This window comes from Oncorhynchus clarkii, chromosome 14 (genome assembly GCF_045791955.1).
Source record: "Oncorhynchus clarkii lewisi isolate Uvic-CL-2024 chromosome 14, UVic_Ocla_1.0, whole genome shotgun sequence".
Classification (NCBI taxonomy): domain Eukaryota; kingdom Metazoa; phylum Chordata; class Actinopteri; order Salmoniformes; family Salmonidae; genus Oncorhynchus; species Oncorhynchus clarkii.
The window spans coordinates 483,948-556,036 of NC_092160.1; the positions used below are offsets into that span (position 1 = coordinate 483,948).

Consider the following 72,089-nt stretch of genomic DNA (forward strand, 5'->3'; position numbering starts at 1 on the left):
TAATAAGAAATGAAAGGAACAAGTAATTAAAGAGCAGCAGTAAAATAACAATAGCGAGACTATATACAGGGGGTACCGGTACAGAGTCAATATGTGGTTAGTCGAGGTAATTGAGGAAATAAGTACATGTAGGTAGAGTTATTAAAAATGACTATGCATAGATAAGAGTGGCATTGGCATAAAAGAGGGGGGAGGGCAATGGAAATAGTCTGGGTAGCCATTTGATTAGATGATCATGAGTCTTATGGCTTGGGGGTAGAAGCTGTTTAGAAGCCTCTTGGACCTTGAGTTGGCGCTCCGGTACCGCTTACCGTGTAGTAACAGTTTATGACTAGGGTGGCTGGAGTCGTTGACAATTGTAGGGCCTTCTTCTGACACCGACTGGTACAGAGGTCCTAGATGGCAGGAAGCTTGGCCCCAGTGATGTACTGGGCCGTACGCACTACCATCTGTTGTGCCTTGCGGTCAGAGGCCGAGCAGTTGCCATACCAAGCAGTGATGCAACCAGTCAGGATGCTCTCGATGGTGCAGCTGTAGAACCTTTTGAGGGTCTGAGGACCCATGCCAAATCTTTTCAGTCTCCTGAAGGGGAATAGGTTTTGTCATGCCCTCTTCACGACTGGCTTTGTGTCCTTGGATCTTGTTAGTTTGTTGGTGATGTGGACACCAAGGAACTTGAAGCTCTCAAGCTGCTCCACTACAGCTCAGTCGATGAGAATGGGGGCGTGCTCGGTCCTCCTTTTCCTGTAGTCCACAATCATCTCCTTTGTCTTGATTACATTGAGGGAGAGGTTGTTGTCCTTGCACCACATGGCCAGGTCTCTGACCTCCTCCCAATAGGCTGTCTCGTCATTGTCAGTGATCAGGCCTACCACTATTGTGTCATCGGCAAACTTAATTATGGTGTTGGAGTCATGCCTGGCCGTGCAGTCATGAGTGAACAGGGAGTACAGGAGGGGACTGAGCACACACTCCTGAGGGCGCACCTGTGTTGAGGATCAGCGTGGTGGATGTGTTGTTACCTACCCTTACCACCTGGGGGAGGCCCGTCAGGAAGTTCAGGATCCAGTTGCAGAGGGAGGTGTTTAGTCCAAGTGTCCTTAGCTTATTGATGAGCTTTGAGAGAACTATGGTGTTGAGTGCTGAGCTATAGTCAATTAATAGCATTCTCACATAGGTGTTCCTTTTGTCCAGGTGGGAAAGGGCAGTGTGGAGTGCAATAGAGATTCCATCATCTGTGGATCTATTAGGGCAGTATGCAAATTGGAGTGAGTTTAGGGTTTCTGGGATAATGGTGTTGATGTGAGCCATGACCAGCCTTTCAAAGACCTTCATGGCTACAGACATGAGTGCTACAGGTCAGTAGTAATTTAGGCAGGTTACCTTAGTGTTCTTGGGCACAGGGACTATAGTGGTCTGCTTAAAACATATTGGTATTAGAGACACGGACAGGAGGTTGAATATGTCAGTGAAGACACTTGTCAGTTGGTCAGCGCATGCTCGCAGGACATGTCCTGGTAATCCATCTGGCCCTGCGGCCTTGTGAATGTTGACCTGTTTAAAGGTCTTACTCACATCGGCTGCGGAGAGCGTGATCACACAATCGTCTGGAACAGCTGGTGCTCTCATTCATGTTTCAGTGTTATTTGCCTCAAAGCGAGCATAGAAATAGTTTAGCTTGTCTGGTAGGCTCATCACCAACAATCCCACTATGCCCTCTGACGAACCATCAAACAGGCAAAGCGTCAATACAGGACTAAGATCGAATCGTACTACACCAGCTTTGAAGCTCGTCGGATGTGGTAGGGCTTGGAAACCATTAGACTACAAAGGGAATCACAATCGAGAGCTGCCCAGTGACACGAGCCTACCAGACAAGCTAAACTATTTCTATGCTCGCTTTGAGGCAAAATTTGATAAAACGGATTTAAGTTTCCCTGCATTAAAGTCCCCAGCCATTAGGAGCACCACCTCTGGATGAGCGTTTTCCTGTTTGCATATTGCAGAATACAGCTCATTGAGTGCGGTCTTAGTGCCAGCATCGGTCTGTGGCGGTATGTAGACAGCTACGAAAAATACAGATAAACTCTTTAGGTAGATAGTGTGGTTTACAGCTTATCATGAGATACTCTTCCTCAGGCGAGCAAAACCTCAAGACTTCCTTAGATATCGTGCACCAGCTGTTGTTTACAAATATACATAGCCCGCCACCCTTTGTCTTAACCTGTTGGATCTCTAGGGGCGCTATTTCATTTTTGGATAAAAAACGTTCCCGTTTTAAGCGCGATATTTTGTCACGAAAAGATGCTCGACTATGCATATTCTTGACAGTTTTTGAAAGAAAACACTCTGAAGTTTCAGAATCTGCAAAGATATTGTCTGTAAGTGCCCCAGAACTCATTCTACAGTGATGTAGTCTCTTATGGTCAATCTTCCAATGATATGCCTACAAATACGTCACAATGCTGCTAAGACCTTGGGCGAACGACAGAAAGTGTAGGCTCATTCGTTGCGCAATCACAGCCATATAAGGAGAGAATGGAAAACAGAGCTTCAGAAATTCTGCTAATTCCTGGGTGATGCATCATCTTGGTTTCGCCTGTAGAATGAGTTCTGGGGCACTTACAGACAAAATCTTTGCAGATTCTGAAACTTCAGAGTGTTTTCTTTCCAAAACTGTCAAGAATATGCATAGTCGAGCATCTTTTCGTGACAAAATATCGCGCTTAAAACGGGAACGTTTTTTATCCAAAAATGAAATAGCGCCCCTAGAGCTCTAACAGGTTAAGCCATTTTGCCACAACTTTGGAAGTATGCTTGGGGTCATTGTCCAATTGGAAGACCCATTTGCGACCAAGTTTTAACTTCCTGATGTCTTGAGATGTTGCTTCAATATATCCACATAATTTTTCTGCCTCATGATGCCATCTATTTTGTGAAGTGCACCGGTCCCTCCTGCAGCAAAGCACCCCCACAACATGATGCTGCCACCCCCATGCTTCACGGTTGGGATGGTGTTCTTTGACTTGCAAGCTTCCCCCTTTTTTCTCCAAAGATAACTATGGCCATTATGGCCAAACAGTTATATTTTTGTTTCATCAGACCAGAGAACATTTCCACAAAAAGTATAATCTTTGTCCCCATGTGCAGTTGCAAACCGTAGTCTGACTTTTTAATGGCGGTTTGGCAGCAGTGGCTTCTTCCTTGCTGAGCTGCCTTTTAGGTTGTGTCAATATAGGACTCGTTTTACTGTGGATATAGATACTTTTGTACCTATTTCCTCCAGCATCTTCACAAGGTCCATCAAAGTGCGTTCATCTCTAGGAGACAGAACGCGTCTCCATCCTGAGTGGTATGACGGCTGCGTGGTCCCATGGTGTTTATACTTGCGTACTATTGTTTGTACAGATGAACGTGGCACCTTCAGGCATTTGGAAATTGCTCCCAAGGATGAACCAGACTTGTGGAGGTCTACAATTATATTTCTGAGGTCTTGGCTGATTTCTTTTGATTTCCCCATGATGTCAAGCAAAGAGGCAATGAGTTTGAAGGTAGGCTTTGAAATACATCCACAGGTACACCGCCAAATGATGTCAATGAGCCTATCAGAAGCTTCTAAAGCCATGACATCATTTTCTGGAATTTTCCAAGCTCTTTAAAGGCATAGTCAACTTAGTGAATGTAAACTTCTGACCCACTGGAATTCTGATAGAGTGAAAAGTGAAATAATCTGTCTGTAAATAATTGTCATGCACTAAGTAGATATCCTAACCGACTTGCCAAAACTATAGTTTGTTAACAATTTGTGGAGTGGTTGAAAAACGAGTTTTAATGACTCCAACCTAAGTGTATGTAAACTTCCGACTTCAACTATAAACTTTTTAGCTTCACTTTAAATTAGAAACAGCAAAATATACAAAGGTTTAGGGAGTCGTACCCAGGGAGAAGGAGAGCTGATCCTGGCTGGAGGTAATACTTTTGCCATACTTACAATTCAACTGCCAGACTGCCATTACTGGAAGTTTGGTGTAAGTCACCTTCATTTCTCTTGTCCTCTCAAGGCAGGCCAACCTTTACAAATAATGGTAATCTTCTGGCCACTGGGAAACACTGGAAATGTATAGGGAAAACCCCACCCACCAATAACGAGATGCACTTTTTATATTGAAAACAAATGACTAATTGGTGGTGACCTAACATAATCGCTTGTGGTGCTTTCGCTGTAAAGCATTTTTGAAATCAGACACTGTGGCTGGATTAACGAGAATTGTATCTTTAAAATGTGGTGGAAGCTGTTGTCCTCATCTTGAAGAAAAATGGAGAACAAAAGGAGGTGCAGCACCTGGCCACTAGTGGAGCGCAACAGTTTGTCATGTGAACTGGAGTTGTCTGAGAATTTGTTCTTTCCTTTGCAGGTAAAGTACTATTGAAAAGCAGAAGCCATACAATGTAGTGGCTGTGTTTCTTGTTTTCCTAAGCATATTTACCATAAATACCTATAATAATAATAATTAGGTGGGTGCTTATACTTGTCCTATATTGTGTCATTCTGCACCATGCTATTTTAATTGTTCATAGGTGTGAACACAACTGGATCAAAGGAAGAAGGGCGGAGCCAAGAAGATCTAGTTCAGCCGGTTAAAGATGTCTTCAATTCTACATTTAGTATGTTTATGTTTAAAGTGATTTCCTTTCTGACAATAGCAAACAGCAGATACATCTAGTCACATCAATAGATTACAGATGTTGTAGAAAATACAAGTGTTATACATGGAATTAGAGATATACTTCTCTTTAATGTAACCGCTGTGTCAGATTTGAAAAAAAATGTACGGAAAAATAAACCATGCAATAATTTGAGTACAGCGTTCAGCCAAAAAGATATCCGCCATATTGTGTAGTCAACATTACTCAGAAATAGCATTATAAATATTAACTTACCTTTGATGATCTTCATCAGAATGCACCCCCAGGAATCCCAGTTCCACAATAAATGTTTGATTTGTTCGATAAAGTTCATCATTTATGTCCAAATAGCTTCTTTTGTTAGCGAGTTTGGTAAACAAATCCAAACGCCCATTCAGGTCCAGCCGAACATCGAACGAAAAGTAAAAAAGTTATGTTACAGCCCGTAGAAACTTGTCAAACTAAGTATAGAATCAATCTTTAGGATGTTTTTATCATTAATGTTCCAACAGGAGAATTCCTATGTCTGTAGAAAAGCAATGGAACGAGAGCTAACTCTCTCGTGACCGCGCCTCAGGGCCTGTGGCACTCTGCCAGACACCTGGCTCAATCAGCTCTCATTCCCCCCTCCTTCACAGTAGAAGCCTGAAACAATGTTTTAAAGACTGTTGACATCTAGTGGAAGCCCTAGGAAGTGCAATATGACCCCATTTACACTGTATATTGGAATGGCAAAGAGTTGAAAAACTACAAACCTCAGATTTCCCACTTCCTGGTTGGATTTTTCTCAGGTTTTCACCTGCTATATGAGTTCTGTTATACTCACATACACCATTCAAACAGTTTTAGAAACGTCAGAGTGTTTTCTATCTAATACTACTAATAATATGCATATATTAGCATCTGGGACAGAGTAGCAGGCAGTTTACTCTGGGCACCTTATTCATCCAAGCTACTCAATACTGCCCCCATGTCACCAAGAAGTTAATGTAGTATGTAAGATTCGATGTTTGATATATACAGTATGTATGTGTGTTATACATGCCAAGCTCTCTGTGTCTGCACTGTTAGATGAATGTGGTGGAAAAGGTTGGTTCCCCTACCTCTCTTTTGAGAAGGGGACCATCGTTATTAGATGTCTGGGGCATGAGTTTACCATCAAGCGACCATCTTCTTTTGGAAAGAAGCAGCTGGAAGACATACTGGCAAAGGCAGGGGACTTCAAATGTGGAATTACTAGGGGTCTCATTCTATCTTATTTTTAAATTTTCTGATGAAATTATTACTTGATATATACACTACTGTTCAAAAGTTTGGGGTCAGTTGGAAATGTCCTTGTTTTTGAAAGAAAAGCTAATTTTTTGCCCATCAAAATAACATCAAATTGATCAGAAATATAGTGTAGACATTGTTAATGTTGTAAATGACTATTGTAGCTGAAAACGGCAGATTTTTTTATGGAATATCTACATAGGCGTACAGAGGCCCATTATCAGCAACCACCACTCCTGTGTTCCAATGGGACGTTGTGTTATCTAATCCAGGTTTACCACTTTAAAAGGCTAATTGATCATTATAAAACCCTTTTGCAATTATGTTAGCACAGCTGAAAACTGTTGTGCTAATTAAAGAAGCAATACAACTGTCCGTCTTTAGACTAGTTGAGTATCTGGAGAATCAACATTTGTGTGTTCAATTACAGGCTCAAAATGGCCAGAAACAAAGACATTTCTTCTGAAACTCAGAAGTTTATTCTTGTTCTGGGAAGTTAAGGCTATTCCATGCGAGAAATTGCCAAGAAACTGAAGATCTCGTACAACGCTGTGTACTGTATCTTCACTCCACTGATTACCTAAAGGCCATATTTCCTCATCATCCTTGCTGGTTCAGCTAATAGTCCACTACACCTGTCACTAGTATAAACAACCCTGAACCCATTACAGATGTTTGTATTCAAGACCAAACATTGACTGAAGTATCCCACAGCGTCAGAATCTCCAAGTGGAATGCAATTTGCCATTGAAGTTGTGTAACCAATTTGCTAATGTCGAGCTGAACACATTCATAGATGTATTTTGTCTAACCAAGGAATTTATATGTTCCTTTTTAGCTATGTAGTCCTTCACGACATCTTTCAGTATTTTATATTTCTTTATTGGCCCTTGTTTTACCAAGCAAGTTGACTGAGAACACAAACTATATTAAAGCACAAACTGGGGACCATTTGCATGCATTGGAAGGTAGAATGGGCCAAATTTAAGTGTTCAAAAATCAATCTTCTCTTGTGTTTTTTGTGGGGTAGGGTCTCCCTGTCTTGCCTGGACCCCCTGGGCCTCCAGGTCCTGCAGTTACTGGATCAGTGGGACCCATAACTGACACTCTTGCCCATAACATGCTGTTGTCAGATGTGAGTCGTAAAAATGTGGTTGTGTGCTTTGTTTTTAATGGTGGGAATTGAGTCACAAAAATATGTTGAAATTAAGTGTCCAGTATATTGAAATTAAATGCTTCCATCTCCTGAGGATAAGTAACTACCTGGTGTTTATGTGAGACAGAAAGATGAATGTAAGTAAAATTAATTGTTTTGTTTATGTGTTGTGTGTGATAGTATTTAATTAACAGCATGGCAGTACATGTTAGTATTTTAGTCAATTTCAGAACTATACATTAAATATGCACTTGGTTATAAGGAGTCCTAATACATACATTTGTGTTACAGATAACCCCATACGCCCTGGTGACATTGGACATCTCTCAATTTTATCAACATTTCAAGTAGTACAAAATCTAAAACTGTCATTAAAACTGTCAGCTATGTCATCCATGGTCCAGATAGATATTCTGGAAGCAGTAGGCATAGCACACATGCATACTACCTTTACTCTGGTCACTGTCGTTAATGTGATTACTTAAAGAGAGAGTTCACCCAAATTATTAAATGATTGTGTCCTTGCCTTGAAAGCAGTCTATGGACATGGAGATTGCAGTCTATGATTTGGTTACCTACTGCCATCAAACATGAATATTTCCTTGGGGGTGGCATGGTAACCTAGTGGTTAGAGCGTTGGATTAGTAACCGAAAGGTTGCAAGATCAAATCCCCAAGTGGACAAGGTAAAAATCTGTCGTTCTGCCCCTGAACAAGGCAGTTAACCCACTGTTCCTAGGCCGTCATTGAAAATTAGAATTTGTTTTTAACTGACTTGCCTAGTTAAAGAGTTAAAATAAAAATAAAATTTCCTGTGCAGAGCCTTGGTTTAGTCGAACATGTGCCAGGCAGTGTTACAACTTTCCACCTGAGAACAGGGATCAATCTCTGCTCCTAACCCACTGTTTCTAGCATTTGCCTGTTTTCCTATCTCATTTAATTACTGGCTGAATAAAGTGTCAAACCACATAAAAAATATGGTGCCTACTTTAAATTTCATCCCCCAAAAATCACAAAGTAACAAAGTTGTCAAATTTTGAGTGTTAATGTTCAAAGCATCGTGAATACACCAGACTGCAATATAACCATAAGGTTGGCATCTGAAATGCCTTAGTGGGTTCGGCCCAAAAGCTCCCACAGGATAACTGACATATCCTTATATGACTTTATCAGGTAAAGCCTCTCCTTCAAAACTTAAAAGGACAGACAGTGTCTTCTCAGTTTTACCACGCTTGCCACGAGCTGCATCGTACCAAATGGTGGGCATCACAGACACAAGGAATCTTACATTTCAGTTGCTCCACCTCAACACTTAACGCCACCTCACTAATCACTACTTTCAAAGGTGCATGTTCTGCAAAGGTCTTGTCCCTAGGCGCGTGACACAAAGCTCCCTCTGAACAGAAGAATCCACTTTGAGCTACCTCACCGATTTAATAGTACCCAACTTCTTTCCTACCCAGCCTGAGACTACATATGGATCAGTCAAAAGACAGAGATCCACGTTCTCCAAAATGTTCACTCCCACTGGGTCGACTCATCCTTTGCATGACCATCGGGGCGAGACTCGGACTCAGAGGTCTTCACCACACCTGCCACCACAGCTAATTCATCCTCACTCTCGTCAGGTTACTCGGCGCCATTCTCAAGACACTTCTTCCCACTTCATTCGACTCTTCTCTTTCTTCTCACTGTGCATAACCACGTCTATCCGTTCATCATGCCGTGATGGCCTTTTTCTAATACCCATCGTTTCCTAGCCCAATTTACTAGTCTGGCTATCTCTGGCTTCTCCATGCTTGCAAAACATGCTTCTCCAGATCTTAGGAATGCTAACAGGAAATATAGTGTCGGCAGCGGTGTAGTGGTGCCTGGAGAAGTGGGTATATACAAATTTAGCAAAAAATGTCCCTACCGGCCCACCCGGTGAAGGCACAGTGCCGTGTGATAAAAAAAAAAAAAAAGACAAACAGTGACAGACTCTCAATGACCTAAAATGAGAAATCTCATATTTTTTAATAGGTTTTTTAATAAAAAACAACAAAATTAAGTTAACAACAATGCTTAAACCACATCAGACCACTTTTGAGGTCTGGTAAAAATCTAAGACATTTAGATTTTTGAGTTTAGTTAGACTTTAATTCAACTGAGCAGGCACCTAGCACTGTTGTTTGGTTAGCAGTGTTTCTGTAGCAGACATGGCGTTTGCAAAACAAATGGCCACTGGATTGATGCAAATAATCATGATAACATTCTTCCGGGTAGGCATAGGCTACTTTGTAGCTAGCTAACATTTAATTGAGAAGGTTCTTGGCAAAGCCTTTCCATCTGCTGTTCCTTAATTGTTTGAAACCTGGACGTTTTACTTCCTATTATGAGGCATGTCTTACCTTGCTTCAAAGCAGCCTATAGCCAAAATCCCACCATAGAAATGTGGAGGCAATTATTTTATAAAGACTTCCTCATATGCACTCTCCTGTTCTATTGGTTTTCAAAACAACTTTCTTTCATTATCTAGCAGCTAAAGGCATTATCCTAGTCATATTAGTAATCCATGATATTTGTTGCATCTTTACATCTCCCATCTTTCAAAATTTAGAATGGACATTTCCATCTCAAAGTCTATGAAACCGCTCGGCCTACCACCGTGGTTACATTGCTGCGCTTAAAATGTGAAGCAATAATACTTTATCAACATTTTAAGCTAAACATTTTGATCTGTTTCATCAGCCTTATTCATTGATACAGCGTATACCTTCACTACTTTGATATACATCGTGGGGATTAAGAAATTAGAAAAAGGTAATGCCCACCAAAAAAAATCTATAATATCTGGGATCCTTGGGACGTCCCAGCCCCATTGAAGTTACAATTTAAAATTGTATGGGTAAAGGGTAGGGAAGTCCCAAGGATCCCTCATAGCACTGACCATGTGAACAACAGGCACAACTCCGATATAAAGTTGTTTTTCTCAAAGTAGTCACGTGTCCTACTTATTAGTACACTCATAACAACCTAAGCATTACGAAACTTCTATTCAATTAAATATGCCTTGCATAGCAAATAAGCCATTCCATTTTTTTGTTGACCAAATTACACAATCTCATTGACCTCCATACAAAAACTCCTGATGGGGAAGACCATTTTTTTTTTCTCGCTTCACCTCTTCCTCTGATTGTATATATACATTGAGAGAATGCCAAGAGTGCAAAGCTGTCATCAAGGCTAAGGGTGGCTACTTTGAAGAATCTAAAATATATTTTGATTTGTTTAACACTTTTTTAGTTACTACATGATTCCATATGTGTTATTTCATAGTTTTCATGTCTTCCCTATTATTCTACAATGTAAAACATAGTAATAATAAAGAACCCTGGAATGAGTAGATGTGTCAAATTTTGACTGGTATACCCAAATAGTCTGACATGGAATAGTCTTCATGAAAGTCCCTTTGTGAGAATGTGGCAATCATGTTACACAGATGTATATGGCATGAAACAATAATACTGACAGCAAAAATATACAGATATGTACAACTCAAATACAAAATAAATAAACATATTTTACAAACACACCATTGGATAACATCTCTTGCCTTAAGGCCATTATTAGGAGGAAACACAGAATGTGATAATGATAATATATCAAAGAAAGAGAATAAAGCAAAAGAAGGTCAAAAAGAGGTGTATACAGACAGACCACAATACCGTATTAGACCGTTCAATAAAAAAATGGAAATAACTGCACGCACATTCCTACAAGAAATGTTAACATTAGAACAGTATCTTCTTCTTATGTTGTTTATGTTCAATTCTTCCATTCAAGCCACAGCAGTATTAAAAGGAGAGGAGGAATCATTGCAGAGTGGAGGAGAGTCACAGTATTTCCCTCAGCAAGGGCAGATGCTCTTATTAATATTTGTCTCTTGTGAAAGCCTAACCCTTCCGTCCTCCCTCTCCACATCCCTGTACAGCAGGGACTTCTGGGCCTTCAGCCGACATGCCAGGCACATGAAAATGGAGTCCACGTTTTGGCTCTCCTTTGGGTCCTTGGCCGAGGTCTCAAACAGCAGCATGTTGTGGGCGTCTGCAAACTTGAGGGCAGTGTTGGAGGGCACTTGTATCTGACTAACCAGGTCACACTTGTTGCCCACCAGTACCCGAGGCACAGTGGGTGAGACACGGTGCCCGTTGCACTCCTGGATCCACGTCTTCAGGTTCTGGAATGAGTTCATCTTAGTGATATCGTAAACGAAAACGACAGCGTGCACATTGCGGTAGTAGTGTTCTACCATGCTCTTCCTGAAGCGTTCCTGTCCTGCAGTGTCCCACACCTGCACCTGTTGAGGAGTAATAACAGATCCAGTGGCCAGAGAGTAATCATTGGTATTGGTCAGAGATAGATGGTATATTAAATGGGCCGAGACATAATCAGAATAAATAATAAACTGAACAAGGTACAAAGGAAAATGTAGGTAACCGGCTTAGTTTAATGATTATGTTTGGAGGATCATTGCATTATGAAGCCAGTGGACATGGTAAAAGGGAGGACAGATTAATTCCACATATATGCTTTTATAAAAGGCCCAGTGTTTTGAATGCTGCATTAGTGCATGTCTTCCATTTATGAATAATAGATAATTGAACAAAGAGGCTCTTGCTTATGCTTTCATACTGAGCACAGGTTTTATTTTGATGGTGAATCTCAATTAGAAGACAGATGAAGAGAAATATTGTTAAAACATCACATTAGCTATGTCACTGCCTGTTGCTAAAAACACTGGGACTAGGTCATCATGTTAGGCAGGGGGCATTCAGAGGTTTGTCGACTCGTTTATTGGCAGGTGCAAAGAAAACAGTAGGTGATCTGAGGATATGATGTGATGGTGCTCTGATGCAACATAAAATTATACTGTCAATTCCTTAACTAAAAAAACATGCAAACATTGCTGATGGATATATTACTTAATAGAAACATTCAACCTAACAACCCATATAAATATAAATGGAACATTTTAATTGCGTATGGACTCTGGAAATAAATAATTCTCTACTCGGGTTATTGACATGTCATGCATAGATGTATAACGGTTGAAGCGATGAACACATAAATGGTTAATTGACACAAGGAAAGAAAGAAAAGCGGCCCTGTCTCGATCAGATGCTTAAGTAAGCTCTTACCTTTATTTTTTCGCCCTCTATTTCCACTGCTTTCTCCCTGAAATCCACACCGATTGTCGCCTCGGTCTTCTCTGGAAAGCTCCCACCGGTGAAGCGGAAGGTTAAGCAGGTCTTCCCTACATTTGAATCCCCGATTACAATTATTTTAAATATTCGAATCTGAACACTCGATTCCAATGACGTGCTGAGATCCACAGATGATGTGAAATTTATATTTCTTGAATTTCTCGAACCGGTCCCTCCATCATTTTCAAGAGATTCATTTGCCATTACGCTAAGATGATGTACACAGTTATGCACTGTTCTCGCAGATGGGGGAAGGAAGGTGAGGCTGCCAGGCAGGGCAACAACAGCAATCCACTCCCCCAAAAGCAGCTTCCTCATGGAAGAAGGGAAAATACAATTATTTCAAAGTCCCCCTATTTCTAAATAGCTCTTTATGTGTATATACAATCGTTTCTTGTCAGTAAGGTTTGATTTCACGCAGAAAAATCATGTGATCCATTCAGTTGAGCGGGGTTTCCACTAGTTACCACAGCCACAAAGTAAATATTTGCAATATCATAAAAATACATTTATTTTTTATTTTTTTGCTGTTGCTTTTTTGGTCTTAATTTAAGGTTTAGTGTTAGGCATGAGGTTAGGTTTAAAATCAGATTTTTAAAAAATGACTTTGTGGCTGGGGTAACTAGTGACGACCCCTGATCAGATGCCATCATCTAAAATGTCGCAAATGCATTTGCCTCAAACCTGTTGTCCATGCAAGACAAGTGTCTGATGTATAATGCATCTTGAAAGGTTTCAAGTAGTGCACCAATGATGCATGTTTCCCATTTGCACTGGATATCATAGGTCTAGTCATTAAGTAAAATGTACCAGATATGTATTAACAATGTAATTAACAAATTCATGTCACTCACCTAATGAAATATTGGTTCCAAAAGAGTTTGTAGAGTTATATACTGGATCTCCATTTTGATTAGCTCTGTAGAAAACAATTCTAACATTTGTATCACACAAAGCTTCTTTTTACTCTTTATGAAAGGCTCATTTGTTCCAAATGGTTTCTATGAAATCTGAAAGCATGCTCCAGAATTGGATTCTCACTCTTTACCATCAGAGAGGGCATACAGACAGATTCCGATGTAAGCAATTCCCATTTAGTTGTTTTGTATGGTCAGAAGGAACACTAGTCACCTGTAAACTATCTTAGTAAAAAAAAAGTTGTAGTTAAAACAACAATGTGAGTTCAGTCAACAGTATACTTAGATATTTACAGACAGGAATATTTATCCCTGCACAGTAATTACGCGGTTACATAATTGCACTGTACATATGGTTTTCTAGACGATTAAGTTTAGAATTCAATTGAAATGGTCAAATATGACTAACTTAGGCACTTCTATTTGGTTGTGGCTCAGATCCCCTGAAGATATGTTGCTTTGAAGTCACTTCCTAGAGCATTTTTTGCGTTGCATTTGTAAATCCCTGAATTCACAAGCACTGGATCTTGTATGACAATGTTGCCCTTGCGACCTGGCCAAGATAAAGCAAAGCAGTTCGACAGATACAACGACACAGAGTTACACATGGAGTAAAACAAACATACAGTCAATAATACAGTATAAACAAGTCTATATACGATGTGAGCAAATGAGGTGAGAAGGGAGGTAAAGGCAAAAAAAGGCCATGGTGGCAAAGTAAATACAATATAGCAAATAAAACACTGGAATGGTAGATTTGCAATGGAAGAATGTGCAAAGTAGAAATAAAAATAATGGGGTGCAAAGGAGCAAAATAAATAAATTAAATACAGTAGGGAAAGAGGTAGTTGTTTGGGCTAAATTATAGGTGGGCTATGTACAGGTGCAGTAATCTGTGAGCTGCTCTGACAGTTGGTGCTTAAAGCTAGTGAGGGAGATAAGTGTTTCCCGTTTCAGAGATTTTTGTAGTTCGTTCCAGTCATTGGCAGCAGAGAACTGGAAGGAGAGGCGGCCAAAGAAAGAATTGGTTTTGGGGGTGACTAGAGAGATATACCTGCTGGAGCGTGTGCTACAGGTGGGAGATGCTATGGTGACCAGCGAGCTGAGATAAGGGGGGACTTTACCTAGCAGGGTCTTGTAGATGACATGGAGCCAGTGGGTTTGGCGACGAGTATGAAGCGAGGGCCAGCCAACGAGAGCGTACAGGTCGCAATGGTGGGTAGTATATGGGGCTTTGGTGACAAAACGGATTGCACTGTGATAGACTGCATCCAATTTGTTGAGTAGGGTATTGGAGGCTATTTTGTAAATGACATCGCCAAAGTCGAGGATTGGTAGGATGGTCAGTGTTACAAGGGCAGCATGAGGTGATGGAAGGGGTTGCGTTTCTGATATGTGGATGATACACCATAACTGCAACTGGGCATGAAAACGTAGACAATCCAAATGTGTTGGTGGCCTTGCAGACCTAGGTTCTACTGTCAAATGAGAAAGGGTCCGCTGCAATAAGTTCCCCTGCCGTTTGATGAAAAAGTCATTCTCCCACTAACCTGGGGCTTGTTCAGGACCAGGCTGTTTGGTATGGTCCATGTAATCAAGGCCTGTGGCCAGCCATCCACAGAGCACGGCAGGTTCAGAATTTGGCCAAACGTGACATTCATGCCCCTTGTTGTGCCTTGAATCACAGGCTTTCTTCCTGGTTTGAGAGCAAATCACTTCTCTGCTGTCCCAGCCATGTTTTTTGCCAGACAACGATAAACACCTTTGTCAGCTGTCACTGGCCGGGCGATGCGCAACATCTCGTTTCCTGGATAGTGAGTGAAGCGTTGGAGTCTTGTGCCAGGCGTCAGAACTGTGCCGTTTGGCAGGATCCAAACAAACTCTGGGTTTGACACCACGGGCAGGACAATCCAGAGGGCCATAACTTCCATCTTGCTTTATTGGTAAAATCTCTGTTCGGCGTGGCGAAGCTAGGCTTTTCTGCTATGGTTGCCTCTCCAAGCTCAATTGCCAGGCTTGCTTCTCCCAAGTGATTTTTGGCCAGATATACATACTGACCCTCGTGTATCTTCCTCACTCCACGCAGCTCCAGGCTCCCGTTCTTGTGGACTTGGAAGCGTCCTCCCAGGTGTTGGCAGAGAGAAGCTGTATGGTGTGGCCCAGGCATTGTGTGGCTCAGGCTTTCCCTCCACTCTGCAGTCAAGCAGTGTTGTCTGATAAGATACGGCCAACACTTTCATACTGCTTCTTCCACATTAGTCATTAATGTGTGGCTGTCTTGCTTCTAGTTCATGTTCTTGATGTAATCCCCAGCAGAATTCCTTACCACACAAGCATACTTCCCTTGGTCGGCCAAAGTCACCCTCTTTATCACTAAAGTCCCATCACCTAAGATTTGTTATTTGGTTGAAGACAATATGGGGACGTCATTGCTTGGTGAGAGTCACACAGTGGTCGGTGGAGGATCCCCAGTCGCTTGTCAAGTCATATAGGCAGAGTCTCCTAGTTGGGCCGTGAGCAACAGCTGAGCCTTGGATGCGATTCGGGGGGAGTCAGGACCTACTTTTACGCTCACCTTCATCTCATCCTCCCCCAGCTCATTCTTAGCATGGCACGTAGTATTGTCCCCCTCATCCTTCTGTTCCATTTGTTGCAGCAATAGTGATCAAATCAAACTTTATTTGTCACGTGCTTAATGCAACAAGTGTAGACCTTACAGTGAAATGCTTACTTACAAGCCCTTAACTAACAGTGCAGTTCAAGAAGAGTTAAGAAAATATTTACCAAATAACTAAAGTATAAAATAAAAAGTAACACAATAACATAACAATAATAAGGCTATATACAGGGGGTACCGGTACTGAGTCAGTGTGCGGGGGAACAGGTTAGTTGAGGTAATTTGTACATGTAGGTAGGCGTAAAGTGACTATGCATAGATAATAATCAGTGAGTAGCAGCAGTGTACATAGCAAATGAAGGGGGGAGGTCAATGTAATAGTTGGGGACCATTTGATTAATTGTTCAGCAGTCTTATGGCTCGGGGGAGCCTTTTGGGGGAGCCTTTTGGTCCTAGACTTGGCGCTCCGGTACCGCTTGCTGTGCGGCAGCAGAGAAAACATTCTGACTAGGGTTACTGGAGTCAATTTTATGGGCTTTCCTCTGACACTGCCTATTTCCTCTGACACTGCCCATCCTGAATGGCATGAAGCTTGGCCCCAGTAATGTACTGGGCCGTACGCACTACCCTCCGTAGCGCCTTACGGTCAGATGCCGAGCAGTTGCCATACCAGGCGGTGATGCAACCATACTCTCGATGATGCAGCTGTAGAACCTTTTGAGGATCTGGTGACCCATTCCACATTTTTTTAGTCTCCTGAGGGGGAATAGGTTTTGTCGTGCCCTTTTCATAACTGTCTTAGTGTGTTTGGACCATGATAGTTTGTTGGTGATGTGGACACCAAGGAACTTGAAGCTCTCAACCTGCTCCACTACAGCCCAGTCAATGTTAATGGGAGCCTGTTCTTCCCGCCTTTTCCTGTAGTCCACAATCAGCTCCTTTGTCTTGCTCACATTGAGGGCGAGGTTGTTGTCCTTGCACCACACTGCCAGTTCTCTGACCTCCCTATAGGCTGTCTCATCATTATCGTTGATCAGGCCTACCACTGTTGTGTAGTCAGCAAACTTAATGATAGTGTTAGAGTTGTGTTTGGCCACACAGTCATGGGTGAACAGGGAGTACAGAAGGGGACTAAGGACACACTCCAGAGGGGTCCCAGTGTTGAGGATCAGTATGGCAGACGTGTTGTTGCCTACCCTTACCATCTGGGGGTGGCCCGTCAGGATGTCCAGGATCCACTTGCAGAAGGAGGTGTTTAGTCCCAGGGTCCTTAGCTTAGTAATGAGCTTCGTGGGCACTATGGTGTTGAACGCTGAGCTGTAGTCAATGAACAGCATTCTCACAAAGGTGTTATATTTGTCCAGGTGGAAAAGGGCAGGGTGCAGTGCGATTGAGATGACGTCTGTGCATCTGTTGGGGTGGCTTGTGAATTGGAGTGGGTCTAGGGTATCCGGGAGGATGCTGTTGATGTGAGCCATGACCAGCCTTTCAAAGCACTTCATGGCTACCGATGTGAGTGCTACGGGGTGGTATTCATTTAGGCAGGTTACCTTCACTTCCTTGGGAACAGGGACTATGGCAGTCTGCTTGAAACATATAGGTAGACTCAGTTAGGGAGAGGTTGAAAATGTCAGTGAAGACACTTGCCAGTGGGTCCGCGCATGCTTTGAGTACACGTTCTGGCAATCCATCTGGCCCCACGGTTTTGTGAATGTTGACCTGTTTAAAGGTCTTGCTCACATCGGCTTCGGAGAGCGTTATCACACAGTCCTCCAGAACAGCTGGTGCTCTCGTGCCTGCTTCAGTGTTGCTTGCCTCCAAGCGAGCATAAAAGGCATTTCACTCATTTGGTAGGCCTGCGTCACTGGGCAGCTCGCATCTGGGTTTCCCTTTGTAGTCTTTAATAGTTTCCGAGCCCTGCCACATCCGACGAGCGTCAGAGTTGGTGTAGTAGGATTATATCTTAATCCTGTATTGAAGCTTTGCTTGTTTGATGGTTAGTCTGAGGGCATAGTGGGATTTCTTATAAGCTCCTTGAAAGCGGCAGCTCTAGCCTTTAGCTAGATGCGAATGTTGCCTGTAATCCATGGCTTCTGGTTGGGATATATACGTACGGTCACTGTGAGGACGACGTTGTCGCTTCATTTATTGATGAAGCCGCTGACTGAGGTGGTATACTCCTCAATGCCATTGGATGAATCCCGGAACATATTCCAGTCTGTGCTAGCAAAGCAGTCCTGTAGCGTCACCTCACCACTTCCGTATTAAGCGAGTCACTGGTACTTCTTGTTTTAGTTTTTGCTTGTAAGCAGGAATCAGGAGGATATAATTATTGTCAGATTTGCCAAATGAAGGGTGAGGCAGAGCTTTAAATGCAGTTTTTTTGTGACATGCTGGTAAAATGTTTGTAAAATTGATTTAAGTTTGCCTGCATTAAAGCCCCCGTTCACTAGGCGTGCTGCTTCTGGATGAGTATTTTCTTGTTTGTCTATGGCCTTATACAGCTGGTTGAGTGCGGTATTAGTGCCAGCATCGGTCTCTGGTGGTAAATAGACAAACTCTACCTCAGGCGAGCAATACCTCGAGACTTCTTTAATATTAGACATCGCGCACCAGCTGTTTGTTATTGACAAAAAGACACACCCCCATCCCTCGTAGCATCTCTGTTCTGCCAGTGCATGGAAAATCCTGCCAGCTCTATATTATCCTTGTCGTCGTTCAGCCATGACTCGGTGAAACATAAGATATTATAGTTCTTAATGTCCAGTTGGTAGGATAATCAGATTCGTAGGTCATCAGTTTTATTTTCCAATAGTTGCATGTTAGCAAGTAGAACGGAAACAGTGGTAGTTTACTCGCTCGCCTACGGATTCTCAGAAGGCAGCCTGATCTGCGTCCTTTTTTCCCTTTGTCTTTTCTTCACGCAAATGACAGAGATTTGGGCCTGTTTCCGGTAGAGCAGTATATCCTTCTCATCATGGTATATTCTTCCAGTTTGTGGTGAGTAATCGCTGTTCTGATGTCCAGACGTTATTTTCGGTCATAAGAGACGGTAGCAGCAACAATATGTTACAAACAACGCAAAAAAACTAACAAAATAGCACAATTGGTTAGCCATCCTCTTCGGCGCCATCTTATCCATTCCCGAAGATGACATCGTGGCCAGAACGAGTGCCGCTGTTGTCCATCTGGAGGTTGTTGTTGATCATGGTTCCATCAGGGAGGCTCCAGGACATCTCTGGGTCAGGGAAGCATGAGGCAACACAGTCCACTCAAAGTTCTCCCCGTAGGTCACCCTCTTCTGGGCTGTGCCCAGGTGTTCGATCTTAGGTGGTGTCATGAGCATCTCCACCTGGAACAGCTCCATGTCCTCACCGTTGATTCTCTGGAAAATACACAGGTTGTTGCCTCTTTCCATTTTAGTCAACTGTAGGATCCGTAAGGTTCCATTGGAGAACACAGTGACAGGTCTCTCAGGGCCAGGGGCAGAGCCAGAGGAGTGTCCGGGGTGGCACTGGACACCCCTGACATCTGATTGGCCACCCCGAGTGCCACCGCATAATTTAATTCGCTACTGCCAGTTTGATGCCAATTGACATCTCATTTCACCTCTTGTTGAAAGAAGCATTTATTTTGACATTCGGTGGAGCATTTTTCAAATCGAGGATGAGGAAGAGAGAATATTAACGTTGGTTGCGAGATACAGAAGAGTAAGAAGAACATACAGAAGAAGAAGAGAGAATATTTCCACAGCTTCACAAGCTCTTTAAGCTTTATATCGGGTTTAGGTTTCCTGAACAACTTTTACGAAAGTTGAGTCGCTGTGTAAGTTAACATTAGACCTTTGGTTCCATTAACAGACAGTTAATCAGATAAGAGAGGTTGGTTCCCAATTTAGCTTACCATTATGTTCAGCAAGTTAACATTCAGCAATTTCAAATCCATTAACTATTTTCGTACTTGAACTCAAAACGAACAATTGTTATTATCAATCTGTTAACGTTACTCAAAAGACTACCACACTTTGCAGATAGCCTGTTTGCTATCACTTTTAAGTTACTTACTGCAGAGTAGGGCTAGCCATGATCTAACTAGTAACTTATGCTGGAAGTTGATTTTAAGGTAGGTACAGTTATGATCAAGGGGATTTGTAATTAAGATTGAGATTGGACCTAAAATGTCACCCCGTGGGGTCATAATGATCACAAGAACGGTGAGCAACAATCCCAGAACCACACAGGGGGACCTAGTGAATGACCTGCAGAGAGCTGGGACCAAAGTAACAAAGCCTACCATCAGTAACACACTACGCCGCCAGGGACTCAAATCCTGCAGTGCCAGACGTGTCCCCCTGCTTAAGCCAGTACATGTCCAGGCCCGTCTGAAGTTTGCTAGAGAGCATTTGGATGATCCAGAAGAAGATTGGGAGAATGTCATATGGTCAGATGAAACCAAAGTATAACTTTTTGGTAAAAACTCAACTCGTCGTGTTTGGAGGACAAAGAATGCTGAGTTGCATCCAAAGAACACCATACCTACTGTGAAGCATGGGGGTGGAAACATCATGCTTTGGGGCTGTTTTTCTGCAAAGGGACCAGGACGACTGATCCGTGTAAAGGAAAGAATGAATGGGGCCATGTATCGTGAGATTTTGAGTGAAAACCTCCTTCCATCAGCAAGGGCATTGAAGATGAAACGTGGCTGGGTCTTTCAGCATGACAATGATCCCAAACACACCGCCCGGGCAACGAAGGAGTGGCTTCGTAAGAAGCATTTCAAGGTCCTGGAGTGGCCTAGCCAGTCTCCAAATCTCAACCCCATAGAAAATCTTTGGAGGGAGTTGAAAGTCCGTGTTGCCCAGCAACAGCCCCAAAACATCACTGCTCTAGAGGAGATCTGCATGGAGGAATGGGCCAAAATACCAGCAACAGTGTGTGAAACCCTCGTGAAGACTTACAGAAAACGTTTGACCTCTGTCATTGCCAATAAAGGGTATATAACAAAGTATTGAGATAAACTTTTGTATTGACCAAATACTTATTTTCCACCATAATTTGCAAATAAATTCATTAAAAATCCTACAATGTGATTTTCTGGATTTTTTTCTTCTCATTTTGTCTGTCATAGTTGAAGTGTACCTATGATGAAAATTACAGGCCTCTCTCATCTTTTTAAGTGGGAGAACTTGCACAATTGGTGGCTGACTAAATACTTTTTTGCCCCACTGTAGGTTTGATTACTAGCATGGGGGAGTTGCCTGTAGCTGGACAGTACAGGTACAAAGTGGACCCATACATGGCTTTGATTCTGTTGGGTGGGGTGGTGTGACAGTCGCGGGCTGGGGATTTCCTGCCTGCCGTCCAGGTGCAGAACTCTCCTGGCTGTACCAACAGCGTTAGTCACAGAGCAATCATCAAGTTTGCAGATGACACAACAGTAGTAGGCTTGATTACCAACGATGAAGAGACAGCCTACAGGGAGCAGGTGAGGGCTCTGGGAGTATGGTGCCTGGAAAACAACCTCTCCCTCAACGTCAACAAAACAAAGGAGATGATCGTGGAATTCAGGAAACAGCAGAGGGTACACCCCCTATCTACATTGACGGGACCGCAGTGGAGAAGGTGGAAAGCTTCAAGTTTCTTGGCGTACAGATCACTGGCAAACTGAAATAGCCCACCCACACAGAGAGTGTGGTGAAGAAGGCGCATCAGAGCCTAAATGTGGCTTGTCACCGAAAACTCTCAAACTTTTACAGATGCACAATTGAAAGCATCCTATCGGCTGCATCACGCCTGGTACGACAACTGTACCACCCGCAACCGCAAGGTTCCCCAGTGGGTGGTGCGGTCTGCCCAACACATTTACCGGGGGCAAACTTCCTGCCCTACAGGACACCTACAACACCCGATGTCATAGGAAGGCAAAAAAGATAAATAAGGACAATAACCACCCGAGCCACTATCTGTTCACCCCGCTTCCATCCAGAAGGCGAGGTCAGTACAGGTGCATCAAAGCTGGGACAGATAGAAGCTGTTTTTCAATCTATATCAATGCCATCAGATTGTTTAACAGCTACCACAAGCACAGAGAGGTGGCTGCCTACCTACAGACTTGATATCATTGGCCACTTTAATAAATGGAACGCTTTAATAATACCACTTTAAGAATGTTTACATATCTCGCATTACTCTTCTCATGTATATACTGTATTTTCCTTCACTATCTATTATTTGCTATTTTGCATCTTAGCCACTCTGTCACTGCTCATCCATATAATTTATACTTATATATTCTTACCCCGTTCCTTTACTAGATTGTGTGTATTAGGTTTTGTTGTGGAATTGTTAGATACTGCTGCACTGTCGGATCTAGAAGCATAAGCATTTCACTACACTTGAAATAACATCTGCTAACCATGTGACCAGTAAAATGTGATGTTATGATTTTATTTGACACTTATAGTCTCCTTTACTGGAGAAGTTGGCTTATTGGACCCCCAGGTTGCCATTAGGCAGCAAAGAGGCTGCCCTGTCAAGAACTCCCACATCATGCACAAAGGTCCTGTCTGGAAGAATCCAGGAGATCTGGGGCTTGCCTGAGGCTACACAGTCTAAGCTTATAGGCTTGCCCAGATACACTGGGACCTCTTTGGAGTGGTGTCATATGATTTTGGGAGGCCGGGTCAGCACAGCCAGGGTAACATTTGTTCAGTGCTGTGCAGAGGTACTGGCCTCAGTCCTGTAGTGTAACGTTTTTAATCACAAAGGTGCCGTTCTTTAGAACTTCAAATCTCTGTCCGTGTTCTGTGTTGGCTTGGATGGTAGCACCTGTTGTTGAAAGTAGAGAGAAGCACATAATTGGTACTCTGGATCAGTCTTGAATTATAATGTTAATGCTGTGAATCATTGTGGAGCTTTTGTCAAGGGTCTCTGTCAAATATAACATCATGAAATATTAGTCACTTGTGAGTTGAGCACACTCTGTTGGTGCCATTTTGTTAATCCATTTTACAAGTGTTTAATCCTTTGGAGCCTCAATTAGCCTATGCATATAGTATTTCTTCCTCTCCTAGAATGTTAACAAGCTTATAAATTATAGTATTTCAGTTGTATATTTTTCTTTATGATGGTAAGCAGATGAGAGGCTGAAGTCATAATGTTCATGCCAAGCATTACAATAGGAGTATTTAAATACCTGTGGAGACTTTGGGCCAGGAGAGTGCTGGCTGTGGGTCTCCTGATGCTTCACAAGGCAGCAGCACATCGCCCTCAGCCATGGCAGACACACTGACTGTTCACATAGGTGAGATCATAGACTTCACCCCACTACCCATCAGGTTGGCGAACGGCACCTCGGGCCCCAGTGGCTATAGTGCCAGCGGGCTGCCTTGCAGGACACTGGCTGTGGAGTAGGGTCTAATGATGGGCACGGGGTGGGAGGTGGTGGAGGGCACAGGCTGGTAGTTATATGATGGCGTGCGAGGCTGGTAGTGAGGTCTGTGTGTAGGGTGACTGATCTTGGGCTTAGGTGTCACTCTCTTCGCTAGTTGAGACAGGCTCAGCTCGACCGCATTTCAATCTGTTGTTGAGCATGGAGAGCGTTAAGAGGTCCTGCTGTCTGTTTCTGCTGTCTGGGCCTGGGCCCCTGTGGGGTGGGTATGGTCAGCAGAGCTACCGGGCTACTGCCCAGTGAAGCAGAAATTAAAGCTGTGGGCCTGACAGTTTTGGCTGTGATTTCTGGTCGATTGGTGACCCCGACCCCTGGGGGGAAAGGGCCTCTCTGTAAAGGCAGGATATGGCCCTGAACCATGAACTGAGGGCCACGCTGGAAAGCGGCTGTAAGGGCAATAGGGGATGGGAGCGCGGGGTGGAGAGGTGGTTTGAACCCTCCTTTGGACGTGCTGTTGGTGGATCCAGGGGTGGATGGAGAGACTGTGACTGTCAGGTTTAGTTTTAAAGTGATCCTCGTTATTTTTGTTTGTGTTTCTGTATTTATTTCTTACAATGTCCTCCCGGGGAGTAATGCTTTTTGCAGCGGGTGTTCTCAAATGTGTTTGTGTTTTATCAACTTGTGATATTTAGGAGGTTGATTTTGAATATGGATTTTCGTTATAGGTGTTTCTGGCTGTGCAGCTACCTTGACTTTAGACATGACCTGTGTTTTCATAGTAACCATGTCACGTGACATGTTTTATATTCATATCATAATACGAGTGGGCTTTGTAGTTATCTTTGTGGATGTTTGCCTGTTTTGGGTAGTCTGTCTGATAAGCGTCCTGTTTGTTTGAGTTCTCCCGTGTCCTCATCTCAGTTGGGGAGGCATATTTCCAGGCTCTGGTGTGGTGATTGTCTCTGGTGCAGGTACATGCTCTCTGTTTGAAGTGTTAAATACACTAGGGTCTTTCACCTCTGGTGTTAATGATTTTATGTGAATGATATCTGTTTTTGCTATAGCGGTGCTGGATCAAGGTTTTGATCAACAGGCTCATTGTCATCATGCGTTAAAATAGTGGGTATTTCTTCTGTAATATTGTCTTCCATTTGAAAATTGTCATTTGCGTGGTGCAGTAGATTCATGTTTTTCAACTGTTGTGTTTTGAGGGAGGGTCATCTGTAGTTTGTGTGATGAGGGAAGGGTTCTGAGGTCGAAACCGTCTCTGTTGGGGTCTGCCCCGTCTATAAGGGGGTCTCTGTCTGTTAGTCCAAACAGGATTGGGATTCACCTTCTTCTCTCTCGACGTGCTTGTCCTCTAGCTGCCCTGGTTGTGAGATGGATTGAGGAGTATAAGTAACAGACAGGTTTATGACCAAGTCTGAGTCTCTGTTTGGATCTCTTCTATCACAGTTCACAGATGGTGCTTTCCATCTTGGGGCCTGTTTTCAAGGTGGAGGTCGTAAAGGTTCAGGTTGCTTTTCGGAAAAGTCAAATTCTCCTTCTGTTTCTTTTTAATTTTTAACCAGGCAAGTCGGTTAAGAACAAATTATTATTTACAATGACGGCCAAGCCCTAACCTGGATACGCTGGGCCAATTTTGCGCCGCCCTATGGGACTTCCAGTCATGGCCGGTTGTGATACAGCCTGGAATCAAACCAGGGTCTGTAGTGATGCCTTTAGCACTGAGATGCAGTGTCTTAGATCGCTGCACCACTCAGGGCTCACAGTTTTGGTTTAATATTGACTCTTGATGGGATTTTTAGTTAAGGTTGTAGCTGGAGGAGGAGGAGTAGTAGTTGTGGCAGTGGTCGAAATTGTAGTAGTTGTAGTTTTTTTAGTGGTGGTAGTAGTAGTGGGTTTGGGAGTGGTCACAGGGGTTTTGGCTGTCATTGTCATTGCCGTTTTTGTAGTTGGTGTAGTTAGTGGTTGTCTTGTAGGTGGTACTGTTAGCGTTAGCTTTGTATATATACACTACATTCCATATCTGTATATATATGGAATGTAGTGGAGTACATTAAAAAGTGTTACGGAATTTACACGACTGGACTTGAAAGGAACACCTCAGTTGACTCGACTAACCGGTGCTCCTGCACATTGACTCTGTACCGGTACCCGTATATATAGCCTCGCTATTGTTATTTTTCTGCTGCTCTTTCATTTGTTACTTTTATTTCTTATTTTTTTCACTGAGCACATATTTTTCTTAAAACTGCATTGTTGGTTAAGGGCTTGTATAAGTAAGCGTTTCACTGTAAGGTTGTATTTGGCACATATGACAAATACGATTTGATTCGATTCATTACACATTGAAACGTGATCCTGGTGTAACATTGAAACTGTGCTGACACCTAGTGGACATTAAGATAAACTACAACACACACGATAACCTTAAAACAGATAGATGCTTTACATACATTGCTCTTTCTTATTAGACACTACTATATATGTCCAATAAAGAGACATTCAAAAGTCGGAATGTAAAGCACAAACGACTGGAAAGTTCTTTAATAGCAGCTGTAGTGAGTCAAGCATCTTGGGGTTACCTGAAATAGGTCAAAGCATATATTAAATTGAACTCAACATCTTCGACACAGACAGACACAAGTTACCTGCTATATTTGGGCAACAGGATTAACACTTAGATTGTATTTTGCTATGTTTCTGTAATACAAGTAGGCTGGTATATACAGTATCATTGGTAACAATTGTGTACAAGCCACCTAGATAATAAAATATTGGAGCTAGCAGTCATTTTTTAAGTTACATGTTAACCATAGCGATGGCCTAATTGATGCGCAGTAGAGTTCACCGCCGAATGCCGACACACACCGAAAGTAATAACTAAAACAACGAACGAGAAATGATGGAAGATACCAGAAGCTGCAGCTGTAGAACCTTTTGAGGATCTGAGGACCCATGCCAAATCTTTTCAGTTTCCGTAGGGGAAATAGGCTTTGTTGTGCCCTCTTCACGACTGTCTTGGTGTGTTTGGACCATTCTAGTTTGTTGGTGATGTGGATATCAAGGAACTTGAAGCTCTCAACCTGCTCCACTACAGCCCCGTCGATGAGAATGGGGGCGTGCTCGGTCCTCCTTTTCCTGTAGTCCACAATCCTCTCCTTTGTCTTGGCTACGTTGAGGGAAAGGTTGTTATTCTGGCGCCACCCGTCCAGGTCTCTGACCTCCTCCCTATAAGCTGTCTGGTCGTTTTCAGTGATCAGGACTACCACTGTTGTGTCATCTGCAAACGTAATGATGGTGTTGGAGTCGTGCCTGGCCATGCAGTCGTGGGTGAACAGGGAGTAGAGGAGGGGACTGAGCACGCACCACTGAGGGGCTCCAGTGTTGAGGATCAGCGTGGCAGATGTGTTGCTACCTACCCTCACTACCTGGGGGAGGCCCGTCAGGAAGTCCAGGATCCAGTTGCAGAGGGAGGTGTTTAGTCCCATGATCCTTGGCTTAGTGATGAGCTTTGAGGGTACCATGGTGTTGAATGCTGAGCTGTGGTCAATGAAGAGCATTCTCACATAAGTGTTCCTTTTGTCCAGGTGGGAAAGGGCAGTGTGGAGTGCAATGGAGATTGCATCATCTGTGGATCTGTTTGGGCGGTATGCAAATTGGAGTGGGTCTAGGGTTTCTGGGACAATGGACGTGAGTGCTACGGGTCTAGTCATTTAGGCAGGTTGCCTTTGTGCTCTTGGGCACAGGGTGGTCTGCTAGAAACATGTTGGTATTACAGACTCAATCAGGGACATGTTGAAAATGTCAGTGAAGACACCTGTCAGTTGGTCAGCACATGCCCGGAGAGCATGTCCTGGTAGTCCGTCTGGCCCCGCAGCCTTGTGTATGTTGACCTGTCTAAAGGGCTTACTCACGTCGGCTACGGAGAGCGTGATCACACAGTCGTCCGGAACAGCTGACGCTCTCATGCATGCCTCAGTGTTGCTTACCTCAAAGCTAGCATATAATTGATTTAGCTCGTCTAGTAGGCTCGTGTCACTGGGCAGCTCGCGGCTGTGCTTCCCTTTGTAGTCTGTAATAGTTTGCAAGCCCTGCCACACAAGACGAGCGTCGGAGCCGGTGTAGTATGATTAAATCTTAGCCCTGTATTGAAGCTTTGCCTGTTTGATGGTTCATCGCAGGGCATAGCAGGATTTCTTGTAAGCTTCCAGGTTAGAGTCCCGCACCTTGACAGCAGCAGCTCTAACCTTTAGCTCAGTGTGAATGTTGCCTGTAATCCATGGCTTCTGGTTGGGGTATGTACATTGAGTCACTGTGGGGACGACGTCCTCGATGCACTTATTGATAAAGCCAGTGACTGATGTGGTGTACTCCTCAATGCCATCGGAAGAATACCGGAACATGTTCCAGTCTGTGATAGCAAAACAGTCCTGTAGTTTAGCAATTGCTTCATCTGACCACTTTTTTATATACCGAGTCACTGGTGCTTCCTGCTTTAATTTTTGCTTCTAAGCAGGAATCAGGAAGATAGAGTTGTGGTCGGATTTACCAAATGGAGTGGTTTGTTAGTTGTGGTTTCTGAAAAGCAATTAGACTATGAAGGCCTGATTCAAGTTGATGTTCAGTTGTGTCTGTTACTTGAACTCTGTGAAGCATTTATTTGGGTTGCAATCTGAGGTGCAGTTAACTCTAATGAACTTGTCCTCTGCAGCAGAGGTCACTCTGGGTCTTCCTTTCCTGTGGCGGTCCTCATGAGAGACAGTTTCATCATAACGCTTGATGGTTTTTGCAACTGCAGTTGAAGAAACTTTCAAAGTTCTTGACATTTTCCAGATTGACTGACCTTCATGTCTTAAAGTAATGATGGACTGTCGTTTCTCTTTGCTTATATCAGCTGTTCTTGCCTTGTTCTTTTACCAAATAGGGCTATCTTCTGTGTACCACCCGTAACTTGTGACACCAACTGAATGGCTCAAATGCATTAAGGAAAGAAATTCCACAATTGAACTTTTAACAAGGAACACCTGTTAATTTAAATGCATTCCAGGTGACTACCTCATTAAGCTGTTTGAGAGAATGCCAAGAGTGTGCAAAGCTTTCATCAAGGCAAAGAGCGGCTACTTTGAAGAATCTATATATTTTTATTTGTTAAAAAATGGTTTCTACATGATTACATGCTATGTCATAGTTTTGATGTATTCACTATTATTCTACAATGTATAAAATAGTACAAATAAATAAAAACGTGGCGCCAGCTGCGCCACCAGAGACTCTGGGTTTGCACACAGGCTCTGTCGTAACCGGCCGCAACCGGGAGGTCCGTGGAGCGACGCACAATTGGCCTAGCGTCGTCCGGGTTAGGCCGGTAGGGAAATCCTTGTCTCATCGCGCACCAGCGACTCTTGTGGTGGGCCGGGCGCAGTGCGCGCCAGGTGCACGGTGTTTCCGCCAACACATTGGTGCGGCTGGCTTCCGGGTTGGATGGCGCTGTGTTAAGAAGCAGTGCGGCTTGGTTGGGTTGTGTATCGGAGGACGTGTGACTTTCAACCTTCGTCTCTCCCGAGCCCATACGGGAGTTGTTGCGATGAGACAACATAGTAGCTACTAAACAATTGGATACCACGGAATTGGGGAGAAAAAGGGGTAAAATTCAAAAAATAAAAACATTTTAAAAAATTAACAGAAATTATTAAGTACTGTATCGTTTAATACTGTCACGTTCGTTGAATGGAGGAGACCCTTGCGTAATGTGAATACATGATACTTTTAATAAAGATAGACACTAAACAAACTAACAAAACACCCTGACCTAACCAAAATAATAAAGAAAACAAAGAATACTAAGGTCAGGGCGTGACAAATACCAAAATAAAAACTTATTCGGTTTTACAGTGTATATCGTTTGGTATATTGCTCTAATTTGGACGTACATTACATCCTTTTTGTCTATTGTCTACTGCGTTCTTGGACCCAAACCTTAGCTTTTTTTGCAAATATATTCATCACATATTCACTGCTCTTATCCTATAACAAAACCTTCATTCCATTATTTATTTTTATGTAATGTTTCTGTTTCTCTATTCCTTGTTTCTCTCTTCTCTGTGCTGGAGTTATTTTAAGAACTTGGTGGTATAGCAATAGCCTAATAAACTTGACAATAACTTGAATCTTCTCTCTTCATTTTACATAAAAACAAAATCACCTATAGTCTGGTAAAGCTTATTGTTTTTTTAAAATTATTGACAGTATAATTTAACTAATAATCTTTCTGATATTTTCCATTCAAATTCAATGTTTACACTCTTTCGGTAAGGGTAATTCAAATTGTGTAGTGAAACATTATTTGCTGTTTGGATTGACCTCAAATAAAGGAATTTTTAATGTTGTCTGTCGAGTGGCTAGGCAGCAGGCAGCTTTGACATGCATTGTCCAAACAAAGGCTGAAGGGTGAATGCGATCTAATCTCGATGTCTCTGTGACATCTTGCCAATATCCAAACGACTCTCCATACTACATCGGCACTATGTATCAAGTATACATTGTGCCAACATCTGCAAGATGTGTGTGTGCTGTCTCGGGGTGATATTCCGCTGAAACTTGGCTGTGTGCGGCACGCATGTGAATATATTACACATGCTTTGCGATTATATTTCACATGCTTTGCGATTGTGTAGGCTACTTTGTGCACGATTTCTCTATTGTATTACATAATTGATCAATCGTATACCTCTACTACACTACGCATGGATTAAGAAGTGAGTATAAGCAATGCCCAATGAAAAAAAAGTGTGTGTAAGGTTTATACCTGCGTGTACCCTCCATTACACCACTGGCCCTTTGTATTTTACAAAAAGTGCACTCTCCTACATGAGTGCGGTGATATTAATGTTGCTGTCCTTTCAGAACCACGAACCTGCCACACACTGAAGGTCTATAGGTTCTCCACTATGCAAAACATGTCTATAATAGATATAAAGGCTGTTAAGATATTCATTTCAGGAAAGGAGTGTAGTTTTACTCTGCTGGTCTCAAGAAGAAATTACACAAGTCCTCACTGTCCGAGACTGAATCAAGACCGAGTACAAATGTATTCAATATGTCTCGAGACAGGTGAGTACAACAACACTGATAGGTGCACTTCACAGAGACTTAATAATTAATACAACATACAGATTATGGTACAAAGCTTCCAGCGAATGCTTTGGATGCATTGCCATACCGCAGATGTATTTATGATACGCTGCAACAAATTGGCAACAAAGCACAAATCTAAGACACTTGAGTGAAAAAGGGTTGAGCTATCATGACAAGCTGCTGAAAGTGCTGGCATCTGGTCAATCTCCACTAGCTGGGACGCCAAACAAGCCTTAGCTCATTAGAACAGGAGAATAGATGTATATAGGAGACAGAATGTCCTTTCCACTGTATCTCTTTACACCCTCAAGGAAGAGCCAACACTGCACTAATCAATAGCAGTCTGAGCTATAGGCCCCACATCAGATGTGTGGAAATGCCTCCCCTCATTATTTCTGCATTGGTGTAGTTTCTCTAGTATTCTGTAGTTTGGCATCTTGGCCATTATGTGAGTGGAAATTAAGTCTAAGCATGGAGGGAAATGGCAAACAGGCATGAGTCAGAGCAACTCAGAAACTCTAACAGACAGTAAGCACATGTTTAAAACATAAGACACAGCAAGCCACACAGCCCTATCCCATCTGGACAAGAGGAATACCTACAGTCGAAGACGGAAGTTTACATACACTTAGGTTGGAGTCATTAAAACTCATTTTTCAACCACTCCACAAATTTCTTGTTAACAAACTATAGTTTTGGCAGGTCGGTTAGGACATCTACTTTGTGCATGACACAAGTATTTTTTCCAACGATTGTTTACAGGCAGATTATTTCACTTATATCCCTGTATCACAATTCCAGTGGGTCAGAAGTTTACATGCACTAAGTTGACTGTGCCTTTAAACAGCTTAGAAAATTCCAGAAAATGATGTCATGGCTTTAGACGCTTCTGACATCATTGAGTCAATTGGAGGTGTATCTGTGGATGTACTGTATTGCAAGGCCTACCTTCAAACTCAGTGCCTCTCTGCTTGACATCATGGGGAAATCGAAAGAAATCAGCCAAGACCTCAGAAGAAAATTGTAGACCTCCACAAGTCTTGCTCATCCTTGGGAGCAATTTCCAAACGCCTGAAGGTACCACGTTGATCTGTACAAACAATAGTACACAAGTATAAACACCATGGGACCACACAGCCATCATACTGCTCAGGAAGGAGATCCGTTCTGTCTCCTAGAGATTAAAGTACTTTGGTGCGAAAAGTGCAAATCAATCCCAGAACAACAGCAAAGGACCTTGTGAAGATGCTGGAGGAAACAGGTACAAAAGTATCTATATTCACTGTAAAAAGACTCCTATATCGACAAAACCTGAAAGGCTGGTCAGCAAGGAAGAAGCTACTGCTCCAAAACCGCCATAAAAAAGCCAGACTACATTTTGCAACTGCACATGGGTACAAAGATTGTACTTTTTGGAGAAATGTCCTCTGGTCTGATGAAACACAAATAGAACTGTTTGACCATAATCACCATTGTTATGTTTCGAAGAAAAAGGGGGAGGCTTGCAAGCAGAAGAACACCATCTCAACCGTGAAGCACGGGGGTGGCAGCATCATGTTGTGGGGGTGCTTTGCTTCAGGAGGGACTGGTGCACTTAACAAAATAGATGGCATCATGAGGAAAGGAAATTATGTGGATATATTGAAGCAACATCTCAAGACATCAGTCAGGAAGTTAAAGCTTGGTCGCAAATGTGTCTTCCAAATGGACAATGACCCCAAGCATACTTCTGAAGTTGTGGCAAAATGGCTTAAGGACAACAAAGTCACGGTATTGGAGTGGCCATCACAAAGCCCTGACCTCAATCCTATAGAAAAGTTGTGGGCAGAACTGAAAAAGCGTGTGCGAGCAAGGAGGCCTTACAAGCCTGACTCAGTTACACCAGCTCTGTCAGGAGGAATGGGCCAAAATTCACCCAACTTATTGTGGGAAGCTTTTGGAAGGATACCCAAAATGTTTGACCCAGGTTAAACAATTTAATGGCAATGCTACCAAATACTAATTGAGTGTATGTAAACTTCTGACCCACTGGGAATGTGATGAACGAAATAAAATCTGAAATACATAATTCTCTCTACTATTATTCTGACATGTCACTTTCTTAAAATAAAGTGGTGATCCTAAGTGACCTAAAACAGGGAATTTTTTCTTGGATTAAGTGTCAGGAATTATGAAAAACAGAGTTGAAATGTATTTGGGTAAGGTGTATGTAAACCTCCAACTTCAACTGTACATTTTTGTATGTCTATACATGCAAATGGGACAACAAGCCTCAGACTTCATACTTCATGAACAATTATCATAAAATGTGTTTTAAAGGGACAGAACAGCCCTCAACGCTGTAGCATTATGAGTCAGAGTAGATTGGAGTCAGAGAGAGGTCTGGGGGGATATATTATATGCACATATTTGACAGAATTTTAGGATACCAGTGTACAATAGGTCCATTATACTGAATCAAAACTACACTGCATAACAGTAACAGTGCAGTGACTGCAGTGACCTCCCTTCAGCAAAAAAATTGCTGCCATTTGGCTCAGAGGCAAGCTAGATGGGGTCTTCCTGGGGCATATATTTATACATCTTCATTTATTATATTTTTTTGCAGTGGTGGCCACGATTTAGTGGCAGTGCGCCGCTGCTAAATGCACATAGGGGAAACACTGTACGCACATTCCAACGCAAAATCGCCGACAAGCTGTCTCATGCACAAAGCAGAGGTTGGGTAATATTCATAATCTTGAGTCATAATAAGCACCACCGTAGGTTTAGTATAGTAAAACAAAGAATGAGCGCCATCACACCCTCTTCTCTTGTTTGCTGCTGCGGACTGCAGGAAGTTTGACAAATTGATAAGATCCAGGTTGTGGAGCTGGATATGATCATAAGGCTTTTCTCAGGGAGTATAAGTGTCAGTTATGATTCTCTCTCTGTAGATGGAGGGCCTACATTCTTGTTGATCTAACTGCACTGTCCAATTTACAGTAGCTATTACAGTGAAAGAATACCATGCTATTGTTTGATGAGAGTGCACAGTTATGAACTGGAAAATGTATTAATAAACCAATTAGGCACATCTGGGCAGTCTTGATACACATTTTTGAACAGAAATGCAATTATTCATTGGATCAGTCTAAAACGTTGCTCATACATTGCTGCCATCTAGTTGCAAAATATAAATTGTGCCTGGGCTGGAATAATACATTATGGCCTTTCTCTTGCATTTCAAAAATACAAAAAAATCATGTTTTTTCTTTGCATTACCTTTTACCAGATCTAATTTGTTATATTCTTCTACATCCATTTCACATTTTCTCAAACTTCAAAGTGTTTTCTTTCAAATGGTATAAAGAATATTCATATCCATGCTTCAGGTCCTGAGCTACAGGCAGTTAGATTTGGGTAATGTCATTTTAGGCAAAAATTGAAAAATAATTTTGCACGCCCAATTTTTCAGTTTTTGATTTGTTAAAAAAGTTTGAAATATCCAATAAATGTCGTTCCACTTCATGATTGTGTCTCACTTGTTGTTGATTCTTCACAGAAAAATACAGTTTTATATCTTCATGTTTGAAGCCTGAAATGTGGCAAAAGGTCGCAAAGTTCAAAGGGGCCGAATACTTTCGCAAGGCACTGTATCTTCATCCTGGAGCCCCCTCATGATTTATGGGCCTCCAAATACCAGTTCCTATTCCCCCTACTCCTGCCCCAGAATGATCTACATTTGTCCAGGCAACTCTGTTTCCACATTCAGACCCAGCCAAGTGTCCAGGAATGGAATGCCTGACTGCAGCAGAAGATCACCTTTAAAAGACATCAGCTCCCTGTTTTAGAATGTGGCAGGGTTTTTTTTACCTTAGGGACTGGATAGTATGGGTCAAGGCCCATGGAGCATTTCAGTAAACAATAAGGTTTTCTGTGCCCAAGAGTATGGACTGGAAAGCTGGCAGCCTCATGTGCAGGATTATATACTGTTACAGCTCAGCTTCTGCTGCAGTCAAACCAGGAAATTCCTTGATAAAGAATGGTAACACATGGCATTGGTTTCCTCAGTTCATTCACCTATCCTCCAGTAGATGGCTCTCCATTCCACTCAAAATATTTGATGTCCTCTTAGTAGACTGCACAAGGCTGCATAAGGATATTTCATAAAAGCCCTCAACCCGAAAACATGATGAAATTCTTATCAGTTTATGGAATAAAAATAAATGACCAGAAACTCTGTTATATTCATATACAGTGTGTTCAGAAAGTATTCGGACCCCATTACTTTTTCCACATTTTGTTACGTTACAGTCTTATTCTAAAATTGATTAAATAGTTTTTTCCCTCATCAATCCACACACAATAATTCATAATGACAAAGCAAAAACAGGTTTTTGAAATCTTTGCAAAACAGAAATATCACATTTCCATAAGTATTCCGACCCTTTACTTTGTACTTTGTTGAAGCAACTTTGGCAGCGAATACAGCCTCGAGTCCTCTTGGGTATGATGCTACAAGCTTGGCAGACCTACATTTGGGGAGTCTCTCCCATTACTTTCTGCAGATCCTCTCAAGCTTTGTCAGGTTGGATGGGGAGCATTGCTGCACACCTATTTTCAGGTCACTCCAGAGATGTTTGATCGGGTTCAAGTCTAGGCTCTGGCTGGGCCAATCAAGGACATTTGGAGACTTGTCCCGAAGCCATCCCTGCATTGTCTTGGCTGTGTGCTTAGGGTCGTTGTCCTGTTGGAAGGTGAAACTTCGTCCCAGTCTGAGGTCCTGAGTGCTCTGTGCTTTGCTCCGTTCATCTTTCCCTCGATCCTGGCTAGTCTCCCAGTCCCTGCCACTGAAAAACATCCCCACAGCATGATGCTGCCACCACCATGCTTCACCGTAGGGATGGTGCCAGGTTTCCTCCAGACATGACACTTGGCATTCAGGCCAAAGAGTTCAATATTGGTTTCATCAGACTAGAGATTCTTGTTTCTCAAGGTCTGAGACTCCTTTAGGTGCCTTTTGGCAAACTCCAAGTTGGCTGTCATGTGCCTTTTACTGAGGAGTGCCCTCCATCTGGCCACTCTACCATAATGGCCTGATTGGTGGAGTGCTGCAGCTATGGTTGTCCTTCTGGAAGGTTCTTCCATCTCTACAGAGAAACTCTGGAGCTCTGTCAGAGTGACCATCAGGTTCTTAGTCACCTCCCTGACCAAGGCCCTTCTCCCCCGATTGCTCAGTTTGGCTGGGCGCCGTCCTCTACGAAGAGTCTTGGTAGTTCCAAACTTCTTCCATTTAAGATTGATGGAGGACACTGTGTTCTTGGGGACCTTCAATGCTACAGACATTTTTTGGTACCGTTTCCCAGATCTGTGCCTCGACACAATCCTGTCTTCGAGCTCTATGAACAATTCCTTCGACCTTAGGGCTTGGTTTTTGCTCTGTCAACTGTGGGACATTATATCATCCCCATCACAGAAATTGGAAGATAAAATCAGAGGCCCTGTCTTTCAGACAAGCCCGGAACCCCTCCTCCCTCTCTCTCTCTCACACTCACGCATGGTCACACACACACTCATCTTATCTTTTCCAGTTTTGTCAATATCATACTCTCCCCATCTGCTGTAAATCCCAGCAACGGGGGAACGTATGGTTGAGATGATTGAAGGTATGATTGTGTTTGGTTAGCCTCCCTCATCTTAGAGATGAGCCCAGGTGATGTCATATCAAATGAGTGTATTGCTCCGTGGGCAGATTCATAAGGTCCACTGTTGTGTTTGTACTTGAATCAGTTCTCTATTTGAGATCCATGTCTGTGCGTGCTGCTCCGCCTCAGATCTGCCAGTCAAGCCCAGCTGGCTTCTGTGTGCTGGGCATGCCTCCACTGGGCTCTCCCTGGGTGGATTGGGGTGTTGGATCTGCCTGGGAGTATAAGCACATGACTCTCACCTTCTCAACTGACAGCTGCCAATGCTGCAGTCTGTCTCCCCTGGCGAGTGTCCCACTCTGAACCTCCCACGTCACAAACTTAAGCCCCGTTGGCACGCGTTACCTCCATAAACTTCCCCCACAGCTCACTGCTATCCTCTGCTAGAGGTGACTTCTCTTAGTGGGTTTGGGTATATATCAGATATTTCCTCCCTCATGATTTGGTTTGTTTTCCTCATCTTGTTCTGCTTATCCCTGCTAAGAAGAAAGTCAGCACTTCAGTGGTGGTGTGGCTGTTATGCGTGGTGTGGCTGCTCAGTCTGGGGCCAGGGTCCTCTTGTGTTAGAAGGCAAAGAAGCAGGGGAGGTTAACACAGCCTGGTGTGTGCCTGAATGGGATAACTGTCTGTCCCCCCTGCCACAACATCATAGGGAACACCTACTGTATGTTTACAAAACACTGCCATCTTTTTTTGGAAAGCAAAAACACACTCCAACATGAAAGAGCAGCAGATTTCCATTCAGGCTAATACATCTGTGACCCTCTGAGTCCTCAAAGCTGGGGCAACACAATTATCCTCTAGGACGTGTTTCTCACAGTTTTTCTCATGCCTGGCGGCATGAATACATTATTGCAGTGCTTGTGCTCGTCAAGCCTCTTATGGCAGGGCTCAAAACTGTTACCAAAACACTTGCATTTGTGACTCTTTGACTGGCAGTGTGACACCAATTATTTATTGGTCGCTAGGGTGCCAGTAAAGAAAATGTAGATGGTCATGTACATATTTGGTTCACAATTTGCTTGCTTTTTTTATTATCAAGATTTATTCAAGCAGCAATGGGTATATGCAACAATGGATCTTCAGACCAGGTATTCAACAAGTTTGATATGAAGTCTTGGTTGAATCTTTGCTATGCGCAACCCCGCCCCCAAAAGAAAATCAACGTTGACTGCAAAGTAGGCCTACCTGGCAGAACGATATCACAATGATTTATATCAGTCGCGGGGCGTTTGTTTTTGCAAACTCTGCCATTACATGTAGGCCACAGAAAAACACTGATAGCCAAGCACAATGGTCTCTTGCTAGCTGCTTGATTTAATGGGCAACTACACCTGACCCTCCACTTTTTATTTATTGTTCCCAGACCTCAAAAGCGGTCTCCTGAAGTGATTAAGAATTTTTCAGAACATCCAATTTGTTTTGTAAAAAAAAAGTTTTTGAAAGTGAAAACCTGAAAAACTTGGAAACCTGGACAAATACAACCGGGAAAACGGAAATTACCACAGATTTTATAGGACCCTACAACTATAGAGTGACTGTTCCAAATTGCTAACAACAACACCCTTTGAGATTGCTCAAAGGTTAAATTTTTTTCCCTACAAACAATCAATGTAAACATACTATTGTCAATGTAAAATGTAATTATTTGTGAATGGAAGTCATTATAGGCTACTTGCTCTGCCCATAAATTAAAGATAACATTTTATGCACACATCATCCACGTTTAGTATTCTTTCAATTCGGGCCATCAGCTTTCAGTTGGCACAGTGCGACTGTCAAATTTTTACCTGAATGTCAAGCCCTGCAAGGGCATGCTGATTTAAAAGATGGCAAGTCATTATGGAATATTGGTACATTATCGGACACAGGTCAAGTCATTATCATTGCACGGCTGATAAAAATTGGTGGGACCAAATTATGGACTGGTGCCATCAACTGAAAAAGTTACTCAAGAGCCCTGTATGGTGAAATTATACTAAATTCCTTTGTCATGCAGAGGTCGAACTCAGTTGCAGTTCCTTTTAAGATTGAAAATGAAATGCACATATTATAAAAATAGTAATTTTCAGTTGCACAACCTCTGCAGAAATAAACGACAACCCACATTTCAATTTTCTATCATGTGAATTTTCCAGCCAGCCACATTATTTTCACTTGACTGCTCCCTCGTCCTTCACATTACTTACACCGAGTCAATCATTTTGCTTCCAAATGAAAACAGACTCATTTTCATTTCATGGTTTGTTGGCATTCTTGTCTCATTCAGTAGGTGTCGCTGTGTCTCTGTTTAACTCATGTTGCCCAGGCGGCACTGCTGTGTACAAGGTTTCTGACCTCTCCAGTAAATCGAACAAAGGGCAGTAACAATAGGTGGGGCTTGAAACTCCCCTTAATCTGACTGATCCCTTTCTGCTGAGTGGAGACCTCTCCTCTGTTGTTGGACCAGCGGTTGTTATTGAACCCTGCTATGCCCCTAGGGCTCTTATAAGTCTGAACCAGGTACATCAGGCTGGGTGCTGGTCAGTGGTGCAAAGGTAGTTACTAGGTAAGGACAGGACGCTTCCTGACATCATAGCTCTACACTCACCCCATTGTGTAAGATGTGCTATCATTAAAAACTAGAGGGAGATTCCAATAACCGCCACCAAGCCAAATCATTACACGCTTCTGCGCCTTCCTTATACTGTGCTATTTACACTCATTATGAACACAATGCACACTGCGCAGAAGGGGAGGGAGCAGGCTCCAAATTTTTTGGCTGCTGAGTGAGGCAAATAAAATAACATTTTATTTATCACATGCTTCGTAAACAACAGGTGTAAACTAACAGTGAAATGTTTACTTATGGGTAAATTTCCAACAATGCAGAGTTAAAGATAAATGATAAAGGTTTTCACACACTGTTGCTGGTATTTTGGCCCATTCCTCCATGCAGATCTCCTCTAGAGTAGTGATGTTTAGGGGCTGTTGCTGGGCAACACAGAGTTTCAACTCCCTCCAAAGATTTTCTATGGGGTTGAGATCTGGAGACTGGCTAGGCCACTCCAGGACCTTGAAATGCTTCTTACGAAGCCACTCCTTCGTTGCCCGGGCAGTGTGTTTGGGATCATTGTCATGCTGAAAGACCAGTCACGTTTCATCTTCAATGCACTTGCTGATGGAAGGAGGTTTTCACTCAAAATCTCATTATACTTGGCCCCATTCATTCTTTCCTTTACACCGATCAGTCGTCCTGGTCCCTTTGAAGAAAAACAGCCCAAAAGCATGATGTTTCCACCCCCATGCTTCACAGTAGGTATGGTGTTCTTTGGATGCAACTCAGCATTCTTTGTCCTCCAAACACGACGAGTTGAGTTTTTACCAAAAAGTTATATTTTGGTTTCATCTGACCATATGACATTCTCCCAAACTTCTTCTGGATCATCCAAATGCTCTCTAGCAAACTTCAGACGGGCCTGGACATGTACTGGCTTAAGCAGGGGGACACGTCTGGCACTGCAAGATTTGAGTCCCTGGTGGCGTAGTTTGTTACTGATGGTAGGCTTTGTTACTTTGGTCCCAGCTCTCTGCAGGTCATTCACTAGGTCCCCCCGTGTGGTTCTGGGATTTTTGCTCACCGTTCTTGTGATCATTTTGACCCCACGGGGTGAGATCTTGCGTGGAGCCCCAGATGAAGGGAGATTATCAGTGGTCTTGTATGTCTTCCATTTCCTAATAATTGCTCCCACAGTTGATTTCTTCAAACCAAACTGCTTACCTATTGCAGATTCAGTCTTCCCAGCCTGGTGCAGGTCTACAATTTTGTTTCTGGTGTCCTTTGACAGCTCTTTGGTCTTGGCCATAGTGGAGTTTGGAGTGTGACTGTTTGAGGTTGTGGACAGGTGTCTTTTATACTGATAACAAGTTCAAACAGGTGCCATTAATACAGGTAACGAGTGGAGGACAGAGGAGCCTCTTAAAGAATAAGTTACAGGTCTGTGAGAGCCAGAAATCTTGCTTGTTTGTAGGTGACCAAATACTTTTTTTCCACCATAATTTGCAAATAAATTAATTAAACTCTCTGCGCACCTAACAGGATTAAATTCGACAACATAGGTGATCGCTACATAAATAGTCATATTAAACATTAATGAAAATACAAGTGTCTCACATGGATCGAAAGCCTAGAATCTTGCTAATCCAACTGCGTTGTCAGATTTAAAAAAGTATTTATTGCGAAAGAATATGCTGCGATTATGTGAGCACAGACCTCCATATCAAACTACTTATTCAGCCAGCGCTTGCGTAACAAAATCACAGATTTCATTGAAATAAATCGTTTACCTTTGAAGATCTTGCTCTGGTTGCAATCCCAAGGCTCATTGTTACACAATGAATGGTCTTTTGTTCAGTTAAATCCATTTTTTATAGCCTAACACAAAACATTTTGTGAACTCTTATCTCGTTGAATTTCGTGTCATTCAATTTTCGACGTAACATCCAACGTAAAATAGACAGACTTTCCCTGACTTTATCCAGTCATGTTTGGTTTCCTTGCAATCAACTGTTTGTTTGTAACATTCAAATTGTTAAAATTTGTTATTGTATTATTATTGTATTGTTATTGTATTGTGTAGAATGCAAACCCATACATCTCAACACAGCCAGCATGCTTCCTCCAATCAGTCTACATTAGAGGGAGCATCAGGGAGCTTGCTGGCTACAGCACCACTGCACCAAGCCTTGTCCCTTCTGCTCCTGCCACAAGTGTTTATCTGCCCAAATATATTTGTGCAGGCATGGATGTGCCTAAGGGCACAGCATGGCGGCCTTGCTGTGTTGTTTGCAAGATGAAGTCTCCCATCACATGCACCACATGCTCAGTGACCTCTGCTTTACATCAGAAAGAGACTGCTATGGCATCTGGCATCAGCAGCAGAATATTGTCTAGAGTTTTGGCAAAGTTGGTGGGGTTATATGGCAAAGTGGGCAGGGGCTAGGGTCAGTATGTTATATCTGGAGTACGTTTCCTGTCTTATCCGGTGTCTTGTGTGAATTTAGGTCTGCTCTCTCTTTCTCTCCTTCTTTCTCTCAGAGGACCTGAGCCCTTGGACCATGCTTCAGGACTACCTGCCATGATGACTCCTTGCTGTCCCCAGTCCACCCGGCCTTGCTGCTGTTCCAGTTTCAACTTTTATTTATTTGTTTTATTTTAACTTTATTTAACTAGGCAAGTCAGTTAAGAACAAATTCTTATCTTCAATGACGGCCTAGGAACAGTTGGTTAACTGCCTGTTCAGGGGCAGAACGACAGATTTGTACCTTGTCAGCTCTAGGGTTTGAACTTGCAACCTTCCAGTTACTAGTCCAACGCTCTAACCACTAGGCTACCCTGTGGCTATGGAACCCTAAACTGTTCATTTTTACTCTTGCGGTGCTGTCCTGTTGCACCCTCTACAACCACTGTGATCTCCACCCGGCACAGCCAGAAGAGGACTGGCCACCCCTCATAGCCTGGTTCCTCTCTAGGTTTCTTCCTAGGTTTTTGCCTTTCTAGGGAGTTTTTCCTAGCCACCGTGCTTCTACAACTGCATTGCTTGCTGTTTGGGGTTTTAGGCTGGGGATAAATAAATTGATTTGATTTGATAGAGGACTGAGGGTCTTCCAAATATTGAAAGTGTGTAAATAGTTACCCATGTTATTTTGTAAATGTGTATATATATATATATATATATATATTTTTTTTTTTTTTTTCTTAATTTAAAAAAAAATATTTGGGGGGTGTGTTAGAATACCATTTTGGTATTTTGTATATAGTTATTTGGTTAAAAATGTATACGTTCACCAATTTGGCCATTTGGGCTACTTGTGTGGGACACCTGGGTGACTTCATGATAAATGGCTTGTAGCACACTCATTTTGGAAGTTATCATTCTGAAACTTTGCACAAGTACTGTTGCCCTCTTGTATTTTTCACTGAAATGGTCCCCATCATCCTATCTGAATGTTTGTTTTATCTTGTTCATTTTAAAGATGATACAAAAATAAAAATAAAAAACGTATGTTTTTTTTCATTATGTTATATTCTCCTACATTCAATTCACATTTACACAAACTTCAGTGTTTTCTTTCAAATGGTACCAAGAATATGCATATCCTTGGTTCTGTGCCTGAGCTACAGGCTGTTAGACTTGGGTATGTCTTCATGCGGAAATTGCACAAAGTAGGGGGGAGCTCTAAGAGGTTAATTAAAGTGACTATGCATATATGATGAACAGAGTAGCAGTAGCGTAAAAGAGGGGTTGGCGGGTGATGGGTGGTGAGACACAATGCAGATAGCCCGGTTAGCCAATGTGCGGGGGCACTGGTTGGTCGGGCTAATTGAGGTAGTATGTACATGAATGTATAGTTAAAGTGACTAATCATATATGATAATCAGAGAGTAGCAGCAGCAAAAAATATGGGTTGGGGGGGGGCACACAGAAGCAGCTAGGGAATCAGTCACTAGAGTAACAGAGAAGCAGCTAAGGGAGTCACAGAGAAGCAGAAAAGGAAGCAGTCACTCGAGTCACAGAGAAGTGGCTGTTGATTTGGTCAGGTACTCTACCTAGCTACACTCACATGTATAGCAATGCATGCAGTGAGACTTCTTGCTGCCTAGCTGGGTTATAGGACTCCATTCTATACTCTACTTGCCTACTGGTTGGTTACCATGGCACCTGACTGCTTTCATTCTGGTCTCGGGGAGCACAGCAGATAATTAAATCAGACCGAGGTGGGTTGGTGAAGTGGTGGTGGGGGTGGAAAGGTTTTCCTTCTGTTGATGTTATGAACATACTTTGTGTAGGTGAATGCACATCATGTCCCTGGATAGCAGAATTATGAGTCACATTGTACGCGTGGAGAAGGATGAAATCTCAGGGATACTTTCATTCTACTCTCTGGGTACATAACAACAGCACGAGGCACACAGATTGTCTGACATTGGATCGGCTGGTAAAGGGGGGAAAAAAAGCTTTTACATGACAGATTTTCATCACAAAGTGATCGATTTGCTGGGTTTTTCCTTTTGCTCAGTAATGTTGTTGGCTTCTGAAGCTATACACACTTGAGGGGAAATAAATAAATATAACTTTGAGTCAATGGTGAGCTGAATTAATATCAGTTACCTTGGTAATGGGAGGATGTGATATGCAATAAGGGGGAATATATTCAGTACAGTCGGCTTGCTGAAGAGCAAAGATTCTCTCTGTTTTTGATGTAAAAATTCAAGTGAATGTTGCAAAACTTAGACAAGGGAAAGAGATGAATCCAAATCTGGCAGTTTTACAATATCATTCATAACCCCTGTTAACATCCTGGATGCCAATCACAGTCAATACTATTTTTGATTTCCAATAATCAAGGCCATTACAGGATGCAAATATAGCTAAATACAATTGAGATGGACAGCTGATACACGTACAGTAACACCATTAGTTAGACTTAATTCAAATATCAACAGATGGAGGAAAAAATAGATTAACTGCATATTTTGAGCAACTGTGTGCCAGTGATTGGGGCAAGATTTTTCTCTCTTGTTTTGGAGGGACAGTCCCCAGGCTATAGTGACAATGGAGGGGAAGGCCCGTGCCAGGTATCGAACCCTGGGGCATGGTGGGTTTTGGCCCAGACTCTAGCAGAGGGATTGATCGGCACTTCTGCAAGAGTGAAAGAGCAGCCAAGCAGTTTATTGAGTGGAGGGTGGGGGTTAGGGAGGATATTGTGCCCAGCTCAGCAACTTTTCACTCCCTGTTTCGGGCAGGCACACCCCTTTCTACAGCCCCATGGTATTTGGAGCGTAAGCCCGAGAGACGCATGGCCGAGGGTGATAGATTTACTACTTAATGATCTGTCAATGTACAGATGGAGGGACAGGACAGAATTGGAGACAAAGGACATCTTTGGAATCCATTGCAGTGGAAGCAATGAAGAGAAGCAGCAGGACACTGTAGTCTATTGGTTTGTTTAAATTCCTTTTAATTAAACACTTCTTCGACATCGATACACAAAGTAGAGATTTGCTCTTAAAACCCACATCCTTGAGAGCATGAGTCATAATGGTGTTGTTTATTTATTAGCTTGGCAGGGACTTGTTTCAACTCATGCTGTATGATGCTCCAGAAATACCTGGCCTGTCAGCCCATTCTCATCCACCCCTAGCTGAGCTATTCTTAGCATCTGATTAAACATGCTCTTTGTGCCAATTGACTCACCCATTTTTTCATACAATGTGTTCAGTAGTCGTAGATCTGTAAATGCATTTCCACACCAAGAAAGATTGCATTGTGCAAAACGCTGAAAGGCACAAACATGAGTGTAACGGCTGTTGGAAGGAGAGGACCAAGGTACAGCGTGGTACGTGTTCATACTTTTATTAGAACTGAACACTGAAATAACAAAAATAACAAAGAGAATGAACAAATACCGAAACAGTCCTGTCAGGTGCAGAAAGACACAAAACAGAAAACAACTACCCACAAAACACAGCTGGGAAAAGGCTACCTAAGTATGGTTCTCAATCAGAGACAACGATAGACAGCGGCCTCTGATTGAGAACCACACCTGGCCAAACACACAGAAATAGAAAACATAGAACAAAACATAGAATGCCCACCCCAACTCACGCCCTGACCAACCCAAAATAGAGACATAAAAAGGATCTCTCAGGTCAGGGCGTGACAATGAGTGTATCTATCAGAGTTTACATATTTATTTATAAAAGCCATCTTGCGAACAGAGTTGAAATGATCATGCTCTGAGATATAGGTGGCTGGAAGCCGGAAACAGACATGGATAGCTTTCGGAGGAATGTGGTTATCTTGATTTCATTCTTAAGGCATGCTTTGGGATTACATATCAGGGAACACACTCTGCTCTCCCTTTTATCAAGGAAGCACAAAGCTCACTGTCGAGGATTAACACAGCGGAAGGTCAATCAAGGGAACTGGAAAGCACTCCCTTTTACTGTCACAAATCAGAGCTTGTGGGACCTGAGCTTGTGTGTGGGCTTTTGTGAGTGTGGTAGTGTGTGAGTGTACAATATATATGTGTGTGTGTGTATACAGTGTGTGATTGTACTGTTAGGGATGGCACAATTACTGTATAACATTGTTTTAGGAATGTTTTTAACCTTATTGTTCCACAAAATTCTACTTTATCAGGTAGAATGCTATGATTTATTGATGATTTTAGTGAAATTGTGAAAATATGTTTGTATTGGCTACTCTATCCCCCTGGTAGCAGTGGTGTGGTGCTTGATGACTACTGGGAGAGAAAGATACAGACAAAGATAAATGTTTATTCTTATTACACAGGAGGGGACATCAAAGCTCTAGTCTAGAGCACACGCGTAAATTGTGTTTAGGATGAAAAAAATTGGGCACTCCTCCCATAAACGTCTCTGACCTCATTTGTATTCGTGGATTTTAAGTTTAAGCCATCATTCAAATAAAAGCCATCCCCTATTGCTATTTAGAAACGTATTTGTTGAAATGATCCATTCAAAAAAGTGTTGTTTCCTTTTCCATATTGGCCATCTACCGAATAATATCACAGATATAAGTTGATAAATGGCTATGACAGGTTGTCGTCTATCAACATACTCTATATAACTGAACAGAAATATACTGTAAATGCAACATGCTACAATTTTTAACAGGTTATATCAGGAAATCAGTCAATTGAAGTAAATTCATTATACCCTAAAATATGGATTTTCCAACTGGGAATACAGATACGCATCTGTTGGTCGCAGACACCTTAAAAAAAGGTAGGGGCGTGGATCAGAAAACCAGTCATTATCTGGTGTGACCATCATTTGCCTCATGCATTGCGACACATCTCCTTCGCATAGAGTTGATCATTCTGTTTATTGTGGCCTGTGGAATGTTGTCCCACTCCTCTTCAATGGCTGTGCAAAGTTTCTGGATATTGGTGGGAACTGGAACACGTTGTCATCTGTTGAGTATGCAGGCCATGGAAGAACTGGGCCATTTTCAGTTTCCAGGATTTCTGTACGGATCCTTGCAACATGGGGCCATGCATTATAATGCTGAAACATGAGGTGATGGTGGCGGATAAATGGCATGACAGTGGGCCTCAGGATCTCGTCACGGTATCTCTGTGCATTCAAATCGCCATTGATAAAATGCAACTGTGTTCGTTGGCCGTAGCTTATGCCTGTCCATAGAATATCTTGCTCCTTTGCACCCCAGTATCTCTACTTGCACATTCATTTTCTGCAGATCTACCATTCCAGTGATTAATTAATTGCTATATTGTAATTACTTCGCCACCATGGCCTATTTATTGCCTTAACTCCCTTATCTTACCTCATTTGCACACACTGTATATAGACTTTTTGTTTTCTTTGGTTCTACTGTATTATTGACTATGTTTTGTTTATTCCATGTGTAACTCTGTGTTGTTGTATGTGTCGAATTGCTATGCTTTATCCTGGCCAGGTCGCAGTTGCAAATGAGAACTTGTTCTCAACTAGCCTACCTGGTTAAATAAAGGTGAAATAAAAATAATAAAAATGTTGACATTAGCAAATTGCTCTCCAACACAAGGCTATACACAATGTCTACCATCTGCCTGGTACTATTGAAATTGGGAGTCATCCGTGAAGCGCACACTTCATCAGCAATGCCCGTGGCCATCAAAGGTGAGAATTTGCCCACTGAAGTCGGTTATGACGCCAAACTGCAGTCAGGTCAAGACCCTGGTGAGGATGACAAGTACGCAGATGAGCTTCCCTGAGACGGTTTCTGACAGTTTGTACAGAAGTTCCTTGGTTGTGCAAACCCCCAGTTTAAACAGCTATCTGGGTGGCTCATCTCATGCCGTCCCTCAGTTGAAGAAGCCGGATGTGGAGGTCCTGGGCTGGTGTGGTTACAAGTGGTCTGTGGTTTTGAGGCAGGTTGGATAGTACTGCCAAGTTCTCCAAAATGACGTAAGAGGAGGCTTATGGTAGAGAAATGAACATTAGATTCTCTGGCAACAGTTCTGGTCGACATTCCTGCAGTCAGCATGCCAACTGCACACTCATTGTGTTGTGTGAAAAAACTGCACATTTTAGAGTGGCCTTTTATTGTCCCCAGCACCAGGTGCACCTGTGTAATCATCATGATTGATATGCCACACATATCAGGTGGATGGATTATCTGGCAAAGTATATATGCTCACTAACAGGGAAGTAAAAAAAAATGTGCACAACATTTTAGAGATGGAACATTTCTGGGATCTTTTATTTCAGCTAATGAAACCAACACTTTCCATTTATGCTCAGTATTATTTTATTCTTTAATCCTTTATTTAACTAGGCAAGTCAGTTAAGGACAAATTCTTATTTATGTTGATGGCCTACCGGGGAACTGCTTTGTTCAGGAGCAGAACGACAGATTTGAACCTTGCTAGCTCTGGGATTCGATCCAGAAACCTTTCAGGTAATAGCCCAACGCTCTAACCAATAGGCTACCTGCCGCCCCAAACATAATATACCCAAGTTCATTGAGGTTTGTCTGTTAGAAGAGCGCAAACGGTACATGTCGATATGGTTATTATCCCAGTTCCATTGATTTCAATAATCTATGTGAGTGATTCATTTGTGTGCGCTATTGATTCTAATAGAAGTAGCTAAAGAATTCCAGTCTAGAGTGACCGCCTGGTAAATATTGGTGCATGTGCAGTTTACAAGGTACTATTTTAGCAAAATACAAGTGTGACACGCGTGTGTAGGAAGTAACTATTATGTATTGGTCTTCAAGATATCACAACTTATTTCAGCATATGTATTATGAATGTGGACATCTAAAACCGATGTTTTGAGACTTGGCCATAAATCAAAAAGCCATGAAAACAGGAAGCAGCAACAATACAATTTTCAATGTGTGTTTTAATTATGTAATTATGTAATTTTTACATTATTTTCCAACAGGATTCTACAACAGGATTCTACTTTATCAGGTAAAAACTAGCCAAAAAACATGCTAAGATTTATTGATTTTGATTATTTTACAGGAATTATATTCCTCTATGTTTTAATACCCAATTAAAATTAAACACTGTCAATTCCTAAGAATTTGTAAGACTCTTATTTGCATAAAATGGACAGAGACCAGTCTCCAAAATCAACCAGCTGCGTTTATTCTTGAGAGTACTGAACATGATACAGTTTACCACAGATTATAAACTGAAAATGACGTCATTAGTTTTCGTAACACCCCGTCTCATCAACCAGCAGTACAATGGCTGTATAGTTCTCAAGCCTTCCCACATCGTCTCTCCCTACTAAGATAATTTACGATGCAAGCCAAGGTCTGCCTGTGTAGATAAGCTTTCTAGCCAGTCTGGCTATAAATTCATTAATTTCTACCAAGGAACAGACAGTCATTGTTCTACTTCTTGATTATATTTACACGCATTATATTCAGTACTAGGGTTAAAAGAAAATTCATACATCTATACAGTAACATAGTAGTATTCTGATTAGTCAGTCCTGATTGAAATGTATACATAATTAGTCATTATTTATAAAAAAATCCCTTAAAGGATTATAATTAGTGAAATTTATGAAAATAAGTGATGGCTACTCTTTTCCTCTGGGAGCAGGCGTGTTGCTTGATGACTACTGGGAGAGAGAGATACAGACAAAGATATAAGTTGTATTCCTATTATACAGGAGGGGACATCAAAGCCACACAACCACTGCCTGCATTTCAGAGTGGTTTCATTCTCTCATTGTATTCGCAAAAAAATTGACATGTCCACTAACAATGGTCCTGGGGCATCTTTTGAAGTTTCAATTGAGGCATTCAGACATGTATGAGGGAGATTGCACCGCTTTCCCCACAAATTGTCCATATCATTAACATTGACTTCAGACTTCGAGAATAGGATACCTACCACACATTTCTTTCAGTCCTTGAAAGATAAACTTGCAGTAATGTCACTCTCCTCCCAAATACACCACACAGTGCATTCATGCCCTCTACAGCCAGCCAGCCAGTCAGACAGGGCTTCTCTCTCTATGTGTGCGTCCCAAATGGCATCCCATATCCTATATTGTCCACTACATTTGAGCCCTACACAAAAGTAGATCACTATACAGGAAATAGGGTGCCATTTGGGACACAGCCTCGTTCATTCACCCAGGAGAGGGGGATTAGAGCCAGTTCGAGGGAGGATCCACTGAACCGGGGAGAGGGGAGATCGGAGTGGTGCCCAGAGCCCAAATAGACTCTCAGACAGAGCACACCTGGCAGGGTGACAGGCTAATGACAGGACAGCAGGACATGGCTGAGCTGCTGCCTCATATCATAAGGCGTGCTGTTCACTCTGACTCCTCCATCGCACATAGAGCCTAACTTTGATGCTTACTGTCCCTGCTCCGACTGTCCACCAGGCTGGGTTCCTAAACAGAGGTCCCCCTTGCACAATGGTAATTGGCCTCTGTAAACAGAAACAGCAGCCCCTCACTCCCTCACTTCCTTCTCCACCTCCCCCCTCCTCTTCCCCCTCTCCTGTCCCTCATTCCTGCAGCAGAGGTGGGAAGTAATTGGATAGGTATCCATTGGAAACAGGCTGTAGTGTTGTACCCAAGCCCACATGAGATGCCTGCACCCCTTCCTGGAGCACTAACACAGCAGGTTGTCTCCTCGCCTTCCTCAACCCACTGGAACTGCTGCAGCGTTCCTTTGCTATACTCTAGGGCTTACTGTATTGGACACACACACACGTGCGGACTGACACACACGTGTAACAGATGTCCCACGAAGACACGAGGACTGACACGAAGACTGGTCTTGAAGACTGTCCAGCCAGCGATCCCAATTGATGCGTGTTTATTCTGACTACAGACAAAAGGAAGCACATTAGATATGCAGGACAACAGTAATTAAATGACCTTAGATTCGTGATACGTTGCTTGCATGTCAATATCAGATGAAACATAACATTGACAAAAATATTACAAAATATCTAAGTACCTGATGAGACAAAAGGAAGCACATTAGGTGTGTAGGACAACAGTATGTTGATGGCTGTAGATTTGTGATTGGTCTGTTAGCATGGAAATAACTGTGAATTAGCAGGGAGCTAATGCAACCATTACAATTAGAGCATGCTAGCTAACTCGCTCTTACAGCAATAACATACAAAAGAACATCCCAGGAAGCTCCCAATATCTAACAGGTACATACACAGTGCCTTCAGAAAGTGTTCACACCCCTTGACTTTTTCCACATTTAGTTGTGTTAGTCAGAATTTAAAATGGATTAAATTGAGATTAAATTGGCCTACACACAATGCACCATAATAAGTGGAATTATGTTCATAGAAACTTTTACAAATTAATTAAAAATGAAAAGCTGAAATGTCTTCAGTAAGTATTCAACCCTTTGTTATGTTAAGGAGTACAAATGTTCTTAACAAGTCACATAATATGTTGCATGGTGTTATGGCTGTTTGAAGAAGAGGACCAAGGTGCAGCGTGGTACGTGTTCATGATATTTAATAAAACTGAACACTTAGAACAAAAAATAATAAAGCGGAACAGACGAAACAGTTCTGTCTGGTGCAGACACACAAAACAGAAAATAACTACCCACAAAACACAGGTAGGAAAAGGCTACCTAAGTATGGTTCTCAACGATAGACAGCTGCCTCTGATTGAGAACCACACCTGGCCAAACACACAGAAATAGAAAACATAGAACAAAACAAAATGCCCACCCCAACTCACCACCTGACCAAACCAAAATAGAGACATAAAAAGGATCTCTAAGGTCAGGGCGTCACAGTACCCCCCCCTCAAAGGTGCGGACTCCGGCCGCAAAACCTAAACCTATAGGAGAGGGTCTGGGTGGGCATCTATCCGCGGTGGCGGCTCTGGTGCGGGACGTGGACCCCGCTCCACCTTAGGCTTGGCCCACTTAGGTGGCGCCTCTGGAGCGGTGACCCTCGCAGCGGGCTCTCCGGACAGGAAGGAGACTCTGGCAGCTCCGGACAGGAGGGAGACTCTGGCAGCTCCGGACAGGAGGGAGACTCTGGCAGCTCCGGACAGGAGGGAGACTCTGGCAGCTCCGGACAGGAGGGAGACTCTGGCAGCTCCGGACAGGAGGGAGGCACAGGACTCGCCGGGCTGGGGAGACACACAGGAGACCTGGCTCTGGGAGCAGGCACAGGACTCACCAGGCTGGGGAGACATCCAGGAGGCCTCTTCCTTGGCCAAGGCACCGGATACACTGGGCCGTGGAGGCGCACTGGCGGTCTCGAGCACAGAGCTGGCCCCACCCGTTCTGGCTGGATGCCAGCTTCCACCCGGCAAATGCGGGACGCTGGCACCGAGCACACCGGCCTGTGAATGCTCCTCCTCGACACCCATAGCACGGGGCCTGACCTGTCCCATGCTCGCCACGGTAAGCACAGGTCTACTACCGGACTCTGCCACACTCCCCGTGTGCCCCCCCCCACAATTTTTTGGGGCGGCTGCTTCTCGGGCTTCCTTGTCAGCCATTTTCGTGTTGCCAACGCCATTCTCCGGTATCCCTCCTCGCACTGTTCTAGAGAATCCCAGTCGGGCTCCGGCACTCTCCCTGGGTCAACCGACCACCTCTCCATCTCCTCCCAGGCTACAACGATAGAAAACTGCCTCTGATTGAGAACCACACCTGGCCAAACACACAGAAATAGAAAACAGAACACAAAACATAGAATGCCCACCCCAACTCACGCCCTGACCAAACCAAAATAGAGACATAAAAATGATCTCTCAGGTCAGGGCGTGACACATGGACTCTGTGTGTAATAATTGTGATTAACATGATTTTTGAATGATTACCTCATCTCTGTACCCCACACATAAGGTCCCTCAATCGAGCAGTGAATTTCAAACACAGATTCAACCACAAAGACCAGGGAGGTTTTCTAATGTCTCACAAAGGAGGCCACCTATTGGTAGATGGGTAAATAGCAGACATTTATTATCCCTTTGCGCATGTGGAAGTTATCAATTACACTTTGGATGGTGTATCAATACACCATGTCACTACAAAGATACAGTTGCGCAGAGGATAGAAACCACTCAGGGATTTCACCATAAGGCCAATGGTGACTTTAAAACGGTTATTGTTTAATGGCTGTGATAGGAGTGAAAACTGAGGATGGATCAAAAACATTACTCCACAATACTTACCTAAATAGAGTGAAAAGAAGGAAGCCTGTACAGAATAAAACATATTTTAAAACAGGCATCCGGTTTGCAATAAGGAACTAAAGTAAAACTGATAAAAATGTGGCAAAGAAATTAACTTAATGTCCTGAATACAAAGCATTATGTTTGGGGCAAATCCAACACAACACATCACCGAGTACCACTCTTCATATTTTCAAGCATGGTGGTGACTGCATCATGTTATAGGTATGTTTGTCATCTGCAAGTTTTTTTAAATGATACAAATAAATGGATTAGCACAGTCAAAATCCCAGAGCAAAACCTGGTTAGAAGACAAATTCACCTTTCATCGGGACAATAACCTAAATTTAAACAAATAATAATGTGCAAATAGTGTACAATCCAGGTGTGCAAAGATCTTAGAGACTTACCCAGAAAGACTCACAGCTGTAAATGCTACCAAAGGTGATTCTAACATGTATTGATTCAGGGGTGTGAATACTTATGTAAATCAGATATTTATGTATTTATTTTTCTATACATTTGCAAAAATATGTAAAAACATGTTTTGACTTTGTCATTATGGGGTATTGTGTGCAGATTGAGAGAAAATTGAATTCAGAATGTAACAACAAAATGTGGGTAATGGGGTATGAATACTTTCTGAAGGCACTGTGTATATCAAGAAATGTATATAGTGACCTCGTACACATTGTAAATAGAATGCACTATTTCAGAATGTGACCTACCACTTGCATGTCAATATCAGACTGAGAATAGTTGACATTCGCAATATCCCGCTATCTGCAAGCATGAGCAATGGCATAACATCTTATTGATATGTAAATTCAACCAACCAATAGGAATACATAATCATCAAATACATATTTCTGCAGTTTTGAGTGGAAACATAACCAACCCTGTTACTCATGCACGCAAACACGACACACACATGGGCAAAAAGATACAACTATTTACAGTACAAGGCCAGTATGTTGAGAAGGAGATTTCAGCATGGCCCCTTCCACGTCTGACGGATTGTTTCTGTAAATTACAGACTTTTTCTTTGCACTTTTTAGGCCGAAATAAATCACAGGACTTAGTTTCACGCTATGCTGAGGAATGCCTGTTGCATTTGCCAACAAAGGCACAGGCTCTAATTCACTAACTGCTCACACAGAAGTGTGCATATACTCACATTCAACAGCCAAACCACTTCTGTGCTGTCTTGGTTTATTGCAGTGGTTGTATTTTTTGCTGCAGTCGACTCTCCTCTCTCCCACTGTTCTGCCATCTTACTCAGGATGAGGGATGCAATGCAGTCTGATTAGGCTCTGCTGTGCTCTGCCATGGCTGTGCCAGTTTAAATAAGGAGCCACACAATTAGGCCCCTCCTGGCCCTGGGCCCCATAACGAATCCCCTAGCAGATGAGTAATGTATTGGCCTGTCTGTCACTTAGGTAACAGAACTTTGTCTCCTTTAGCTCTGCACCGGGGAAAATGAATGGCTGACAAATGAGCTGTGTCCTCTGGCAGAGCCCGGTCCCTCTGTGTGTTTAGTCTCCAGGTACGGGGATGGGGGACTAGCCATGGGCATGAGGCAGGCTCCATGGTCAAGGCTGCAGGCAGCAGACCCAGGCCACCCAGCCCCAGTGTTGAAGTGGCTGTGTTGGGCTTAGAGATGGTCCCTGATGCCCTTATTACCTCATCTATGCACATCTATATGGGCTCCCCCATTTCCTCAACAGACGCAAGCATTCATATAAGCATATTTAGGCTAGCCATGGTTGGATGGTAAGGACCGCAATCCACTAAGTTTTGTGAGCATTAGGACTACGCCCATAATGAACGCTATCATTCTAGTCCCACTGTCAAAAGACAAGTGATGTGTTGTTTAGAAAATGATAAGCTGTAATTCCGTCTTTATCTACCTGGACATTGTTTTATTTTAATAATTAGCTTGAGCCTTTGAGTTTTTTTACTGGTCTCTAATGAAATGTCAAGTCCACCGTCTGCGGCTCCAGAACGAGCCACCAGAGAACTCCATATGGGCCCCTTCAGTGCCCAGAGTAATGATCCTGTCCTCTGTCGCTACAGCAAGATCCGTGTCAATTAGCACAGCCTTAATTACACAGCAGTCAGTGAGTCCTGATGCCCTCCCTGCCCCTCATCATCTCTCTGCCCCTGCAGCCTGTTTTCTATCTCAGGCTCAGCCCGTCCCCTCCCATCCACAGAAAACAATCACACAGCCCTGGCTTGGGGAGAGTTGATGGATGGGATGGGTCACTGTCTCTCTCCTAGCCATCAGAAGACGGAGGGAACATCAGACGCTGCTCTGCCACGACCTCAGGAGCACAAAGCAGCGTGGCTCTGAGTGCCAATTTACATCTTTGCCACTGCCATGCTACGGGAAAGAGAGAGGCGACATTATTACAAAGTCCTTATGATGAAAAGAGAAGGACCTGGGATGAGAAGAAAAGAGAGAAAAGAGCACAGCCACCAACATACATTCTTCTCCTATGTAGGGGCCTGGGTAATGAGCGGGCTGGTAGTAGGATGTAGATGTTGGTGTTCTCAACCTTCACCATGCTGCAGAGTGTAGTTCCGTCAGTCTCAGAGGCAACATCACGTGAAGACATTCAAATTACTCAATTAGAGGCAGTGGGTGTGTGTGTAATATCTAGGTAGTGTAACGGTGCGTCCTATTCGTCACACCTGGAGAAACCCGCTTCCTATAACTAATCCATACCCGTTAGTTTATAAATTCTTGTTTTCTTCACATGGTATCAACTTCTTACTCCATATCAGACAGTCAGTCCCTAATTACCTGATAACAATTTGTAATTTCGAGCAGCCAACACATTTTAAATTAATTCCATCTGAGAATTAATCTGAAAATCATACTTGTAGATCGGCATAGCCATAAATATCAGCTTTTGGATGAGGAGGCTCTTGAATCCGACATAGCACAATCCGATTGGTAAATGTAACACTTTGGGTGTTCAATTTAACACTTTACATGCCTTGATTGCATTACTGCTGATGATATCTGGAAATGTGCATGTACACCCTGGCCCATCTACTGTTGCTAACCCCAATTCTGGCTTGTGCTCTTATATCTGCTTTTGTAAAAAGTCTGGATTTTCTGCACGTTAACACTAGAAGTTTATTACCTAAAATGGATCAATTGAAAGTGAGGGTTCACAGCTCCAATCCAGATGTGTTGGTCATTACTGAGACGTGGTTAAGGAAGAGTGTTTCGAATACTGATGTTAACCTTTCTGGTTATAACCTTTTTCGGCAAGACAGATCTTCCAAAGGTAGGGTAGTTGCAATCTTTACCAAGGATCACCTTCAGTGCTCGGTTGTCTCCACCAAGTCTTTCCCCAAACAATTTGATTTGCTGGTTTTAAGCATTAAACTTTCAAATAGCTCTTTGTTGACTATCGTCCTCCATCAGCACCGGCCTGTGTCCTACCTGCCTTAAACCATCTGACCAAGTCCTAAAGCAATGGAATTAAATTAAAAATTAAAAACAGGTTCGACCGTGATCTTGTAGAGTTACGCCACCTCAAGAATTGCATTTGGCGAAAGGTTCTGTACATGCATACTCAGGCTGACTGGCTCTCGTTCAGGCAAATGAGAAATAAGTGCACTCAGGCTATTCGGAAGACCAAAGTTAGTTACTTTAAGGAGCAGTTCTCTCTCTGTGGGTCTAACCCTAAGAAGTTATGGAAAATGGTTAAATACTTTGAGAATAAACACTCCTCCTCACAGCTGCCCCTTAATGTTGACAATGTGGTTGTTACTGACAAGAAGCACATGGCTGAGCTCTTTAATCACCACTTCATTAAGTCAGGATTCCTATTTGACTCAGCCATGCCTCCTTGCCCGTCCAACATTTCCTAATCTCCCACCCCTTCTAATGCGACTATCCCAGATGCTTCTCCCTCCTTTTCCCCTGCCCCACTACAAAGTTTTTTCCTGCAGGCAGTCACTGAGTCCGAGGTGCCAAATGAGCTCTGGAAACTTGACCCCCAAAAAACATCTGGGTTAGATGGTTTAGACCCTTTCTTCTTTAAGGTTTCTGCCCCTATCATCGTCAAGCCTATCTCCAACCTTTTTAACCTGTCTCTTCTTTCTGGGGAGGTTCCCATTGCTCGGAAGGCAACCACGGGTCGTCCTTTATTTATTCATATAAGATGATCCTAACTGTTATAGGCCTATTTCTATTTTGCTCTGTTTATCAAAAGTGTTGTAAAAACTTGTCAGTAATCAACTGACTGGCTTTCTTGATGTCTACAGTATTCTCTCTGGTATGCAATCTGATTTCCGCTCAGGTTATGGATGTGTCACTAAAACCTTAAAGATCCTCAATGATGTCACCATTGCCCTTGATGCTAAGCAATGTTATGCTGCTATTTTTATTGACTTGGCCAAAGATTTTGATGTGGTAGACAATTCCATTCTTGTGGGCCGGCTAACGAGTATGGGTGTCTCTGAGGGGTCTTTGGCCTGGTTTGCTAACTTCCTCTCTCATAGACTGCAGTGTATAAAGTGAGAACATTTGCTGTCTCAGCCACTGCCTGTCACCAAGGGAGTACCCCAAGGCTCGATCCTAGGCCCCATGCTCTTCTCAATTTACATCAAAAACATAGCTCAGGCAGTAGGAAGCTCTCTCATCCATTTATATGCAGATGATACATTCTTATACTCAGCTGCCCCCTCCACAGATGTTGTGTTAAAGGCTCTATAACAAAGCTTTCTTAGTGTTCAACAAGCTTTTAACCTGAACACTTCCAAAACAAAGATCATGTGGTTTGGTAAGAAAAATGCCCCTCTCCCCACAGGTGTGATTACTACCTCTGAGGGTTTAGAGCTTGAGGTAGTCACCTCATACAAGTACTTGGGAGTATGGCTAGATTGTACACTGTCCTTCTCTCAGCACATATCAAAGCTGCAGGCGAATGTTAAATCTAGACGTGGTTTCCTCTATTGTAATCACTCCTCTTTCACCCCAGCTCCCAAACTAACCCTGATTCAGATGACCATCCTACCCATGCCAGATTACGGAGACATCATTTATAGATCGGTAGGTAAGGGGGCTCTCGAGCGGCTAGATGTTCTTAACCATTCGGCCATCAGATTTGCCACCAATGCTCCTTATAGGTCACATCACTGCACACTATATTCCTCTGTAAACTGGTAATCTCTGTATACCCATCGCAAGACCCACTGGTTGATGGTTATTTATAAAACCCTCTTAGACCTCACTCCCCCCTATCTGAGATATCTACTGCAGCCCTCATCCTCCACATACAACACCCGTTCTGCCAGTCACATTCTGTTAAAGGTCCCCAAAGCACACACATCGCTGCTCTTTTCAGTTCGCTGCAGCTAGTGACTGGAACGAGCTGCAGAAAACATTCAAACTGGTCATGTTTTATATCAATCTCTTCATTCAAAGCCTAAATCATGGACACTCTTACGGACAGTTGTGGCTGCTTTGCTTGATGTATTGTTGTCTCTACCGTCTTACCCTGTGCTTTTGTCTGTGCCCAATAATGTTTATAACATGTTTTGTGCTGCTATCATGTTGTGTTGCTACCATGTTGTTGTCATGTTGTATTGCTACCATGCTGTGTCGTCATGTGTTGCTTCCTTGCTATGTTGTTGTCTAAGGTCTCTCTTTATGTAGTGTTGTGTTGTCTCTCCTGTCGTGATGTGTGTTGTGTCCTATATTTATGTTAAATTTTTTAAATTTTGTTTTTCATCCCAGCCCCCATCCCCCAGGAGGCCTTTTGCCTTTCGGTAGGCCGTCATTTTAAATACAACATTTGTTCTTGACTTGCCTTGTTAAACAAAGGTAAAAAAAATACATATATATATATATAAAATAATTATAAGAAAACCTCAATGTAGCCTATAGATATGAATTGCACAAGAATGAAACATTTATGGATTGTTAATGCATTGTTTTCTCTTTATTCCACCTGGTCAAGCAGTTTAACCTGTTAGAGCTCTAGGGGCGCTATTTCATTTTTGGATAAAAAACGTTCCCGTTTTAAGCGCGATATTTTGTCACGAAAAGATGCTCGACTATGCATATTCTTGACAGTTTTGGAAAGAAAACACTCTGAAGTTTCAGAATCTGCAAAGATTTTGTCTGTAAGTGCCCCAGAACTCATTCTACAGGCGAAACCAAGATGATGCATCACCCAGGAATTAGCAGAATTTCTGAAGCTCTGTTTTCCATTCTCTCCTTATATGGCTGTGATTGCGCAACGAATGAGCCTACACTTTCTGTCGTTCGCCCAAGGTCTTAGCAGCATTGTGACGTATTTGTAGGCATATCATTGGAAGATTGACCATAAGAGACTACATTTTCCAAGTGTCCGCCTGGTGTCCTGCGTCGAATTCGGTGCGCAATTGCCAGCTGCTTCTACTTTACCATTTGATTCAGGGGAATCAAAGAACGATGTATCAATGATACGATGTATCAATGAAGAGATATGTGAAAAACACCTTGATGATTGATTCTAAACAACGTTTGCCATGTTTTCAGTCGATATTATGGAGTTAATTTGGAAAAAAGTTCGCGTTTTGAGGACTGAATTTTCGGATTTTTTTTGGTAGCCAAATGTGATGTATAAAACGGAGCTATTTCTAATACACAAGGAATCTTTTTGGAAAAACTGAGCATCTGCTATCTAACTGAGAGTATCCTCATTGAAAACATCAGAAGTTCTTCAAAGGTAAATGATTTTATTTGAAGGCTTTTATGTTTTTGTTAATGTTGCGTGCTGGATGCTAACGCTAATGCTAACGCTAAATGCTAACGCAAAATGCTAACGCAAGCTAGCTACTTTTACACAAATGATTGCTTTCCTATGGTTGAGAAGCATATTTTGAAAATCTGAGATGACAGTGTTGTTTACAAAAGGCTAAGCTTGAGAGATGGCATATTTATTTAATTTCATTTGCGATTTTCATAAATAGTTAACGTTGTGTTATGCTAATGAGCTTGCTGATAGATTTACACAATCCTGGATACAGGGGTTTTTTCATAGCTAAACGTGACGCAGAAAACGGAGGGATTTGTCCTAAACAAATAATCTTTCAGGAAAAACTGAACATTTGCTATCTGAGAGTCTCCTCATTGAAAACATCTGAAGTTCTTCAAAGGTAAATGATTTTATTTGAATGCTTTTCTGTTTTTTTGTGTAAATGTTGCCAGCTGAATGCTAATGCTAAATGCTACGTTAGCCATCAATACTGTTACACAAATGCTTGTTTTGCAATGGTTGAGAAGCATATTTTGAAAATCTGAGATGACAGTGTTGTTAACAAAAGGCTAAGCTTGAGAGCTAGCATATTTATTTCATTTCATTTGCGATTTTCATGAATAGTTAACGTTGCGTTATGGTAATGAGCTTGAGTCTGTATTCACGATCCCGGATCCGGGATGGGGAGATCAGAAAGGTTAACTACCGTTTCTGGGCCAAAGAGCATCTTGAAGTATCTGAAAAACATTGTGCATCCTTATCATTTCTGTGCAATTAATATTTTAAGTATACCATTACCATGTTACAAGCAATTGGTGTTTATAATTCAATAAGATATCAGCAGTCCTTTTGCTTCCAAAAGCCGAGGGAATACATTTCGCTACACTCGCATTAACATCTGCTAACCATGTGTATGTGACAAATACAATTTGATTTTGATTTGATGTGTCCAGATTGCAGAGGAGGCACTGCCTGTACTGAAATGTTTTTTTTTGCATCTTCAGCAGTATAGTCGATCTGTCACTGGTATGGTTCATAAGTGATATGACTTCTTGGCAACGGTCCTCTTCTAGATGTACGACTTCCTCCGAAGTCGGTCCCTCTCCTTGTTCAGGTGGCGTTCAGCGGTCAACGTCACCGGTCTTCTAGCCATCGCTGATACACCTTTCATTTTCCATTGTTTTTGTCTTTCTTTTCTACACACCTGGTTCTCATTCCCCAATTACATGTTCATGTATTTAACCCTCTGTTTCTCCCATGTTTTTGTGCGTGATTGTTTCATTGTTAATTTCAGTTCATGATGGCCGGTTTTTCGACGGGTGCGGTTTTCAAACGTGCGTAATATTTACCGTCTGTATTTGGTCAAGTGTATTTGTTACCTTGTGCCTTTATTTTTGAGTAAAGTATGTTGCTCACTCATTTTGCTCTCCTGCGCCTGACTTCATGCACCAGCTACACTCACCTTCTGATAAGATGGTTGTAAAGGTTGATTCACATCCCTTCCAATGGTTGAACTTCTCTGATGATGACTTGTCTGGGTCTCTGAACTTGTCTCATGTGGCTTTGTTGGGGGTGTACATTTTCTTTGCCTGTAGGCCAGGAATTTTAGTGTTCAGCCACCCTACCAGTAGCGGCAATGTAATGGTTCCATAGCATTAGACAAGTACTCATCCCTGTACTTTGAAACAACAGTAAAGGTTGTGGTTTCATCTACAAACTGCAATATAGACATTTTCTGCACAATGCGTTTGTTGTATTCAGTAGGTTGGAGCTTCTGTTTGTTGAATAATGCTTTGAAGTAAAAACATTTGCATTTGATTACTTTCTGTGTGTTTGTTAGAGTAGTTCAGTAACTTACATAGCCTTTCTTGTATCCAGGATCTCTCAATGACTGGAACATTGATATGCTTCTCAATACGTACCTCTCTTTTGTCTGACGACGAGAGAGACTCTTGAAAAACATATCTATGGCAGGTTTAAAGGAATATTATACTCAAAATACAATCTAACATGATTTTATCAGTTACCTTGTCTGCATTCAACTTACCAAGAGAGTTTATATATGCAGTCAAGGCAAATTGAAAAATCATGTTGAATTGTATTCGGTACATACCAGGCACAATAACATCTTGTAATAATAAAAAATAAAAAACATACCCCTCAACTTCTATCATTTGCTGGCCGATGAAATTGTTCCAGTGTCTTCATATTCCTTTATCGCTTCTGCACCCCCCAGTTTTGCATCAAGAATGTCTTATCATCTCAAAAGAAATTCTAATTAAATTTCCAGCAACAAATCAAGCAGCTGATAGCTACTTTCCATGAAAATACTTGGCAACACTGAGTGAACAAATGCATTTTGCCAAAAGACTCTCATCAACATTTACTCTTCTTTTCAGAGTGTTGGCTGAACTGTCACTGTTATTCTCGCGACTAGATCTTGACTTGACAGTGAAATTGTATCTGTCAAGATGGGTGAGAACTGGGCAAAGGGCACCTCTCAAACAACACAACAGTAAATAAATACTGTATATCTGTATAAAGATTAGGATACTTTAACAGCAACTCATACGTTTAACAGCGTCTCATGACGCGCGCTCCCGACAGAGTTAACTCGCGTTCCAGTGCTATTCTCCGGTTGGAACATTATTGATGTTTTATGTTAAAAACATCCTAAATATTGATTCCATACATCGTTTGACATGCTTCTAAAGGACTGTAACAGAACTTTGAGTTTTTGTCTGGATGAAGTGCCTGCGCCTCATGAAGATGGATTACTGGGCTGAACACGCTAACAACAAGTGGCTATTTGGACATAAATTACGGACTTTATGGAACAAATCAGTCATTTATTGACGACCTGGGATTCCTGGGAGTGCCTTCTAATGAAGATCATCAAAGGTAAGTGAATATTTATGGTGTTGTTTCTAACTTTGTTGACTCCAAAATGCCGGATATTCCTCTGGCTGTTTTGTGTTCTGAGCGCCGTTCTCAGATTATGCTTTTTCGTAAAGTTTTTTTGAAATTGGACACAGCGGTTGCATGAAGGAGAAGTCTATCTTTAATTCTGTGAATAACACTAGTATCTTTTATCAATGTTTATTATGAGTAGTTCTGCAAAATCACCGGATGTTTTGGAATCAAAACATTACTGCACGTAAGGCGCCAATGTAAACTGAGATTTTTGGATATAAATATGCCCATTATCGAACAAAACATTATGTAACATGATGTCCTATGAGTGTCATCTGATGCAGATCATCAAAGGTTAGTGATTCATTTTATCTATATTTCTGCTTTTTGTGACTCCTATCTTTGGCTGGAAATATGGCTGTGTTTTTTCGACTTGGCTCTGACCTAACATAATCATATGTGGTGCTTTCGCTGTAGAGCCTTTTTTATATCGGAAACGATGGATAGATTAACAAGATGTTTACCTTTCATTTGCTGTATTGGACTTGTTAATGTGTGAAAGTTACATATTTCTAAAAAATATTTTTGAATTTCGCACGCTGCCTTTTCAGCGGAATGTTGTCGAGGGGTTCCGCCTGCCCCAGAAAGGTTAATGAACAGAAGATTGGCAAATACATCCTTGTCTACTTCTGTGCCAGTTGTATCAGTCACATTGGTTGGTTTCGTCACAAATAGAAGACTTCAGTTTCACTGGAAAATTAAAAATAGCAAGACAGTTTTTAACACACATAGTTAGGATCTTCATCTGTGAACAAAATATCAATGAATACAATAAATCCTTCAAGAATATGTTCGTTGCCTCAGGAAGTTTGATGTATTATCTTTGTCATGATAATGCATTGGAATCATCATTGTGGTTCTGGTTCCAACAGCAGTCTATAATGGAAAAATATTTTGACTAATCATGGTCAAATCAAATCAGTGCAGTAATATCTAACAAGTAATCTAACAATTCCAATTGATGTCGCTCTGATATCCAATATTTATTCCCAGCTGTATGTAATGACACTTCAGATTTACTGGGCCATCAGCTAAATAATGCATAGTTTCCTAAGGACTAGAAGCAAGGTGAACTTCTCTGTTGAATGGTAAAGGTTGCTTTACCCAAGGGGCCATCCAGGACCTCTATACCAGGCGGCGTCAGAGGAAGGCCCTAAATATTCTCAAAGACTCCAGACACCCAAGGAATAGACTGATCTCTCTGCTACTACACAGCAAGCGGTATCGATGTACCAAGTCTGGAACCAACAAGGCGCTGAATAGCTTCTACCCCCAAGCCATAAGACTGCTACATAGTTAGTTAAATAGTTAACCAGTAGCTACCCAGATTATCTGCATTGACCCCTTTTGCACTCACTCTTTTGACTCATCCCATACACTGCTGCTACTGTTTATAATATATCCTGTTGCCTAGTCACTTTATCCCTACCTATATGTACATATCTACCTCAATTACCTCGTACCCTTGCACATCTACCTCGTACCCCCCCCCGCCCTCAGAACAGTCTGAATTTGTCAGGGTACAGGAAAGGAAGACCCAGAGTTACCTCTGCTGCAGAGGATAAGTTCATTAGTGTTAACAGCCTCAGAAATTGCAGAAAATGCTTAAGTGTGCCTTGAATTCTCAATAAATCACAGACAGTGTTACCAGCAAAGCACCCCCACACCATCACACCTTCGACCTCCATGCTTCACGGTGGGAGCCACACACGCGTAGATCATCCGTTCACCTACTCTGTGTTTCACAAAGACATGCGGTTCAAACCAAATATCTCAAATTTGGACCCATCAGACCAAAAGGACAGATTTCCACCGGTCTAATGTCTATTGCTCATGTTTCTTGGCCCAATCAAGTCTCTTCTTATTATTTGTATCCTTTAGTAGTGGTTTCTTTGCAGCTATTCAACCATGAAGTCCTTATTCACACAGTCTCCTCTGAACAGTTGATGTTGAGATGTGTCTATTACTTGAACTCTGTGAAGCATTTATTTGGGCTGCAATTTCTGAGGCTAGTAACTAATGAATTTCAAATTTTATTTGTCACATGCGCCGAATAGAACAGTGACCCCTTACAGTGAAATGCTTACTTATAAGCCCTTTAACCAACAATGCAGTTAAGAAAAATAAGTGTTAAGTAAAAAATAGACAAGTAATTAAAAATAAAATAAAAGTAACAAATAATTAAAGAGCAGTAGTAAAATAACAATAGCGAGGCTATATACAGGGGTACCGGTACATAATCAATGTGCGGTGGCACCGGTTAGTCGAGGTAATTGAGTTAATATGTGCATGTAGGTAGAGTTAAAGTGACTATGCATAGATAATAAACAGAGAGTAGCAATTGCGTAAAAGGGGGTCGGGGGGGAAATGCAAATAGTCCAGGTATCCATTTGATTAACTGTTCAGGAGTCAGGAGTCTCTGCAGGTAACTCTGGGTCTTCCTTTCCTGTGGCGGTCCTCATGAGAGCCAGTTTCATCATATCGCTTGACGGTTTTTGCAACTGCACTTAAAGATACTTTCAAAGTATTAATTTCTTGTGTTATTGTTTTTCTATTATTTTTCTTTTTTTCGCTCTGCTTTGTTGAGGTGGGCCCGTAAGTAAGCATTTCACTGTTAGTCTACACCTGTTGTTTAAGAATGTGGTGGCAAATAACATTTGATTTGAATATCATTTGATTTGACTGTGCTATTTACCATGCCATTTAATGTGTTCTTAACCTCCCTGCATCATCAATGCAAACAGAGCTCTCATAAAGAGAATAAGCCCAACAACAAACAAAACATATCCTGGAGCTGATATTTGCAGAGTGTGCGTGTCACATATTTGAACTGGAATGCCTGGGTTTCAGTGGGGTTTGTTGTGCCGAATGCAGTGCAGGGGGTTTGAGCTGGCCACTAATGCGCTTTGTGTTTATGGGGCTGCTGCCATATAATGTGCTGATACATACTGGATGACTGCCTGTGCCCCTGGGTGGAAGACACACTTCTCAGGCTGCACAATCGATTGGTTACGCATGATTTAAGAGATTTGGGGGGATGCTTATTGCAGATGGAAATCCTAAGCTGTCTTTCTTTTCCCTGTTGAGGCTGTGATTACTGCTGGAAGCACCCCTTTGGAAAACATCTGACCTCCACCACTCTGTCAGTGAATACATTTTTCATTCAAGTTAATCGCAACTGATTAGTATGTACGTCTACAGTGACATGTTCTGTTCTTCAACACAGAGCATTAATTAATTGATTTTAGCTTGTGCCAGGTACATCAAGTATTTTTGTTGCTGCAGTTCCTCTTGCTGTTCGCACTTCTCACTGTGATGCTCCTATCCCATTTTCAAACCTTGCACAATATGGGCAACATGGGCTTGCATGATATGGTCTTGTCACCTCATTGGTACCCAAAGACAGTAAGGACACTGGAACCCTTGACAATGAGACACAATATGGGCTGTGGTCCAGTCTCTCCACTCGAGCCTTTGATAATAGGGGCACGGGGAAAGATCTGTGAGCAAGACACTTAAACATAATTTGCTCCAGGGACGCTTTACTACTATGGCTGACCCTGTAAAACAACACATTTCAATGCACCTTTCCAGTGTATGTGACACAAGGTTGTATTTGTTTTTACAAAACCTCCATTCTCAATTAAACCCATATCAGAGGCCCTTTGAGCAACAACTGGAAATGTAGTGTTTTCCATGGAGATACGTTTCTAGCCTTTCCTAGAATAGCTAAGATACTGTACAAAATAACAATAATTAAAACTAGACATACTGCATCTACTTAAGCCACTTACAATGTCTAGCTTGAGGATTGAGTTATCCTTTTGACTAAAATTCACACTACAAATACAGGCTACTGATGGAGTAAGATGGCACCAGAGAAGAAGGCTGATGTTTTACGTGTTCCTATCCAATTGTGTTTTTTGTTCGTTTCATTGCATGGGTTGTAACTTCTTTTTCAACTTATTTTGTACATAATGTTGCTGCTACCGTTGCTGCTATCGAAAATAACTTCTGGACTGCGATTACTCACCACGAACTGGCAGAAACCTTTTTTTCCTTTAACGAATCTTACAAGACCGACATGAATACCATACAGCTTTCCCGGGTACAGGCCCATATCCCCGTCATTTGCGTGAAAGAGAAGGCAGACAAAAAGGGGCTGGAGGGCGGGCTTCCTTCAGAGAATTCGTAGGCGATTGAATACACGGGCTTCCTTCGGAGAATTCGTAGGCGATTGAATACACCCCCAATGCCTTCCATTCTGCTAGCAAACATGCAGTCTTTGTAGAATAAAATCGATGACCTACACAGAAGATTAAACTACCAACGGGACATTCAAAACTGTAATATCTTATGCTCCACGGAGTCGTGGCTAAATGACGACATTATCAACATACAGCTGGCTGGTTGAACGCTGTATCGGAAGGAGAGAACAGTGACGTCTGGTAAGACAAGGGGTGGCAGACTATGTATTTTTGTAAATAACAGCTGTGCACGATATTAATGAGGAAGTCTCAAGGTTTTGCTTGCCTGAGGTAGAGTATCTCATGATAAGCAATAGACCACACTATCTACTTAGAGAGTTTTTGTATTTTTCATAGTGGTCTACATACGACCACAGACTGAGGCTGGCACTAAGACCGCACTCAATGAGCTGTATTCCTTCATAAGCAAAAATGAAAACGATCACCCAGAGGCGGCGCTCCTAGTGGCCGAGGACTTTAATGAAGGGAAACAAAATCGGTCACAACAAATTTCTATCAGCATGTTAAATGTGCAACCAGAGGGAAAAAAAAAAAAACTCTGGACCAACTTTACTCCACACACTGAGACGCATACAAAGATCTCCCTCGCTCTCCATTTGGCAAATCTGACCATAATTCTATCCTCCTGATTCCTGCTTACAAGCACAAATTAAAGCAGGAAGCACCAGTGACTCAATCAAAAAAAAGTGTTCAGATGAAGCAGATGCTAAGCTACAGGACTGTTTTGCTAGCACAGACTGGAATATGTTCTGGGATTCCTCCAATGGCATTGAGGAGTACACCACATCAGTCACTGGTTTCATCAATGAGTGCATCGATGACGTTGTCCCCACAGTGACCATAAGTACATACCCCAAACAGAAGCTGTGGATTACAGGCAAAATCTGCATTGAGCGAAAGGCTAGAAACGCCGCTTTCAAGGAGCGGGACTCTAACCTGGAAGCTTATAAGAAATCCCGCGATGCCCTCCAACAAACCATCAAACAAGCAAAGCCTCAAATCAGGACTAAGATCGAATCATACTACACCGGCTCTGACGTTCGTCGGATGTGGCAAGGCTTGCAAACCATTACAAACTACAAAGGGAAGCACACCCGAGAGCTTCCCAGTGACACAAGCCTACCAGACAAGCTAAACTACTTCTATGCTCGCTTCGAGGCAAATAACACTGAAACATGAATGAGAGCACAAGCTGTTCCGGAAGACTGTGTGATCACACTCTCTGCAGTCGATATGAGTAAGACCTCTCTTGGCTAGATGGGACGCTACCGTCCCACCTGACCAACATCCAGTGAAAGTGCAGGGCCCCAAATTCAAACTACAGAATTGTAAATATTTAACATTCTTGAAAATACACATGCAATATGTAAAAATAAAGCTAAACGTCTTGTTAAGCCACTCACGGCGTCAGATTTCAAAAAGGCTTTACGGCGAAAGCAAACCATGCGATTATCTGAGGACAGCACCCCATCAAACAAACACAGACAATCAAATTTCATCCCTCCAGGCGCGACACAAAACTCAGAAATAACAATATAATTAATGCCTTACCTTTGAAGAGCTTCTTCTGTTGGCACTCCAATATGTCCCATAAACATCGCAAATGGTCCTTTTGTTCGATTAATTCCGTTGTTATATCTCCAAAATCTCAATTTATTTGGAGCGTTTGATCCAGAAAAACACAGGTTCCAACTCGCGCAACATGACTACAAAATATCTAATAAGTTACCTGTAATCTTTGTCCAAACATTTCAAACAACTTTCCTAATACAACTTTAGGTATTTTTTAACGTAAATAATCGATAAAATTTAAGACGGGATAAACTGTGTTCAATAGCGGATAAAAACAAAGTTGAGCGAGCTTTCAGGTCGCAAGCCACAACCACAACAGTACACTAGACTTGACCCTCGTTCTGAACAGCCCTACTTCTTCATTACACAAAGGAAAAACATCAACCAATTTCTAAAGACTTTTGACATACAGTGGAAGCGATAGGAACTGCAAGCGCCTTAGAAATCTAGATCCACATAGAAAACACATTGAAAAGAGAGTGAGTGTGGGGTGCATGCTCAGTCCCCTCCTGTACTCCCTCTTCACGCATGACTGCTTGGCCAGGTACGACTCCAACACCAACATTAAGTTTGCCAATGACACAACAGTGGTAGGCCTGGTCACCGACAACGACGAGACAGCCTATAGAAGACCTGGCCGTGTGCTGCCGAAAGCACCACATGACCATAACAACCTCTCACTTAACGTGATCTAGACAAAAGGAGATGATTGTGGACTACAGGAAAAGAAGGACCGAGCACGCCACCATTCTCATCTATGGGGCTGTAATGGAGTAGGTTGAGAGCTTAAAGTTCCTTGGTGTCCAAATCACCAACAAACTAACATGGTCCAAGCACACCAAGACAGTCGTGAAGAGGGCATGACAAAACCTATTCCCCCTCAGGAGAATGAAAATATTTGGCATGGGTCCTCAAATCTTCAAAAGGTTCCACAGCTGCACCATCAAGAGTATCCTGACTGGTTTCATCACCGCCTGGTATGGCAACTGCCACGCCTCCGACCACAAGGCACTACAGAGAGTAATGCGTACGGCCCAGTCCATCACTGCGGCCAAGCTTCCTGTCATCCAGGACCTCTATACCAGGCGGTGTCAGAGGAAGGCCCTAAAAATTGTCAAAGACTCCAGACACCCCATTCATAGACTGTTCTCTCTGCTACCACACGGTAAGCGGTACCGGAGTGCCAAGTCTAGGTCCAAGATGCTTCTAAACAGCTTTTACCCCGAAGCCATAAGACTCCTGAATATCCAATCAAATAGCTACTCAGACAATTTGGATTGCCCCCCCCCCTGTTTTACACAGCTGCTAATCTCTGTTGTTATCATCTATGCATAGTCACTTTAATAACTCTACCTACATGTACATATTACCTCAATTACCTCATCTAACCGGTGCCCCCGCACATTGACTCTGTACCGGTACACCCTGTATATAGCCTCGCTATTGTTATTTTACTGCTGCTCCATAGTTGTTACTTTTCTTATTCTTTACAAATGTTTTATTCTTTAAACTGCATTGTTGTTTAGTGGCTCGTAAGCATTTCACTGTAAGGTTGTATTCGGCGCATGTGACTAATACAATTTGATTTGATGAAGTTGAGGAATTGATGCATTTTACTGTCTGACTGACTGAAAGACCACAGATGCCTTGAATTCTCACAGTAGATGGCATGTGCATGTCTGAGTGGGTCCATATTTTAAATGACACCATTTTTAAAAAAATGAATTGGGGGAAGTCAAATTAACGTGAAGAAAAAAAAGAGCCTTGGTGAAGTTTGAGCTTTAGAAATACAAATATTATCCTTCATAAGCTTGCCTGAGGAATCTACATAAGAATGCTGTTTGTTATTATATTTCATTACAGCATTGTGTGTCAGTGTAAAAAGCTCCCCTCTATTCTGTGTGGGCATTGGGAAAGAGATGGGTCTCTGTATTCTGAACGCAGTGGATAATCGGAGCACAAACAAGCCAGTGTTTGAATGAATTACTCACAGCACTCAATGAAAGCTAAACGCCGTTTGAGTGACTGGTCTTGACTTTGAATCAGTAGACAGCCATGCTGTTGCTATGCTACTCGGCTCAGTCATTAGGTGATTACTATGCCTACGTCAGACAGACGAGTGGCTCCAACGGTCCTAGGCATCCTTGTGAATGTTGAAGTGAGCATAACCTGAGCATGTTTCCATTCGCTATGGGATCAATAGGAAGTTATTAATCCCTGAGTATTACAATCATGTAATACCACAATATTACATTTATTTATTTTCATTTTAGAAATAAAACACCACGTAGAAATATGTGGTTTTAGGCTGAGTTTCTGTATAGCACTTTTTGACATCGGCTGATGTAAAAAGGGCTTCATGCATTTTTGATTTGATTGATTGAACTATCAATCCCTTGTGTCGTAATGTCAGGTACACTCGCTTGAGGCAGGATGAGCTTCATCTTGGCACGTGACCATTTGCCACGTAGCAGTGTGAACCCAGCCGCCCTAAAATAAGTACAATCACTGAACTATATGAGTAGCCTAATCAACCAACTGTGCTAATATGCACTGAACTTTATTATGATAACCACCAAAGCAATAGATTGTGGGCTGAATGCCGAAATACCGAACTATATAAGGCATGTTACTTGCAGATGAACTCATCACTTCTGGCATTCAAAATCTCCTTGGCATTTAATCTAATATAGCGTTCATAGGAAGCATAGGACCACGCCATCAGTGTGGATGCAGGGACAGAGAGAAGCCGTTGAAGCAGCGCCTATGCGAAATTAATGGCTGCGTATAGCTCAGGAGATAGCCCGCAGCGTTGGCAGAAGAGACGGAGCCGTGATGAAAACCAGTATTTCGTCATTGGTTTGCCAGAATCAGTGATGAATAATGGATCACCCGGCGTGGCCAGTGGTTATCATTGCAGTTCGCGTAACATGGAGGAGAGGACAAAAAGCAGTGTTAGTTTGAGCAATGATACCTGGCATACATTTACCCTTCCAATTAGTTTAGGAATAATTTACCAACATGGTGAAAGTGTGAGTGTACACAATTAAATCAGAAAATCATGAGATCATGCAATGATTAAAGAAAAATGAATACAAAGTGTATTTCCAACCTTAAAAAACAGTAGAAAGCCATAAGATGACTGCCTCTAATAAAATCATTGTACGAGTTTAAAGACCCTTCCCTTAACGTGAATACATGTTTTGCATTGAGTGTGGGTGATGGTTAATCTTTGTTATTGCCTGAAGATTGCTCATGATACAGAAAGAGCTGTCATCTTGGTGCATGAAGATATTCTACCTATGCAAATAACTAATGGACCACAAGCTGACAGAACTTTGATCAAATAGCAATACTGCAAGAACTCTGGTAGTTTTTCCCAATATCAGAATAAATCAATTGTAACATCGTAGCAGCAGAGAATCAGAGTGAAACCAGGCTCAACTGAAAAGCAGTAGCAGTGGCAATGCAGAATTGGGTGACAATAGCTCAGAGCTAGCCCTCAGCACTGACGAAGGAACCAGAGCGGTTATGAGCTCCAGTTTCTTGCGATTGGTTACCAGCATCAATGTTGAACAGAGGTGCCGCCCATGCTCAGCATGCAGGCAACATAACATATACATATAAAGCAGTGTTAGTTCTAGAGGTTGACCGATTAATCGGAATGGCCGATTAATTAGGGCAGATTTCAAGTTTTCATAACAATCGGAAATCGGTATTTTTGGGCCTTTATACCTTTATTTAACTAGGCAAGTCAGTTAAGAACACATTCTTATTTTCAATGAAGGCCTAGGAACGGTGGGTTAACTGCCTTTTCACCTTGTCAGCTCGGGGGATCCAATCTTGCAACCTTACAGTTAACTAGTCCAACGCAATAACGACCTGCCTCTCTCTTGTTGCACTCCACAAGGAGACTGCCTGTTACGCAAATGCAGTAAGCCAAGGTAAGTTGCTAGCTAGAATTAAACTTATCTTATAAAAAACAATCAATCATAAATCACTAGTTAACTACACATGGTTGATGATATTACTAGACTGACTGAGCATACAAGCATACAAGTATCTAAGTATCTGACTGAGCGGTGGTAGGCAGAAGCAGGCGCGTAAACATGAATTCAAACAGCACTTTCGTGCGTTTTGCCAGCAGCTCTTCATTGTGCGTCAAGCATTGCGCTGTTTATGAC

General features: G+C 42.3%; 1 protein-coding gene and 2 pseudogenes across 1 annotated transcript; all 3 read right to left on the bottom strand.

The window, feature by feature from the left end:
• Window positions 1–10,701: 10,701 nt before the first annotated feature.
• On the bottom strand, window positions 10,702–12,563 carry LOC139365901 (ras-related protein Rab-33A-like). The gene is made up of 2 exons (XM_071102960.1): window positions 12,294–12,563; window positions 10,702–11,452 (listed from the first exon to the last, which is right to left on the bottom strand). The coding sequence occupies exons 1-2, from the start codon at window positions 12,561–12,563 to the stop codon at window positions 11,003–11,005; spliced, it is 720 nt and encodes a 239-aa protein (XP_070959061.1). The 3' UTR covers window positions 10,702–11,002.
• Window positions 12,564–13,582: 1,019 nt separating this feature from the next.
• On the bottom strand, window positions 13,583–21,754 carry LOC139365779 (matrix-remodeling-associated protein 5-like; annotated as a pseudogene).
• Window positions 21,755–22,330: 576 nt separating this feature from the next.
• LOC139365780 (proteoglycan 4-like) lies at window positions 22,331–25,217 on the bottom strand (annotated as a pseudogene).
• Window positions 25,218–72,089: the final 46,872 nt, after the last annotated feature.

What these genes read in the sequence shown, in the direction of transcription:
- LOC139365901 (XM_071102960.1), bottom strand. Translation starts at nt 12,563, where the DNA reads ATGGCAAATGAATCTCTTGAAAATGATGGAGGGACCGGTTCGAGAAAT. An exon ending in TAGAGGGCGAAAAAATAAAG is followed by an intron (nt 11,453 to 12,293) that starts GTAAGAGCTTAC and finishes ACTCCTCAACAG; the next exon opens with GTGCAGGTGTGGGACACTGC.